The sequence below is a fragment of the Macrotis lagotis genome, chromosome 8 (genome assembly GCF_037893015.1).
Source record: "Macrotis lagotis isolate mMagLag1 chromosome 8, bilby.v1.9.chrom.fasta, whole genome shotgun sequence".
NCBI classification, from domain to species: Eukaryota; Metazoa; Chordata; class Mammalia; order Peramelemorphia; family Peramelidae; genus Macrotis; species Macrotis lagotis.
In genome coordinates, this window is record NC_133665.1 from 150,374,227 (window position 1) to 150,446,315 (window position 72,089).

A 72,089-nucleotide genomic window follows, 5' to 3' on the forward strand; every position below is an offset into this window, starting at 1 on the left:
ATAGCTACAATGTTATAAATGGAATCTGTGCTCCTGGCAGCTACATTTCAGACTATAAAACCATGAATTTGATCCAAAAGGCTATCAAAGACCTCTCCCCTTGGAGCTGAATGGGCCTGTTGGAATATCTGAATAGATTTGATATGTGAAGACAATGTGCTAAGTCATCTGAGGCACTCTGGAGGCCAGGCAGGAGGTGTAGTAGGTTCATGGAGCCAAAAAGCAAATACAGGGGCATGATGGGAGGTTTAGCCTCTGAAAAATGTACTAGTTTTATGACCTTAGGTAAGTCATTTTTTCCTTTCTTTTTTTCCCTTTCTTTTCCTCTCCTCTCCTGTCACTTCTAGATTATGATTGAGTCAGACATGATAACTCTTGATGTGCGGGGAATTTAAACCCTAACCCAAAATGACTACATGGAGTCCTCTCAAAGTGGCAGCAAAGAGTTAAAATTTAATTTGGTTCTTGCAAGAAACAGGGCAGTTCCTAACTCTATGAGAGAGAAGGAAAAGCCGATTTACAAAAGCTGAAGCAGGGTTAAAAAAAAAACAACACAAAACCCACAATCCATGGCCCCTCCTCGAACCCTTACAACAATTGGTCAAACTTGATGGTCCGAAGAGAAAGGAGGTGTACATAAACTTTCCTAGGAAAGTTAGTCTTTGTTTACATCTTATAAGGTTAGGGTGACAGAATTTTTCTAGTCTGAGATCCAGGTTCTCACGCTCAATGCTCACCTGATTCTTGAGAAATAGAAACTGAGGCCTATGGCTTAGACTAATTTAGCACTATGTTTCTGAAAAGTCAGCACTTTTGCCCCTCACACTTAATAAATTTGGAATTTTTTTTAAAAGAATTCTTTTAAGAAAAATTGATATCTTTAATTTTTTACATCTATACGGGCAGCTAAGTTCAGTGGATAGAGTGCTGGGCCTAAGTCAGGAAGACTCATCTTCCTAAATTCAAATCTGAACTTACTAGTTGTGTGACCTTGGGCAAGTCACTTAATTCTGTTGGCCCCAATTCCTCATCTGTAAAATAAGCTGGAGAAAGAAATGGAAAATAACTTGAGTATCCTTGCCAAGAAAACTCCATATGGGCTCATGAAGAGTCAGGCATGACAAAAAATGACTGAGCAACATATTTCCCACTGTATTCCTCCTTCAACCCCTCCCAGAAAACCATCCCTTTTTAAACACAATATGGGAAAAAACTTGTCAAAAAAGATGCTATATAGGTAGTATTTTATACCCATGGTCCTACACTTCCTACAATGCAAAGAGATGAGGTGTTTTCTCATGTGTGTTCTTTAAGACTTAGCTTGGTCATTACAATTTCAAAGCATTCAATTTTGATTTTTTTTTAGAGTTTCTTTTAAAAAAAATCTACTCTTTATAGGTAAGGAAGGCATAATCCATCTTTTTAGAGGATCAGAACCATAGGAAAGTATTACTGGATAAGTATAGAAAAAAGAGGGTTAATGATTAGAACAAAGGCCTAGAGAGAAATGATTTTGAACTTAGAGAAGTTGGGTTAAAAATTTTAGAAAGTTTCATGTTAACTACACCTCCCTCCCCTGCTTTCCCCATTCTTGTTCCTGCAGTAGTTATGGCAGGAGGATGGCCTGACTACCTCTATGGTGTGACTGGAAGGACAAGAGACTTAACCAGGCACTTCTCTCTGTCCCTGGTTTCCTCATCAGTAAAAGGGGGCAGTTACCTTTGAGGCCCCTTTCAGCTCTAGAGCTAAGAATCCTGTGATTTCTTTTGTGTCATTAAACAGCCAGGGAAAGAACTAAGGGCTAACTGAAGGATGCCACTGTTGGGAGGTCTAGTTCAGTGTGTATGTTTCAATAATAATGCATTAATTGTGTCATTACAAAAGTCTTTCTATTCATAGGATGCAAATTTTGGGCTATATGGGAACTTAGAGTTGAATGCCTTCATTTTTACAGATGAAGAAACTGAGGCCCAGGAGTTTAAGTGATTTGCCAAATATTGCTCACTTGGTAAGTAGCAAAGCTGGAATATTCAACTCTAAATCCAGTATTACCTACATACTGGGAGTGTCTAGAAGAAGTGAGGTGGTCTGCCTGTGACATTTGTCTAGCTTATTTCCTTACTTTTCTTGACAACTGCATTTCATTCAATCATTCAATTCGTCCACACAGTGATTCATTGAATATTTATCAAGTGTTTGACAACATAATGATAATGATTATTATAGTCATCACTAACATCTATCTAGGGCATTAAGGTAGATTCAGAATAAGGAAAGGTCTTTTACTGGACGAGAGAATTCAAGCCTAGTCTATGACTTACTAGCTATGTATGTAACTATAGGACAAACTATTTGAATATTTCTGTGCCTGTTTATTTATTAAATGGAGATTATAACGCCTGCTGTGTCTATGTCATGGAGTTGTGAGTCTTCAACTTAAATATTCACTAAGTATTTGAATGAATCACTAGATGGATGTATAGAGTGGAGTGAAATGCAGCTGTCAAGGTCTATGAAAGGTAGAGAGCAAACTGGTAGGTAGAACAATGGGAAGACTAGACATCATGAAGAACCTTTATTGGATCTGACTCTTCACGACCCCATTTGGAGTTTTCTTGGCAAAGTTACTGGAGAGATTGGACATTTCTTTCTCTAGATCATTTTACAAAGAGGGAAACCTAAGCCTACACACGTTAAGTTACTTGTCCAAGGTCATACAAGTAGCAGTTCTCAAGATTTGATTTGAACCTAGGTCATCCTGACTTAAGAATCAGGGATTTTTCCATTGCAGGGCACCACTTTCTAATGCTAGGGATGTTTGAGTAGAACATCAAAGCTTTGGCAGTAGGGCCTAGTTAATGTTGTTAACAGCAAGTTAAGGGCTTGGCAAACTGGACACTAACTGTATTGCTCAGGTGGTCAATAGCAGATTATCTACAAGCTGGTGGCAGCAGGAGGTGGAGGCAAGAGAACTTGGAGAAGAGGAAAAGGAAGATTGTTTGAAAGGGAAAATAAATTTTGGCTCTTCTGGGCAAGGTCTGAATGGTGATGCCATAATTATTGGCCTTTCTGATCCCTCAGAGCTATGCAAATGAGCATAGATAAGGAGAAGAAAAGAACTCTCATTAATCTCCCAAATGCCACCAGGGTGAAGAAAATCTTGAGATTTCTATGAAGGGGGAGAAGTGTAACACCTTAATAGAACTACAGAGAAAATCCAGTCTTAAAATTCTCTGTAGGAGGGTTTGCTCTCTTGGCCAATTACATAAACAATAGAGAATAGATCCTCTTAATTCAACCACCTCATTCCTAAAAATTAATAAATCAAGAGCAATCCTAAACTGTGGATTTTAAAAACCTTTTCTTGTCTGAATGGAAAAGTCCAGCAGAAATACAAAAGAATTTAGTAGGAAAATTACTTTGGTCTCATGCTTTCATCAAAACTAAGGTTTTTCACACAACTGATCATCTTGTCTCTTTTTCTTGACTCTCTCTCCCTCCATCTCTCCATCTATGTCTCTCTCTTTCTTGATTTTACATCATGTTGCCTATAAAATTCAAGATCTTTTGTGATGTTGGCCGAGTCACCGTCACTGTAAAAAGAAGGTATTTGACTAGCTATGAGTACAGAGGTCATCCAACTCTAGGGTCTATGATCTAAGAGCAAAGGCTAATTTGGGAGTGCTCTTCATCCCTTCTCATCTAAATGAGGGATAGAACTGATGAATTTGAAGGCCAGAGAAAAAGATGACTTTCCCCCCTCCACCAGTTGGGGAGTCCTGTTTTTTTTCCAGGTTTAATGGCCAAAGGAAGAAATGTTCCCACAAAGATGATGGAGGAGTCTCAGACAACTCTCCAGGGATATATTTTCAGCTCATTCTACATGATGGTTGTTCCTGGCTTTTTGCTCCAGCCAAACCCAACCAATGGTTGGGGTACTCTCCCCATCGCTGCCTTTTTTGAATCTCTGGGTCCCTTCAGAACTCAGCTCAAGTATTACATTCTTTTGCAAGAGGGTTCCTCCTTATCCTCCCATTGTAAATCTTGCCTCCACCTCAATGAACACAAGACATGTATGAACACAGACACATGTAATATATACATGATGTAAATGTGAGTCCATCAACATAGTATATCGAAAAATACATTCACACACATGCATACATATAATGTCCTTCATACAACATAGGTAGAGTGGATAGAGAGATGAGACCTTGAATCAGGAAGACCTGGGTTCCAGTCTCACCTCTGACCCACACTGACTGATGACTAAAGTCCTGGCTTTCCTCATTCCCCTCCAGTTTGTACTCCTAGACTTTCTCTCCCAAGTCCCTACTCCTCACCCTGAAGTCTCATTTCTACCCTCCCTTGAAGATTCTTTTATCCTTGCAGCCTCTAACTGAATGGCTTCTCCCAGGACCAGGTCAGTTGGGTCTATTCTTTTCTAGGCAGTTTTCCAGATTTTCTCTACAAGACCCAGGTTTGGTTCTCCCTGCCCTATCCCACCCAAGCTTCTTTTTCCTAGTCTTTCTCCATTAGAATATATACACTCCTTGAGGATTTTCACACTCTACTTGGATCTGTATTTCTAATGCTTAACACAGTGCCAGTAAGTACTTTTTGATTTGTTTTGGTTAACTGCTTTTTCTCCCAGGAAAAGTAATTAAAAGATTACTATTACCATTTTTTCCCCTCAAAGACTATGTTTTGACTTTTGTACAAATAGCAAATCAAGAATTTGTGCTTTGGGCAGAATAAGGAGGGTGATCAAACTTTGCCAATGACTATTTGCTATCTGGGAACACTAACAATCTTACTCTTTTCTAAAGTAAAATTCTCATTTTAGTGTGTAAGTCAAGGTTTCATCAGTCACAGAATCTCAAATGTAATCTATTCTTCATGTATTCTCAACAGAATTGTAAATAAATATCAATATAAACATCTCACAATGAGTTATAAATATAAAAGTTATATTTAAAGTCAAAGAAAAAGAACATGTCGTTCTAAGTGCAAGTAAACATGTTTGTATAGCTCAGGAATAACTGAACATCAGCTTGTTGATCCAATGAGAAGTCTTCTCCCCACACAAACTGACCATCCTTTGGGCATCAGCAGGTAGTGGTGACTTTCGAGATAGAAGATCAGTGGTAGAGCATTCTGAGGTCATACTGGTCTGATCAGCCACAGTCAGGCACACTATAACTTGACTTTAACATAGTGATATCCTTTAGTTCTACTTTAAGAACGAAGGACACAACCAACTAACAAAGACAGGAGATCTTAACCCAGGGTGGGTGAGTTTTTAAAAAACACGCAAATTTTGCTAACTGTACTTTGATAAAATAGTTTCTTTTGGAATCTTATATGCTTTCTATTATGCATTTAAAAATACAATTCTGAGAAGGGATCATTAGGAGCCCAGGTTAAGAAAAAAGGCTGAGTTTACTTGTGTAGTTTGGAGTTTGGAGGAGAGGATCCTCCTACTCTGGAGGGAAGATGCTACTACTTGTTTGAGAATGTGGCTGGCTGGCATTATTTTCATTGCTTTGATATTGATTTTTATCTCTTAGATTTTTACTTTTTCAATGCATAACTTTGCCTGGTTCTCTTAGTATTGTGAACAACAAAATATGCAAAGATAGCTTTCCACACACAATATTTTAAGATTTTGAGTTCCACATTTTTCTCTCTCTCTTTTCCATTCCTCCTCCCCTTAACAGTGAGTAATCTGATATGAGTTATACACGGCCAATTACATTAAACACATTTCCACATTAGTTGTGTTGTGAAAGAATCAAAACAAAAAGATAAAATTGTGAGAGGGAAAAACATAAAACATAAAGCAAATTTTAAAAATTGAAAAATAGTAAACTTTGGTCTGCATTCAGATTCCACAGTTCTTTCTTGGATGTGGATGGTTATTTTCTGTCACCAGTCTTTTTGTACAGTGAGAAGAGCAAAGTCTATCACACTTGAACATCAGTGTGTACAATGTTCTCAGGTTCTGCTCACTTCACTCAGCATCAGTTCATACAAGTCTGTCCAGGTTTTTTCTGAAGTCCGCCTATTCATGGTTTCTTATGGAACAATAGCACTCCATCACATCAAGTCATATGTTTTAACTGATCTTTCAACATATGGTTTGTTTTTCTGGGGCTGAATACAATGAACTGTCATAAGGCAAGAAAGCAGCACATGACTTGGTACCACAATAACAAGGCTTCCCCATTTTGTCTTTATCTGGCATTTCTTGGTTCCCATTATTTTTTAAGAGATTATGAAATCTTCCAGAATAGTCATAAGAAAGTTCTTCTTTGGGCAAAATGTCTCTGGCTGCAAAAAGTGCCAATCTAGGCACCATTGATTCAATACGGACAGGGACCATCAATAAATTTGGCTCACAAGAATGGTTAAGGAATCTGCCGATGTTACCTATGTTGGTAGGATCCACAAACGTTTCTATTATCTGGCCATTACCGAGGTGCTCTCTGACAGCTATAATGTAATTTGAATCATGCTTTGTTTGTTGCTGTATTCTTCTGCGAGCCTCTGAAGCTCCTAAAATTTCACCAGCATATTCACAAACAAACCTTCCTTTGGGTATGTGTTCCAAAGTGCGAAGCCCCCAGCCTTTCCTTTCCGTCTTGAATGCCTGGAGATGGAACTGCAGACCCCTTTGGACGACTCTGTTCTTGCATCGTTCACCACACTGGCACATGACATTGCATTCAAACACTGGTCTGGAAAATTCCTCTTCCCTTTCAATGTCTCTGAGACACGAATGATAGTAACTGTCCCCATGAAGGAGACATGAACAAACAGGAGAGAGGCAGGAAGCTGTGAGACAAGCACACCCAGGAAGGGTTATCTGAGAGGGGTCAGCATCTGCTCCAGGCCCAATCACGTGTTCAGGAGTGTACTAAAAAAACAAGATGCCACAAGTCAGAGAGGGATATGATTAAATTGAAAATCTGCAATTGCGAGGAGCCCTAATGCAAAATTATGCCTTTATGTTGCTATAAAAAGTATCTCCCAATTTTTTTTAAAAAACAAAATGTTATCTAATTATCTTTAAAGACTTGGGTGAATCTTCTATGAACTAGAATTGGACAGCATAAGAAGGTACAGGGAGTGGTAGGAGTGCCCATGCTGACAGAATCACAGAGCCATCTCAACAGTTAATAGTCCTCTATGGGCTGTTTTTCTCCCAATTAGCATACATAAACTCCTTGGAGCCAGGAATTGTCTTATATTTCCTATTTGTAAATTTAGTCCTTAGCATGATGCCTGCCCCATAGTAAGTATTTAATAAAAGCTTTTTCATTTGTTCAAGAATTATTACCAACGAAAAATTTCCTTTTGGGGGCAAGGGGTAGAGGTAGGGGGACATTTTCCCAGATTTGATAGTGCATTTTAAATTTTTTAAAATTTCCTAGATTATTTAAATTCTTAAAAACTCAGATTTCTAACATTTCATTTAGGACATGATTATGGTACAATTCAACATCAACCTTCAAAGGGAAAATTTAGTTATTATATAAATCAAATTTTCAATTTCATTGTTAAAAATCAAAAGGTTGTTATTACCATTGTGATTTTTCTCTGCTAATCATGTGAAAAAAGTTATAGAAAGAATGTTACCTATTAATAGTTGCTTAAGCATGTCATGGATTTTTAAAATGTCATATCTAAAAAGGCACAATGAAGTACAGGGTAGCAGTTCTCTGGATCCCCATTTTTGAGGGGGGTTCATATCTGTGGTCTCATAACTGTCGGAAACTCACCTTGTAGAAACTCCTTTCATGATCAACAAAATGACAACTCATTTGTAACCTAAGAGTTTTAAAGAGTTGGCTAGGACAATGAGAGATTAAGTAACTTACCCATGATCACACAACTTGTATGTCATGAGTAGAAGTTGAACTTTCCTGCAACTGCAAAATAATTTACAGTCGTGTCAATAGTGTTTCTGCATTTCTACTAGTTTTTGTCTTCATCTAGATGGATAGCCTAGAAGGATGAAGGCTGGTTTAGAAAGAAATGCCTTGTCAATCAAATTCCCTTACCTCATCATCTTATGCTGAGTGTATTTTAAAACTTTTGAATTTCAAAAGTAATGTAGGCCATTGACTAGTGAGGCATTTTAAGAAGAAATGAGAAATTAAACTTTATCATTTTTAGTGAAAGTTTTTGTGAAGAATTCTTTTAAATCTACTTGTTCTTTCTAGCTCTCTCTCCTAAATACTGTATAATTCACTGAGCCAAAAAATGATTTTATGACACAATCATCTCCTTTTAAAATCATGCTTGACTTCCTACAATTTTGTAACTTGCAGAAAAGCATATCAGTCCTTGGTGAATAGATTTGCATTTCATTGCTCTGAGATGAAAAAGAAGGACTTACTTTGATCTCCTAACTTTATTTTCACCAATTTCTCTTTTGCTTCTCCTTCAGATATTGATGAATGAGGATATATTTTGTGGGGTTGCAATGCTCAGAATCCTCAGGGATTCTGATTACATTTGGTAAACAAAATGAAGCAGAAGAGTTCTGGGCCTCTCTATTTATAAAGGAGGTTTTTATGTCTTTGCGATGTTTCATGTTTAAAGAGAATTATTTTTCCTTGCTAAATCTAATCCTAGATATCCTCAGAGTAACAGAATTGTTTAGAAATATACTAATTAGTTGGTTTAGATTTCAGTAGACTTAAAAATGCTAAATTATTCAATTTTCAAAATCAGAATGTCAGCCCTTTGATAGAGGAACTAATCTTAACAGTATATATAAAATAACATTGACAAGATAAAAGAATTTCTATACTGAAAAAATATTTTCTTTAATGGAACCACTTAAAATAAGAAAAACCACAACTGATTTTATTGTACTTGTTTACAAAAATAGTAAAAACCCAAATAGCTGTGCATTTTTAAATATAAGAATCTCAAAGTTGTAAGAGCTTGAAGCATTTCTTATTTTCACAAACAAACAGAAGCATTGTCTTAAGTCAAAATAAGAAGCCTTTTACAAATGCCTCCTATGTGGTAGGAACTATATACTGAATTCTGAGAATCCAGAGAAGGGCAAAAAGAAGCTCCCAGAGAGTGGGGGAGGCAGCATTAGATTAATATACTAGGTAAAATAGTCTCCCAACAGGTTAAACTGGAGATCTTTCATAGAAGATGAATTCTTGAAGAAAGTAGTATTTTAACTTGGACTTGAAGGAAGCCAGCATCACCAGAGGGCAAAGAGGATGCAGCAGTCCAGGGTGTGGGGAAAACTAGAGACAAGAAGGCATCAAGACCTGACCCGAAATCTTCCTTCAGTCACTTGGCCAACAGGTCTCTAGATCTGACTGCTCATCTTAAAATGAAGATATTAGACTTGATGGTCTCTAAAGTCCCTTTCGGTCTAAATATATGATCAATGAACACCTCAAATTAACTAGTATGGTTAGGAAATGAGGTATCTTGGTTAACTCATTAACACATTAATGAGTGAAGTTTTTTGGGAGAGAGGAATACTGGACGATGTAAAGACTATTTTCAGATATGGATAACTATATTAGATGGTCTTTTAATTACACATTGTTTGACAATTCACTACTTTGTCAATCATGGATCTTTGTTTTGAGCATCTATAGTTGAAAAAGTTAAAAGTTGTTAATAATAATTTACCTAGAATAAAACCAAAGAGAAAAGCAAATCCTTTATCTAGAATTTCAAGCTAAAAAGTCCTTTGATCAGAAATCTGGAGCTAAAGTGGTTCAGAAAAATAAGGAAGTTCTGTATTCCTATATAGCAAAATAAGCTTAGAATGAGTGAACCAGTCAGGCATTTTATTTCTTATGTGGCAGGTACTATGCTGGGATACAAAGATAAAAACGTGGGCTTTACTATCAAACTCAAATTCGAAAGAGGGAGACAACCTGCAAATAATTACATACATCCCCATACCCCCCCCCCCAACAGACTGCTAGGAATGGGAAAAGCTTCCTGAAGAGGACAGGATGTGATCTGAGCCCTGAAGGAAGCCCAAGAAGCCAGGAGCTGGATGAGAAGAGGGCCAGGCCTTCAGCCATGGTCACAGCCAGCAGAAAGATGTATTTAGGGAGTAGCTGCAGGTGGGGGGAAGCTGTAAGATGGGAATGGGGGGGGGAGCAGGGAAGGACAAAGGCAGGATGGGCTCAGGTTGGCAAACACAGAATCTTTTGTGGGATCCTGGAGTCCAGGGCCCAGGGACACTGGTCTCTTCTGATTAGGGCAACAAGATTAGAACTGTGCCTTAGAAAACTCACTTTGTCAGCTATGTGCAGAAGAGATTGTACAGAGGAAAGATCACCATAGTCTTGAGCATTAAAAAAATGTTGGGAAGAGGGGAGGATTTGGGGTTAAAGATAAGGAGATCTGGTTTGGACATGGTGAGTTTTAGATGCCTATAGAACATGGTACTTAAGACACTGAAAACAGCCAGAGTGAGGTGAGACTGGAGTCAGAAAGATGCAGGTTGGATATGCGGATCTGGGAATCACGTACATAAAATCTGATGATACCACTTAGCTGGGTACCAAATTAGGGTGATTTAAAAAAAAATCATTTAATATTTATCATGCACCAATTATATGCAAAATGCTATTATACTACTTGTTATAATAGCAGAAATAAAATTTAAAAAAAACTGTTAATACTTTTTGTTTCTACTATGGCTAAATTTCTTCCTGTATATCTCTTCTTCCCCTATCCTGAGGGGCCATTGGAAAAAAACAGGATTGGGCGGCTAGGTGGTGTAGTGGATAAAGCACTGGCCTTAGAGTCAGGAGTACCTGGGTTCAAATCTGGTCTTAGACACTTAATAATTACCTAGTTGCTTGGCCTTGGGCAAGCCACAACCCCATTTGCCTTGCAAAAACCTAAAAAAACCTAAAAAGAAGAAAGAAAAAAAAACAGGATCCCTCCAAAAGTTTGAAAGCTGAATTTATCAATTTAGATTTTTAGTTGCATGCTTTCCCAATAGTACTCAGTAAGTTAGGTTGCTTTTTTTTTTTTTGCTGCTTTGATGAAGTCTTTTAAAATTTTTATACTGCGGTATTTGAAGGATCGATGGTTTTACTGATGTGCATGCATCCTTCATTGACATGGATCACAAACACTATTTTATTATCATCATTTCAGTTTACATTGCTGAAGTCATGTTTCCTTGGCTCTCTTTACTTCGCTCTGCAACTGTTTGTGAAAATTTCTTTCATACTTTCTCCATATTCATCATATAAATCATTTCTTACTGTGCAGTAATATTCCATTCTATTATTGTACTACAATTGGACATCAACTTTTTTTCTAGTTCTTTACAAAACAAAAATTGCTGTCATAAATACTTGGAAAGAAGGAGTCTTTCTTTTTATCAATGACTTTTTGGGGCTCTACCTTGTAGTGGAATTTGAGTGAAAAAGTGATGCTTTAGTGTTCTGCTTGCATTGTTCCAATGTTTCTAGAATGTGTGTTCACAAATGCATTATGACTAACTTTGCATAGCCCCCTAACACTGACTATGCTCCTCTTGTCATCACCGCTCATCTGCTGTGTGTAAATCTGAGGTGAAACCTCAGAGTTTTGGGCATTTCTCATATTATTAGTGACGTGGAGCAGTCTTATATGGTCGTCTGCAGATCTTTTGAAAACTGTTCATATCCTTTGGTGGCTTGTCTACCGGGGAAAGGCTTTTTTAGTTATGCATTTTTTTAGTTGTTTATATCTGTTTATCTGACACAAGATACAAATATTTTTCCCATTTGGCTGTTTCCCTCCTATTTTTTGTAATGACGCCAATTTCTACTATTCATGTCACAGGCGTGCTTTGAATTTTTAGTGGAATATGGCACAAGATGGGCAGCTTTGAGGAAGTCATGCCATTTCACTTTTGGGGAGATCTTCTTGCTACTAGGGGGACTAGGTGGTGCCCTAGTGCATAGACAGCAGAGTTTTGAGGCAGGAAGACACACCTTCATGAGTTCAAATCCAGTATCAAACACTGGCTAAGTGACTCTGGACAAGTCACTTAACTTTGTTTGCCTCAGTTTCTTCATCTGTAAAATGAGTTGAAGAAGAAAATGGTGAACCACTCCCTTATCTTAGCTCAAAAAGACAAAAGAAAAATAGTAACTCCAAAAGGGGTCACACAAAGTTGGACACAACTGAAAATGACCCATCAGCAACATGGTATAAAGGGTTGTTCTGAGACTAATTTCTTCTACACTCCTTTCCAGTTTTCTCAGCAGTATTTATCAAAGAGGGAATCTTATCCTACCTAATTTTTTTCAGGTTGAGGAAAAACTGGATTACTGAATTCTTTTACTTCTGATTCTTCCTTCTCTAATTAATTTCATTGATCTACTTCTCTATTTTTTAACTTAATATCAAATGATTTTAATGATTCTGCCTTATAATTTGAGGTCTGCAAGTACTAGTCCCTCCATTCCCTCTTTTCCTTATTATTATTATTATTATTATTATTTAAGTTTTTGCAAAGCAAAGGGGTTAAGTGGCTTGCCCAAGGCCACACGGCTAGGTAATTATTAAGTGTCTGAGGCTGGATTTAAACTCAGGTACTCCTGACTCCAGGGTCAGTGCTCTATCCACTGGGCCACCTAGCTGCCCCTTCCCCCCATTATTTTCCTTGATATTGTAGATCTTTTGTTCTTCCATATAAATTCTATTTTATTGATTTCTGTAAGTTTTCCCTTTGACACAGAAGTAAATTTTCAGCTGTATTTACTCTGCTAGACCATTTAGTAAATATGCAGCCTAACTGAACTTTTTAACTATAACATACACCAATTTTAAGCAATTTAACATAAACCAATTTTAACCTAAACTTTGGTTTTGAAACCATTGGTTAAAAAAAAATGGAAAAATCAAGAAAATTGAGTATTACATTTTTCTGAAAGCATAGATTTAATCTCTGTCCATGATAGCAATTCACTATGCAAATGCTTTTGTATTCTTACTTTAGTTTCTTCTTTCACAGGACGTTGATAAACTAACTGTAACTAATTTGGGAAAATGATGTGAGCTATTAAAGCTATTAATAAACAAAGCATTTTGAGACTTTCTCTCCCTTGTCTCTATCTTGACTATTAGGTGAACCCTTCACACCACTTGTATTGACCTGTTTACTATTCCTCCAAAAACTTCTGCTTTCCCATTCCCATGCTTCTGATTAAATTTTTCCTTCCTACAAGCACTTTTCTGCTTTTCCAAATTCTCTAACTCCAATCCTTTCCCATTTTTCTTTTTTCTTTTCTTTTTTTAAGGTTTTTTTGCAAGGCAGTGGTGTTAAGTGGCTTGCCCAAGGCCACACAGCTAGGTAATTATTAAGTGTCTGAGGCCACATTTGAACTCAGGTACTCCTGACTCCAGGGTCAGTGCTCTATCCACTGCGCCACCCCAATTTATTACTTTAAAGATACTTTGTAGGGTTTTTCAAAAAAGGAATGGAAATCTTATTTAATAATCTAAAATATATATATATATATACATATATATATATATATTAAATAATCAAGATGGTTAGTTTCAATTGAAAGTACATGTATGGATAAACTTACAAATGTTATCTTTTTTATTTCTTAAAATTGTTTCACACTTTAAAACTTATTGGATAGATTTTTTCCACTGATATAGTTGTTCAAGTCTCTGGCATAGAATGTTTTTCCATTCATGTCTTTTGATTTTGTGATTTATGGACTCTCTTCTCTCTTAGATCCTCTACATATAACTTTCTCCACACACTCCCTTGCTCTTGCTACAGGAATAGCCCATTTCCTTTTCCAATCATGGTTTTTGAATATTTTATAATATTTATATTATGGAAATGAAAATAGATCATTTGTATTTAAGATGTGAAAGTTTTTGAAGCAAAATTTACAACATGGAATGAGTAGACCTCAGGTCTTCCCCCATGAGAATTTAAGTTCATTGAGTAGAAATTATTTCATTCTTTGTATCTATGCTATTTTGTCCTTAAATACTCTCATATCATATAGTTGCACAAATGGGACTCATCATTTTTTTTTCTTGTTTTAGATACAAAATTTGGTCACAAATTTAATTATGTCACTTCCACAGTGTTTTCCTTTTTTGTAATTATATCCCCTATACCTAACACAATGCCTGGAGTTGACTAATATGTGTTAGTATATAAAAGTATTATCTACATTTTATAATCAAAACTTCTTAGAGATTTGGTCAGACCTAAGTGTTACTAACACTATACATGTTATTTTAATTAAAATCAGGGGAAAGGGGACAGCTAGGTGACACAGTGGATAGAACACAGGCCCTGGAGTCAGGAAGACCTGAGTTCAAATCAAACCTCAGACTTAATAATTACTTAGCTGTATGACCTTTGGCAAAATAAAATAAAATAAAATAAAATAAAATAAAATAAAATTTGGGGAAAAGGACAGCAGCTGACCCAAGGCAACTGGAAATTAAAATTTATTAACAATCAGAAAAATATTACTAAATTGTGGGAGGAAATAAAATTTCATTATTGCTCAGATTTCCAATATATAATTTTTATTTGGGTAAACATCAAATTATGTTGATGACTTCAAAGTTAAAAACTGAGGCAAAAATATAAATGTAAACTCTACTGATTAGAATGAAAGTTTTCATATTTTGAACTGGTATTTCATGTTTCTTCCAAGAAAGCTTAACTGAAGCAGCATTCACATCTTAAATACAAATGATCTATTTTTATTTTTATAATATAAATGTTATTATAAAATATCATTCAGAAAACATAATTAGAAAAGGAAATGGGCTATTCCTGTAGCAAGAGCAAGGAATATTGTGTGGAGAGAGTTATATGAAGAGAATCTAAGGGAGAAGAAAGTCCATAAAATAGGGGACCATCTGGGTCCCCCAAATGTATCCATTCAACTTTGCTCAGGCTCTGGTGCATTTATTCACCTGCTTCCTCTTGTTTTCCCAGGGTTTCCTGGTTGCTAGTCTAGCCAACAAAGGTGAATGCTCCTAAGGGCAAGGCAATCTCCAGCCTTTTGTTTTGATCTTTATAATAAAGAACCAAGGGCTCTTGGAGGCTCTGTCAATACTTGTCAGGCTGAGGAACTGCTGCTCTCATTATTCTACAACTTTCAAAAAGTCATATTTTGCATTCCTCAGGTTAAAGCCTCTGGCTGCTCTGGGGTTTCAGCAGTACCGGCTGTGAAGATGCTTCCTTCCTTTTTTGGTTGTTCTGAAACACCAACTCCAAAAAGCTCTGTACTTGGCCTTTTGCCCTATGAAGTTGTTTTTGCTAAAGGCAGCGATGAGGGGCCTGTGGCCAGACTCATCCTATGATGACATCAGTTGGTTTCAGAGATCATAACAACACTGAGTTACTTTCTAGTCAAACACAATTAATGAGTCTGTTTTTGTTTTGTTTGCAATCATTGATTGCCTTTGGTATTAGTTTCTAGATTCCAACTTAAGAATTTCAGTTTTATTTTAGTTTTCTCACACAATACCTAAAAGCAAACTAGTTACAATTATTTTTGCCTAGGAGTTATATTTTTCCTTAGTTTTTCTGGGGAGGAGGGTATAAAACTGACCAGTCTGATTTGGAGAAAACATGTTTCAAAGTACAGAATTGTTTCAGTTATCTACACAATAGTGACTATAATTTTTTACTTACTGTCCATTGAATAGTGTTTATAGAGAAAAAAAGAGGTAGTCAATTGCTTCATAAACAGGTGAGTTTGAGTATCACCATTGGCTGTGAGTAAGTTTAGACAGAACAGAACCTATTTAGTTCTTTCATAATCCTATTAAGCATCAGCAAAAATATCTTGTGGAATTACATAAACTGCTTCTAAGTAGTCTTTTATTGGTCTATTATTTTAGTCTTTATTATCCAAGAAAGTTGCACACTATTATATAATATTGGAAATGGAATCAGAACGCTCAGGGTCCATTCCTGAGTCTGCAACTTTATCATATGTAACTCTAAGAAAGTGGAGTTATCCTGCATCTTAGGTTTAGGGGTTAGGGACTTGGTGCCCCAGTGATCTAGAAAATTTGCAAAAAATTCTTTGACCTTCCTTTCATATCTAAGGAGAAGTCTGAATTTTTTCTTTTTCTTTTATGGGGTGTTTGCAATGCCTTTTTTTGGGTTGAAATCATACAATACTATATATATATCTATAAGTATAGAAATCTCTATCTTTCTATATCTATATATCTGTATATAAATATATTGTATTCATGAGTTTCCAAACTTTTTCTGTCATCTCTAGTTTCCACAAATCTCCCCCCCAAATTCCCATTTAATTTTGTATGCTGACCTGTGATATATCAAAATTGATGGGGAAATTTGCAATGTATATCATTTAATCTCTGAGCTTGCTTCTTCACCAAGAAAAGAGGGTAATATTTTTAATCAATCAATTAGCATTTAGTAAGTGCTTACTGTACCTAGTGTTGGGGATACAGAGAAAGAGCAAAAACAGTCCTTGCCCTCAAGAAGCTTATATTCTAATAGAGGAGACAAAGTAGATAAATCAGAACAGAGTAGAGGGATGGCAGGCCAAGAGACTCCCACAGCAGCCAGACCATCTACATTAGCCCCATTCCCTATAAATCAGGTTCTGGGATGAAACAATTCTGGTAAAAAGCAAGTGAGAAGGACACCTGGCACAGCAGATCCCTCACCATGACAAACATAATTTTGCAACTCACCCCTTCTAGTCATTTGGTTGGTTGATGTGGTCTTCTTGGAGACTGAGGGGCTATATAGTAAAGGAAAGGTAACATTGATGGAGATGGCACCAGATAGTAGGGGAGACCATCTTGGACTTCCCAGAGGGGCTACTTAAGCTGACTCAAAAAAGGAAACAAAGGCTTCTATGAACTGCAAGGATAACAATAGAAAGTGTAAAGGAAGATGAAGTGGAAGATGTGAAGAACAGAAGGGAGGCCAGGATGGCTCCATCCTACAGTAAATGGGAGGGAAGACACCAAGGTCAGCAAAGCCAGAGGGAGTGACAGTGCTTTATCTACAGCAGGGAAAATCCTGGGTAGAAGATGCATTAGCATGGGCACAGACTTGAGGCCAAGACTAGTGATTAGATAGATTAGATATTATTCTTAGATATTACTGATTAGAAGACTACTTTGAGGTGAGCTCTGTGATGAGGACCTGAACCAGCGCGGGTTATCTGACGGGGGAAGAGACTGGGGCATATATGGGTAATACAAAGACAAAATCAATGTGGAGAGAATAGGAAGAAGGGATTTATGCTAGAGATGATGTAAAGACAGAAATAATAAAAGCTGGTAAATGATTGGATAGAAAGGAATCAAGGATGTCACTGAGGTTGCAAATCGGGGTGACTGCTGCCTTGGAAACGGTGGGCAGAAAGCAAATAGTTAAGCAACAGCTGGAATGATGGTGGTGCCCTCAAAAGCAACAGGACACCTGGGAAAAGCTGAACTTGAGGACACCTAGCTTAAATTGCTCAAGGGGTAGTTTGGAGCTCACAGGTGGAGGCTAGAAAAGGTGATCTGGAAATGGGCCCAGTCCATCTGGACAGTGATGACGTGGGAACCCTTGGGAAGCTAAGAGATAATCCAGCAAGAAAGAGAGAAGAAAGAAAAGGGCCCAGGATAGAGGAGTTAGGGAACTCTCAAGGTAAATCAGAGGGAGGTGGAGAAAGGACCCAGCAGAGAGACCGAGAAGTGGTCAGAGAGGGAGGGGAAGAACCAAGAGGAGGTAGGGTCACAACCACGGGGGGGGGGGGGGGGGGAGCAAAGGTGCAGGTGGGGGGAGAGGTGAGAGATGGGGAGCCGGGAGAGGTGAGAGATGGGGAGTCGGGAGAGGGGAGAGATGGGGAGTCGGGAGAGGTGAGAGATGGGGAGTCGGGAGAGGGGAGAGACGGGGAGTCGGGAGAGATGAGAGATGGGGAGTCGGGAGAGGGGAGAGGTGGGGAGTCGGGAGAGGGGAGAGATGGGGAGTCGGGAGAGGTGAGAGATGGGGAGTCGGGAGAGGGGAGAGGTGGGGAGTCGGGAGAGGGGAGAGATGGGGAGTCGGGAGAGGTGAGAGATGAGAGACGGGAGTCGGGAGAGGGGAGAGATGGGGAGTCGGGAGAGATGAGAGATGGGGAGTCGGGAGAGATGAGAGATGAGAGACGGGGAGTCGGGAGAGGTGAGAGATGAGAGACGGGGAGTCGGGAGAGGGGAGAGATGGGGAGTCGGGAGAGATGAGAGACGGGGAGTCGGGAGAGGGGAGAGGTGGGGAGTCGGGAGAGATGAGAGATGGGGAGTCGGGAGAGGGGAGAGATGGGGAGTCGGGAGAGGGGAGAGATGGGGAGTCGGGAGAGATGAGAGATGGGGAGTCGGGAGAGGGGAGAGGTGGGGAGTCGGGAGAGGGGAGAGATGGGGAGTCGGGAGAGGGGAGAGGTGGGGAGTCCGGAGAGGGGAGAGGTGGGGAGTCGGGAGAGATGAGAGATGGGGAGTCGGGAGAGGGGAGAGGTGGGGAGTCGGGAGAGGGGAGAGATGAGAGACGGGGAGTCGGGAGAGGGGAGAGGTGGGGAGTCGGGAGAGGGGAGAGGTGGGGAGTCGGGAGAGATGAGAGATGGGGAGTCGGGAGAGGGGAGAGGTGGGGAATCGGGAGAGGGGAGAGGTGGGGAGTCGGGAGAGGGGAGAGGTGGGGAGTCGGGAGAGGGGAGAGATGAGAGACGGGGAGTCGGGAGAGGGGAGAGATGGGGAGTCGGGAGAGGGGAGAGATGGGGAGTCGGGAGAGGGGAGAGGTGGGGAGTCGGGAGAGGGGAGAGATGAGAGACGGGGAGTCGGGAGAGGTGAGAGATGAGAGATGGGGAGTCGGGAGAGGTGAGAGATGAGAGATGGGGAGTCGGGAGAGGGGAGAGATGGGGAGTCGGGAGAGATGAGAGATAGGGAGTCGGGAGAGGGGAGAGGTGGGGAGTCGGGAGAGGGGAGAGGTGGGGAGTCGGGAGAGATGAGAGATGGGGAGTCGGGAGAGGGGAGAGATGGGGAGTCGGGAGAGGGGAGAGATGGGGAGTCGGGAGAGATGAGAGATGGGGAGTCGGGAGAGGGGAGAGGTGGGGAGTCGGGAGAGGGGAGAGATGGGGAGTCGGGAGAGGTGAGAGATGAGAGATGGGGAGTCGGGAGAGGGGAGAGATGGGGAGTCGGGAGAGATGAGAGATGGGGAGTCGGGAGAGGGGAGAGGTGGGGAGTCGGGAGAGGGGAGAGGTGGGGAGTCGGGAGAGATGAGAGATGGGGAGTCGGGAGAGGGGAGAGATGGGGAGTCGGGAGAGGGGAGAGATGGGGAGTCGGGAGAGGGGAGAGATGGGGAGTCGGGAGAGGGGAGAGGTGGGGAGTCGGGAGAGGGGAGAGATGGGGAGTCGGGAGAGGTGAGAGATGAGAGATGGGGAGTCGGGAGAGGGGAGAGATGGGGAGTCGGGAGAGATGAGAGATGGGGAGTCGGGAGAGGGGAGAGATGGGGAGTCGGGAGAGGGGAGAGATGGGGAGTCGGGAGAGATGAGAGATGGGGAGTCGGGAGAGGGGAGAGGTGGGGAGTCGGGAGAGGGGAGAGATGGGGAGTCGGGAGAGGGGAGAGGTGGGGAGTCGGGAGAGATGAGAGATGGGGAGTCGGGAGAGGGGAGAGGTGGGGAGTCGGGAGAGGGGAGAGGTGGGGAGTCCGGAGAGGGGAGAGATGAGAGACGGGGAGTCGGGAGAGGGGAGAGGTGGGGAGTCGGGAGAGATGAGAGATGGGGAGTCGGGAGTCGGGAGAGGGGAGAGGTGGGGAGTCGGGAGAGGGGAGAGGTGGGGAGTCGGGAGAGGGGAGAGATGAGAGACGGGGAGTCGGGAGAGGGGAGAGATGGGGAGTCGGGAGAGGGGAGAGATGGGGAGTCGGGAGAGGGGAGAGGTGGGGAGTCGGGAGAGGGGAGAGATGGGGAGTCGGGAGAGATGAGAGACGGGGAGTCGGGAGAGGGGAGAGATGGGGAGTCGGGAGAGGGGAGAGATGGGGAGTCGGGAGAGATGAGAGACGGGGAGTCGGGAGAGGGGAGAGGTGGGGAGTCGGGAGAGGGGAGAGGTGGGGAGTCGGGAGAGGTGAGAGGTGGGGAGTCGGGAGAGATGAGAGATGGGGAGTCGGGAGAGGGGAGAGGTGGGGAGTCGGGAGAGGGGAGAGGTGGGGAGTCGGGAGAGGGGAGAGATGAGAGACGGGGAGTCGGGAGAGGGGAGAGATGGGGAGTCGGGAGAGATGAGAGATGGGGAGTCGGGAGAGGGGAGAGGTGGGGAGTCGGGAGAGATGAGAGATAGGGAGTCGGGAGAGGGGAGAGGTGGGGAGTCGGGAGAGGGGAGAGGTGGGGAGTCGGGAGAGATGAGAGATGGGGAGTCGGGAGAGGGAGAGACGGGGAGTTGGGAGAAGAGATGGGAGTCGGGAGAGGGGAGAGGTGGGGAGTCGGGGAGTCGGGAGAGGGGAGAGGTGGGGAGTCGGGAGAGATGAGAGATGGGGAGTCGGGAGAGGTGAGAGGTGGGGAGTCGGGAGAGGGGAGAGATGAGAGACGGGGAGTCGGGAGAGGGGAGAGGTGGGGAGTCGGGAGAGGGGAGAGATGGGGAGTCGGGAGAGGGGAGAGATGAGAGATGGGGAGTCGGGAGAGGGGAGAGATGGGGAGTCGGGAGAGATGAGAGATGGGGAGTCGGGAGAGGGGAGAGGTGGGGAGTCGGGAGAGGGGAGAGGTGGGGAGTCGGGAGAGGGGAGAGATGGGGAGTCGGGAGAGGGGGAGAGATGAGAGATGGGGAGTCGGGAGAGGGGAGAGATGGGGAGTCGGGAGAGGGGAGAGATGGGGAGTCGGGAGAGATGAGAGATGGGGAGTCGGGAGAGGGGAGAGGTGGGGAGTCGGGAGAGGGGAGAGATGGGGAGTCGGGAGAGGGGAGAGGTGGGGAGTCGGGAGAGATGAGAGATGGGGAGTCGGGAGAGGGGAGAGGTGGGGAGTCGGGAGAGGGGAGAGGTGGGGAGTCGGGAGAGGGGAGAGATGAGAGACGGGGAGTCGGGAGAGGGAGAGGTGGGGATTCGGGAGAGATGAGAGATGGGGAGTCGGGAGAGGGGAGAGGTGGGGAGTTGGGAGAGGGGAGAGATGAGAGACGGGGAGTCGGGAGAGGGGAGAGATGGGGAGTCGGGAGAGGGGAGAGATGGGGAGTCGGGAGAGGGGAGAGGTGGGGAGTCGGGAGAGGGGAGAGATGAGAGACGGGGAGTCGGGAGAGGGGAGAGACGGGGAGTCGGGAGAGGGGAGAGACGGGGAGTCGGGAGAGGGGAGAGACGGGGAGTCGGGAGAGGGGAGAGATGGGGAGTCGGGAGAGGGGAGAGATGGGGAGTCGGGAGAGGGGGAGAGATGGGGTCGGGAGAGGGGAGAGTGGGGAGTCGGGAGAGGGGAGAGATGGGGAGTGAGAGATGATGAGAGGTGGGGAGTCGGGAGAGGGGAGAGGTGGGGAGTCGGGAGAGGGGAGAGATGAGAGACGGGGAGTCGGGAGAGGGGAGAGGTGGGGAGTCGGGAGAGATGAGAGATGGGGAGTCGGGAGAGGTGAGAGATGAGAGATGGGGAGTCGGGAGAGGGGAGAGATGGGGAGTCGGGAGAGGGGAGAGTGGGGAGATGGGGAGTCGGGAGAGGGGAGAGATGGGGATGAGAGACGGGGAGTTGGGAGAGGGGAGAGATGGGGAGTCGGGAGAGGGGAGAGAGTCGGGAGGTGGGGAGGGGGAGGGGAGAGGGGGAGTGGGGAGGGGAGAGATGGGATGGGAGTCGGGAGAGGTGAGAGGGGGAGTCGGAGAGGGGAGAGTGGGGAGTCGGGGAGTCGGGAGAGGGGAGAGGTGGGGAGTCGGGAGAGATGAGAGATGGGGAGTCGGGAGAGGGGAGAGGTGGGGAGTCGGGAGAGGGGAGAGATGAGAGACGGGGAGTCGGGAGAGGGGAGAGATGGGGAGTCGGGAGAGGGGAGAGATGGGGAGTCGGGAGAGGGGAGAGATGAGAGACGGGGAGTCGGGAGAGGGGAGAGGTGGGGAGTCGGGAGAGATGAGAGATGGGGAGTCGGGAGAGGGGAGAGGTGGGGAGTCGGGAGAGGGGAGAGATGAGAGACGGGGAGTCGGGAGAGGGGAGAGATGGGGAGTCGGGAGAGGGGAGAGATGGGGAGTCGGGAGAGGGGAGAGGTGGGGAGTCGGGAGAGGGGAGAGACGGGGAGTCGGGAGAGATGAGAGATGGGGAGTCGGGAGAGGGGAGAGATGGGGAGTCGGGAGAGGGGAGAGATGGGGAGTCGGGAGAGATGAGAGATGGGGAGTCGGGAGAGGGGAGAGGTGGGGAGTCGGGAGAGGGGAGAGATGAGAGACGGGGAGTCGGGAGAGGGGAGAGGTGGGGAGTCGGGAGAGATGAGAGATGGGGAGTCGGGAGAGGGGAGAGGTGGGGAGTCGGGAGAGGGGAGAGGTGGGGAGTCGGGAGAGGGGAGAGATGAGAGACGGGGAGTCGGGAGAGGGAGAGGTGGGGATTCGGGAGAGATGAGAGATGGGGAGTCGGGAGAGGGGAGAGGTGGGGAGTTGGGAGAGGGGAGAGATGAGAGACGGGGAGTCGGGAGAGGGGAGAGATGGGGAGTCGGGAGAGGGGAGAGATGGGGAGTCGGGAGAGGGGAGAGGTGGGGAGTCGGGAGAGGGGAGAGATGAGAGACGGGGAGTCGGGAGAGGGGAGAGACGGGGAGTCGGGAGAGGGGAGAGACGGGGAGTCGGGAGAGGGGAGAGACGGGGAGTCGGGAGAGGGGAGAGATGGGGAGTCGGGAGAGGGGAGAGATGGGGAGTCGGGAGAGGGGAGAGATGGGGAGTCGGGAGAGGGGAGAGATGGGGAGTCGGGAGAGGGGAGAGATGGGGAGTCGGGAGAGGGGAGAGATGGGGAGTCGGGAGAGGGGAGAGACGGGGAGTCGGGAGAGATGAGAGATGGGGAGTCGGGAGAGGGGAGAGGTGGGGAGTCGGGAGAGGGGAGAGGTGGGGAGTCGGGAGAGGGGAGAGATGGGGAGTCGGGAGAGGGGAGAGGTGGGGAGTCGGGAGAGGGGAGAGATGGGGAGTCGGGAGAGGGGAGAGGTGGGGAGTCGGGAGAGATGAGAGATGGGGAGTCGGGAGAGGGGAGAGGTGGGGAGTCGGGAGAGAGGAGAGGTGGGGAGTCGGGAGAGGGGAGAGATGAGAGACGGGGAGTCGGGAGAGGGGAGAGGTGGGGAGTCGGGAGAGATGAGAGATGGGGAGTCGGGAGAGGGGAGAGGTGGGGAGTCGGGAGAGGGGAGAGATGAGAGACGGGGAGTCGGGAGAGGGGAGAGACGGGGAGTCGGGAGAGATGAGAGACGGGGAGTCGGGAGAGGGGAGAGACGGGGAGTCGGGAGAGGGGAGAGAGACGGGGAGTCGGGAGAGGGGAGAGATGGGGAGTCGGGAGAGGGGAGAGATGGGGAGTCGGGAGAGGGGAGAGACGGGGAGTCGGGAGAGGGGAGAGATGGGGAGTCGGGAGAGGGGAGAGACGGGGAGTCGGGAGAGGGGAGAGATGGGGAGTCGGGAGAGGGGAGAGATGGGGAGTCGGGAGAGGGGAGAGACGGGGAGTCGGGAGAGGGGAGAGACGGGGAGTCGGGAGAGGGGAGAGACGGGGAGTCGGGAGAGATGAGAGATGGGGAGTCGGGAGAGGGGAGAGGTGGGGAGTCGGGAGAGGGGAGAGGTGGGGAGTCGGGAGAGGGGAGAGGTGGGGAGTCGGGAGAGGGGAGAGGTGGGGAGTCGGGAGAGGGGAGAGGTGGGGAGTCGGGAGAGATGAGAGATGGGGAGTCGGGAGAGGGGAGAGGTGGGGAGTCGGGAGAGGGGAGAGATGGGGAGTCGGGAGAGGGGAGAGGTGGGGAGTCGGGAGAGGGGAGAGGTGGGGAGTCGGGAGAGGGGAGAGGTGGGGAGTCGGGAGAGGGGAGAGGTGGGGAGTCGGGAGAGGGGAGAGGTGGGGAGTCCGGAGAGGGGAGAGGTGGGGAGTCGGGAGAGATGAGAGATGGGGAGTCGGGAGAGGGGAGAGGTGGGGAGTCGGGAGAGGGGAGAGATGAGAGACGGGGAGTCGGGAGAGGGGAGAGGTGGGGAGTCGGGAGAGGGGAGAGGTGGGGAGTCGGGAGAGATGAGAGATGGGGAGTCGGGAGAGGGGAGAGGTGGGGAATCGGGAGAGGGGAGAGGTGGGGAGTCGGGAGAGGGGAGAGGTGGGGAGTCGGGAGAGGGGAGAGATGAGAGACGGGGAGTCGGGAGAGGGGAGAGATGGGGAGTCGGGAGAGGGGAGAGATGGGGAGTCGGGAGAGGGGAGAGGTGGGGAGTCGGGAGAGGGGAGAGATGAGAGACGGGGAGTCGGGAGAGGTGAGAGATGAGAGATGGGGAGTCGGGAGAGGTGAGAGATGAGAGATGGGGAGTCGGGAGAGGGGAGAGATGGGGAGTCGGGAGAGATGAGAGATAGGGAGTCGGGAGAGGGGAGAGGTGGGGAGTCGGGAGAGGGGAGAGGTGGGGAGTCGGGAGAGGGGAGAGATGGGGAGTCGGGAGAGGGGAGAGATGGGGAGTCGGGAGAGGGGAGAGATGGGGAGTCGGGAGAGATGAGAGATGGGGAGTCGGGAGAGGGGAGAGGTGGGGAGTCGGGAGAGGGGAGAGATGGGGAGTCGGGAGAGGTGAGAGATGAGAGATGGGGAGTCGGGAGAGGGGAGAGATGGGGAGTCGGGAGAGATGAGAGATGGGGAGTCGGGAGAGGTGAGAGGTGGGGAGTCGGGAGAGGGGAGAGGTGGGGAGTCGGGAGAGATGAGAGATGGGGAGTCGGGAGAGGGGAGAGATGGGGAGTCGGGAGAGGGGAGAGATGGGGAGTCGGGAGAGGGGAGAGATGGGGAGTCGGGAGAGGGGAGAGGTGGGGAGTCGGGAGAGGGGAGAGATGGGGAGTCGGGAGAGGTGAGAGATGAGAGATGGGGAGTCGGGAGAGGGGAGAGATGGGGAGTCGGGAGAGATGAGAGATGGGGAGTCGGGAGAGGGGAGAGATGGGGAGTCGGGAGAGGGGAGAGATGGGGAGTCGGGAGAGATGAGAGATGGGGAGTCGGGAGAGGTGAGAGGTGGGGAGTCGGGAGAGGGGAGAGATGGGGAGTCGGGAGAGGGGAGAGGTGGGGAGTCGGGAGAGATGAGAGATGGGGAGTCGGGAGAGGGGAGAGGTGGGGAGTCGGGAGAGGGGAGAGGTGGGGAGTCCGGAGAGGGGAGAGATGAGAGACGGGGAGTCGGGAGAGGGGAGAGGTGGGGAGTCGGGAGAGATGGGAGAGGGGAGAGGTGGGGAGTCGGGAGAGGGGAGAGGTGGGGAGTCGGGAGAGGGGAGAGATGAGAGACGGGGAGTCGGGAGAGGGGAGAGATGGGGAGTCGGGAGAGGGGAGAGATGGGGAGTCGGGAGAGGGGAGAGGTGGGGAGTCGGGAGAGGGGAGAGATGAGAGACGGGGAGTCGGGAGAGGGGAGAGATGAGAGATGAGAGATGGGGAGTCGGGAGAGGTGAGAGATGAGAGATGGGGAGTCGGGAGAGGGGAGAGATGGGGAGTCGGGAGAGATGAGAGATAGGGAGTCGGGAGAGGGGAGAGGTGGGGAGTCGGGAGAGGGGAGAGGTGGGGAGTCGGGAGAGATGAGAGATGGGGAGTCGGGAGAGGGGAGAGGTGGGGAGTCGGGAGAGGGGAGAGGTGGGGAGTCGGGAGAGATGAGAGATGGGGAGTCGGGAGAGGGGAGAGATGGGGAGTCGGGAGAGGGGAGAGATGGGGAGTCGGGAGAGGGGAGAGATGGGGAGTCGGGAGAGGGGAGAGGTGGGGAGTCGGGAGAGGGGAGAGATGGGGAGTCGGGAGAGGTGAGAGATGAGAGATGGGGAGTCGGGAGAGGGGAGAGATGGGGAGTCGGGAGAGATGAGAGATGGGGAGTCGGGAGAGGGGAGAGGTGGGGAGTCGGGAGAGGGGAGAGGTGGGGAGTCGGGAGAGGGGAGAGATGGGGAGTCGGGAGAGATGAGAGATGGGGAGTCGGGAGAGGGGAGAGATGGGGAGTCGGGAGAGGGGAGAGATGGGGAGTCGGGAGAGATGAGAGATGGGGAGTCGGGAGAGGGGAGAGGTGGGGAGTCGGGAGAGGGGAGAGATGGGGAGTCGGGAGAGGGGAGAGGTGGGGAGTCGGGAGAGATGAGAGATGGGGAGTCGGGAGAGGGGAGAGGTGGGGAGTCGGGAGAGGGGAGAGGTGGGGAGTCGGGAGAGGGGAGAGATGAGAGACGGGGAGTCGGGAGAGGGGAGAGGTGGGGAGTCGGGAGAGATGAGAGATGGGGAGTCGGGAGAGGGGAGAGGTGGGGAGTCGGGAGAGATGAGAGATGGGGAGTCGGGAGAGGGGAGAGATGAGAGACGGGGAGTCGGGAGAGGGGAGAGATGGGGAGTCGGGAGAGATGAGAGATGGGGAGTCGGGAGAGGGGAGAGATGAGAGACGGGGAGTCGGGAGAGATGAGAGATGGGGAGTCGGGAGAGGGGAGAGATGAGAGACGGGGAGTCGGGAGAGGGGAGAGGTGGGGAGTCGGGAGAGATGAGAGATGGGGAGTCGGGAGAGGGGAGAGGTGGGGAGTCGGGAGAGGGGAGAGATGAGAGACGGGGAGTCGGGAGAGGGGAGAGATGGGGAGTCGGGAGAGGGGAGAGATGGGGAGTCGGGAGAGGGGAGAGATGAGAGACGGGGAGTCGGGAGAGGGGAGAGGTGGGGAGTCGGGAGAGATGAGAGATGGGGAGTCGGGAGAGGGGAGAGGTGGGGAGTCGGGAGAGGGGAGAGATGAGAGACGGGGAGTCGGGAGAGGGGAGAGATGGGGAGTCGGGAGAGGGGAGAGATGGGGAGTCGGGAGAGGGGAGAGGTGGGGAGTCGGGAGAGGGGAGAGACGGGGAGTCGGGAGAGATGAGAGATGGGGAGTCGGGAGAGGGGAGAGATGGGGAGTCGGGAGAGGGGAGAGATGGGGAGTCGGGAGAGATGAGAGATGGGGAGTCGGGAGAGGGGAGAGGTGGGGAGTCGGGAGAGGGGAGAGATGAGAGACGGGGAGTCGGGAGAGGGGAGAGGTGGGGAGTCGGGAGAGATGAGAGATGGGGAGTCGGGAGAGGGGAGAGGTGGGGAGTCGGGAGAGGGGAGAGGTGGGGAGTCGGGAGAGGGGAGAGATGAGAGAGTGGGGAGTCGGGAGAGGGGAGAGGTGGGGAGTCGGGAGAGGAGGAGAGATGAGAGAGTCGGGAGAGATCGGGAGAGGTCGGGAGAGATGAGAGATGGGGAGTCGGGAGAGGTGAGAGGTGGGGAGTCGGGAGAGGGGAGAGGTGGGGAGTCGGGAGAGGGGAGAGGTGGGGAGTCGGGAGAGGGGAGAGGTGGGGAGTCGGGAGAGATGAGAGGTGGGGAGTCGGGAGAGATGAGAGGTGGGGAGTCGGGAGAGGGGAGAGATGAGAGACGGGGAGTCGGGAGAGGGGAGAGATGGGGAGTCGGGAGAGGGGAGAGATGGGGAGTCGGGAGAGGGGAGAGGTGGGGAGTCGGGAGAGGGGAGAGACGGGGAGTCGGGAGAGATGAGAGATGGGGAGTCGGGAGAGGGGAGAGATGGGGAGTCGGGAGAGGGGAGAGATGGGGAGTCGGGAGAGATGAGAGATGGGGAGTCGGGAGAGGGGAGAGGTGGGGAGTCGGGAGAGGGGAGAGATGAGAGACGGGGAGTCGGGAGAGGGGAGAGGTGGGGAGTCGGGAGAGATGAGAGATGGGGAGTCGGGAGAGGGGAGAGGTGGGGAGTCGGGAGAGGGGAGAGGTGGGGAGTCGGGAGAGGGGAGAGATGAGAGACGGGGAGTCGGGAGAGGGGGAGAGGTGGGGATTCGGGAGAGATGAGAGATGGGGAGTCGGGAGAGGGGAGAGGTGGGGAGTTGGGAGAGGGGAGAGATGAGAGACGGGGAGTCGGGAGAGGGGAGAGATGGGGAGTCGGGAGAGGTGAGAGGTGGGGAGTCGGGAGAGGGGAGAGGTGGGGAGTCGGGAGAGGGGAGAGATGAGAGACGGGGAGTCGGGAGAGGGGAGAGACGGGGAGTCGGGAGAGGGGAGAGACGGGGAGTCGGGAGGGGGGAGGGGGGGGAGAGACGGGGAGTCGGGGGAGAGGGGAGAGACGGGGAGTCGGGAGAGGGGAGAGACGGGGAGTCGGGAGAGGGGAGGAGATGGGGAGTCGGGAGAGGGGAGAGATGGGGAGTCGGGAGAGGGGAGAGATGGGGAGTCGGGAGAGGGGAGAGATGGGGAGTCGGGAGGGGAGAGACGGGGAGTCGGGAGAGATGAGAGATGGGGAGTCGGGAGAGGGGAGAGGTGGGGAGTCGGGAGAGGGGAGAGGTGGGGAGTCGGGAGAGGGGAGAGATGGGGAGTCGGGAGAGGGGAGAGGTGGGGAGTCGGGAGAGGGGAGAGATGGGGAGTCGGGAGAGGGGAGAGGTGGGGAGTCGGGAGAGATGAGAGATGGGGAGTCGGGAGAGGGGAGAGGTGGGGAGTCGGGAGAGAGGAGAGGTGGGGAGTCGGGAGAGGGGAGAGATGAGAGACGGGGAGTCGGGAGAGGGGAGAGGTGGGGAGTCGGGAGAGATGAGAGATGGGGAGTCGGGAGAGGGGAGAGGTGGGGAGTCGGGAGAGGGGAGAGATGAGAGACGGGGAGTCGGGAGAGGGGAGAGACGGGGAGTCGGGAGAGATGAGAGACGGGGGAGTCGGGAGAGGGGAGAGACGGGGAGTCGGGAGAGGGGAGAGACGGGGAGTCGGGAGAGGGGAGAGACGGGGAGTCGGGAGAGGGGAGAGATGGGGAGTCGGGAGAGGGGAGAGATGGGGAGTCGGGAGAGGGGAGAGACGGGGAGTCGGGAGAGGGGAGAGATGGGGAGTCGGGAGAGGGGAGAGACGGGGAGTCGGGAGAGGGGAGAGATGGGGAGTCGGGAGAGGGGAGAGGTGGGGAGTCGGGAGAGGGGAGAGACGGGGAGTCGGGAGAGGTGAGAGACGGGGAGTCGGGAGAGGGGGAGAGACGGGGAGTCGGGAGAGGGGAGAGATGGGGAGTCGGGAGAGGGGGAGAGGTGGGGAGTCGGGAGAGGGGAGAGGTGGGGAGTCGGGAGAGGGGAGAGGTGGGGAGTCGGGAGAGGGGAGAGATGGGGAGTCGGGAGAGGGGAGAGGTGGGGAGTCGGGAGAGATGAGAGATGGGGAGTCGGGAGAGGGGAGAGGTGGGGAGTCGGGAGAGGGGAGAGATGGGGAGTCGGGAGAGGTGAGAGGTGGGGAGTCGGGAGAGGGGAGAGGTGGGGAGTCGGGAGAGGGGAGAGATGAGAGACGGGGAGTCGGGAGAGGGGAGAGGTGGGGAGTCGGGAGAGGGGAGAGGTGGGGAGTCGGGAGAGGGGAGAGATGAGAGACGGGGAGTCGGGAGAGGGGAGAGACGGGGAGTCGGGAGAGGGAAGAGATGGGGAGTCGGGAGAGGGGAGAGGTGGGGAGTCGGGAGAGGGGAGAGGTGGGGAGTCGGGAGAGGTGAAAGGTGGGGAGTCGGGAGAGGGGAGAGGTGGGGAGTCGGGAGAGGGGAGAGATGGGGAGTCGGGAGAGGTGAGAGATGAGAGATGGGGAGTCGGGAGAGGGGAGAGGTGGGGAGTCGGGAGAGGGGAGAGATGAGAGATGGGGAGTCGGGAGAGGTGAGAGATGGGGAGTCGGGAGAGGGGAGAGGTGGGGAGTCGGGAGAGGGGAGAGGTGGGGAGTCGGGAGAGGTGAAAGGTGGGGAGTCGGGAGAGGGGAGAAGTGGGGAGTCGGGAGAGGGGAGAGATGGGGAGTCGGGAGAGGTGAGAGATGAGAGATGGGGAGTCGGGAGAGGGGAGAGGTGGGGAGTCGGGAGAGGGGAGAGGTGAGAGATGGGTAGTCGGGAGAGGTGAGAGATAGGGAGTCGGGAGAGGGGAGAGGTGGGGAGTCGGGAGAGGGGAGAGGTGGGGAGTCGGGAGAGGTGAAAGGTGGGGAGTCGGGAGAGGGGAGAGATGGGGAGTCGGGAGAGGGGAAGCCGCCTGTGAACTACAGAGAAGCTTCGGAAGGCTGAGGTTAAGCTACATCTCCAGGGGAAGGACCCGCTGAATGCTTTTCTGGGTCTAAATTTAAAACAAATTTCTAAGTTAAAAGTTCTAAATTTTAATTTAACTTAAAAATTTTTAAATTTAATTCAACTTAAATCAAAATAAATAAAAGATAAAATGAACTGAAACAAATTACGCCGCCCGGGGAGGGTTATGGTGCAGGACTGGCCTGGCCCTCTCTTTTCTCGGGCAGCCTGGCGGAGCCCGGCCGCCGGCCCGGTGCCAGCGGATCGGCGCAAGCCGGGGTGGGAGGAGGGCCACCACCCGCCGCAACGCCACCGGCGCCCGGGCATTTTTTTTCATTTTAAACACTGGATTCTCATTGTATTTCATTTGCTCGGGGCAGCTCCAGCCGCCTCGTGGCGCTTCCGCGGGGCCCATCCCTCCCAGAGGCGGGAAGAGCAGCCAGGGGCGGGGAGTGCGCAAGCGCAAGCGGGGGGCGGGGCCGCGCATGCGCTCTCTAGGCGGCGCTCGGGGGGGGGGGGGGCAGGGCGCAGTCATGCGCGCGCAGTTCCCGCCCTTCCCTACCTGAAACTTCGGCTCTTGTCCTTCGGGCCACGAACGGATGGGCAGGTTCTCGAGGCCGCGGCCCACGTCCCGCCGCTCCTCTGACATGCCGGCCCCTCCTCGCTCCGCTTCGCGCTCGTGTGCGGCCGCCTCGGCGCTCACGCCCTCGCTACTGCCTTCTATTCGACCACGCCCACCTTCCCCCCCTGCGGAGAAACGGCTGATTGGGTTAGTCCAGGAGGACGCTGGGAATGGTGGGCTCCCGCGCCCCGTGGCCTCATGGGAATTGTAGTCCCCGTCCGCGGCCCCTCTCCCTCCACGTGCTGCAGAAGGGGGCGGGGACTCCCCCAATCGCCGCCTCTTTACAGGTGGCTTGCTTCGGATCGAGCAGATCGGCCCGGTGTGTGGTGACAGCCGCAGAGTTGTACTGATGGGCTCCTGTCAGCTCCTTCTGGAGAGGAGCCCTGCCTCCTCGGCGTCCGGCTGTCCCTCCCAGGCCCCCCAAACCGCTGGGCACTGACGTCATCGCACACCGGCGCTCGCCCCGCCCACCCACACGCCCAGCCTGCGCGCGCAGCAGCACAGACTTGAGCCGCCCCGCCCCCCGCCCCTCCCGGGACTGGGGTGGGGGCTTTGCAGCCTGTGCCCTCTAATTTGGGATTTTTCTTTTAAACTTAACCTGGAGTTCCCAACTTGCTAATTTAGTAGGTGTGTCGCCAACATTTTTAGTGATCTTTTCATTTACATTATTATTATTATTATTATTATAATACACGTAGCTGGGTTTTCTTCCCCCCGGCCCCCACCTTGTTTCAGTCCTTACGGAGTTTGCCTCTTCCGTTTTTTTAAAAAAAAATTTTACTTTAAAAAAAGACAAAATGGAAAAGAAACTACAAACTCTTGTTTTCCTCATTTTCCTCATCGGTCAACTGGGGATAACAATATATTCCAGGGTGGTTGTGAGGATCAAATGTGACATTTCTAAAAGAGTGTAGAACAAACATTTTACTTTAGTTTTTTTTATTTCTCATTTTGTACAAATGTTTTTTTTACATTAATAAAATATTCTTGTGTAAGAGTAAACAAAATACCCCTTCCCCTCCCCCCCACAAATATAGACTTGCTTGGGCAATAAAGTAAAGGGGAGAGAAAAAAATTAAAATTAAAAAAAAATAATAGTAATAATTGTAGGTATGGCCAGGTGGTGCAATGGACGAAGCATCAGCCCTGGAGCCACGAGCACCCGAATCCATATCCAGCCTCGTAAACCCAACAATCACTTAGGCGTGTGACATGCAAGCCACCGGATCCCCACTGCCCTGCAAAAACCAAAAAGAAGGCGGGGAAAAAGGCCCAAAATAAAATAAAAATCATAGTAGGGGTGGCTGGGTGGCAGACAGAGCATTGGCCCTTGAGCCAGAAGCACCTGGGTCCAAATCTGGCTCCAGACACCCAAAGATCACCCTGCTATGTGGCCCCGGGCAGGCCACCCAGCCCCATTTGCCCTGCATCCCCCCCAAATAATAACAATAATAATAATAATAAATGTAGCACACACGTTTTAAAGACTAGTAATAATAATAATAATGATGATGATGATGATGATATCCAAGACAAACAAGACAGCTGCCTCCCACATAAATTCCTTTTGGCATTCTAGGCCACTAACTAGGTTACCATTTACAGTTAACTAGGTAACCAGAGACCTCAGTGCTCTAGGTAACTGTAGAGAAGGTAGAGCCTGGGTTGAGGAAGTTCCTCATGAAGTTGTTTGCTTCCATTACCAAGGAAATCACAGACCAATCCCAGTTCCTAACATGGTCCATGACTTTTCGTGGCCTCTTAGAAGGCAAGGAGAGGTTAGCTGATTTGCCAGCTGTTAATTGCCATGAATATCAAAGGTGGAATTGAAATCTAGTTTTTCTTGACTCCAGGGTTGGCAGCCTATTGATTAGATGAGCCTGCCTTTAGAGTATATGCAGAAGGATTTTATTTTATTTTTTTTTAGATTTTTGCAAGGCAGTGGGGTTAAGTGGCTTGCCCAAGGCCACACAGCTAGGTAATTATTAAGTGTCTGAGACCAGATTTGAACCCAGGTACTCCTGACTCCAGGGCTGGTGCTTTATCCACTGTGCCACCTAGCTGCCCCTGCAGAAGGATTTTAGGAGGAAGAAGCAAGGATAACTGGAGTATCAAAAAAGGATTGATTGTAGGAAATGATCTTTGGGTTCCCTTAATGAAAACTGATGACTCTAAGGGATAGAGATAGCAACAGGATGCCTTTCAGTCACCTGGAACAGCCTGGGCAAAATTTGGAGGCAAAAGAGAAAAATGTGAATAAGGAACAATAGGTCAATTCAGCTGGAATGCCCTGTTACCATACAGTTTTTATTCAATAGGGAGATTGAAGATTGAGATGTCTAAATTGAAGGTTAGAGAGATTAAGAGATTTCCCAAGGTACCTAAACAGCAGAACTGTACTTTATCCTCAGTATTCAAATCCAGATTTCATCTTGGGGGATTTCCAAATAGCATCCTGTCTGGGGTTCAATTTGGGATAATAAATCAGAAATAGTTATGTCTTCTATCTTCTGCTGCCAAATCCTTCTAGATCTGGCTTTGACTCATGGCTGAAATTGGCAGAGTGAGATTTTAGGGGACCAGAAAGCACTGTGCTTAAGACATTCTTTAAAATATATTAATATGTATTTTTAAAATCTTTTTTAACTTACAATCAAGAGATAAGGGATAGGATGAAGACTAGTGGTTAAGCAGGGATGGGACCCAGGTAGTCAGATGTCCAGCCCAATGCCCTTCCTGTGTCACTTTGATCTGGTAGTCAGTAGACTGTTCTTTACTGTTTACACTTATACTTAGTAGTAAAATTACTGACATTAAATTCTTACCTGAGAGTAAATGCCTAAAACAGTGGATAGAAGGAAAACTGCTTTTTTTAAAATTCAACTACTTTAGGGAAGGCCCCATATATGTAAAACTGTAGGATTCAAAGAAAAAAAAAATGGCTGATTATTTGCCTTCAAGGGATTTATATTTTACTGGAGAGACTATGACTTGTATATAAGGTGACAGGTGTGATGGAGGCATAGGAGAGATCTAGACAACTGTTCTAGGAGTATATGAAAGAGAGCATCTTTTCATCTGGGAGGGACACCAGGTAAAACTTCACAGAGGAATGTGAGCCTGTTAAGTCTTCACGAAAGGACTCTGAAAAGCAAAGATGAGGAGGGAAATTCATTTCAAGCTTGGCAGGAATCTTCCTTGATTTCCTGGAGCTGAGAGATCTTTGGCTGGCCCAAGCCCACATTAGTTGTTCTCACCTTCTATCTCCATTCTATTCTGCCTCTGCTTTTGGGCCTGGATTCTGGACCTCCTTTCATTGAAGGGCTGAAATTGGACTTTCAGCTCACTCCACTTTGCATCTGCTATCCTAACTAGTTGAACCTCCAATGGATATACCCTGCCCTTTCCTGCCTTCTTTTGTGAGTTATGGCTTGCTATTTGATTGTAAACTTCTGGAGGTTAGAGGATATCTTTCTTTTCCTCAGGTATATACTCAACACTTAGTACAAGACTTAGCATATAGGAAGTACTTAAAAAATGTTGATTGGGGCAGTGGCGGGGTAGCCCAGTGGATAGAGCACTGGCCCTGGAGTCAGGAGGACCTGAGTTCAAATCAGCCTGAGACACTTAAAAATGACCTAGTTGTGTGACCTTGGGCAGGTCATTCTTAACCCTATTGCCTTAAATAAATGAAAACTTTTTTAAAAATGTTGATTTGGTTGAATTGTATTTCCCACCAGCCAAGCACCTATTCCTTTGTTCATTGGAACCCTCCTGGTTGAGTATCATGAGATCTAGAGTTCCAGTTCTCCTCTTGCTCAGTAGCTGTGTAAATACCAAGGCATTTATTTCATTCTCACATCTGTGAAATGAGGGATTGACTGAATGATTTCTTGGATCTCTTCCAAATATGGCTTTCGATGACTATCTGACTTAGGTGTCTTCCATGAGTTTGATCAATGGGTCATAAGATCTCCATAGGTTTATCACACCACCCTCCTTCATCACATGATTGATTTGAGGAAATTACTTATCTAAACCCCGAAATTGGGTATGTGTAAGATGTTGCTGGTTTTCTTGGCCTAGAACAAAACTTTTCACACAAAGGGCACTTAGCAAGTTGTGATTAATGAAAGTATGTTCCCTTTTTCTTCTCTTAGGGCAAGAACAGAAAGTCCCATTAGCCAAATGTGAAAACTATTTTTTAGGTATTTAACAGAATATTCTGACATCAATTGTTCAGTCTCCCCTTTGCTTTTTAACATTGCATCCTCCTCAGGGTAGTTAAATGAATTAGGCATGTTTAACTTGGAGTAGACTTGGGGAGGAGAGGAGAGAGAAAAGACAGAATGTGATGGCTGTCTTCAAGAATGAAGGATCAGGGGCAGCTAGGTGGCATAGTGGATAAAGCACCGGCCTTGGAGTCAGGCGTACCTGGGTTCAAATCCGGTCTCAGACACTTAATAATTACCTAGCTGTGTGGCCATGGGCAAGCCACTTAACCCCATTTGCCTTGCAAAAAAACTAAAAAAATAAAGAATGAAGGATCATCAGGTGAAGAATGAATTAGACAGCATGTGTGGCCCCAAAGGATAGAACAGCAATGAGGATAAATGGCAAAAAGGAAGATTTAGGCTTGATACAAGGAACAACTTTCTAACAGTTAAAGGAATAAACCATTTAGAGAGGTGGTAGGGTTGCCTTCTTTGGACAACTTGGAGTATAGGCTGGATAATCGCTTGGTTGATATGTTTTAGTGGGGATTCCTTTTATGTGTGATTAAACAAATGACAGCTGAGGTCATTTCTATTTCTTCAGTTCTGTGATTCACCTTGAATTATCTTAGGATAGTTAACACAGATAGAATTTTAATCAGGGACCTCAGAAATCTTTATGCAGCAGCTATTTAGGCATAGACTGATTCATCTGTTTCTCTTCCAGTTTTACCCTTCTGATTGACTAATTTGACTCGAGGAAGAGTCAAGAAGATTGAGCTTCATGGTTTTCAAGTGACTGGTATGCAAAAAGAAAGGACCCAGGTGTTTTTAGAAAAGTGATGTACCATCTAAGGACACCCCTAATCTGTCTGTCCTTATTCCCTCAAATAATTATCTGAGTTCAGTGCTTAGAGACAAGAGGGCCTGGGTTTGAATTCTGGGTCTACTAATTTCTGCCTGTGTGACTTTGGGCAAGTCACAACATTGCTGCAGGCCTCAGTTTCCTTATCTATAAAGTCAAGGGGTTGGATTAGAAGTCCTTTTCAACTCCAAATCTATGCTTTTATTTTTTTTTAACTTTTTCATATAAGCTCTGGATCCCTGTGATTAAAAAATAAATCTAAAGACAGAGGCTAAATAACTTATTTAGTCACACAGCTAGTATTTTCCTTAGGCTAGATTTGAACTTGTCTTCCTGATTCCAGGCCCAGTGATATCCTACCTTCCTTATGGTTTCTCCTCACAGCTGCCCTTCTATTTCCCACATGTATCAACCCTTAATGTTGAGAATTTGCAGGGGTGATATTTGATAGGGTTGCTGTGTCATATTATCCCTCCCTTTCCACTGTTTGCTAAATATGTAGTATATGAAGTAACTGGGGCTTTAAACCAAGTACAACCAGTTTACAACCAGTTTAAACTTGATGTACTCAGAGATAAGGAGTGATGGGGCTGAAGTTTAAAAGACATTTACTTTTGACAGTCGACTCATTATATATATTTTTTGAAATCAGAGAACACAAATTCCCCTTTGTTTAGTGTTTCTGTGTCTGTCAAAACTGATTAAAGCGTTGAGGACAGTAATAAAGCAACACTGCAAATAACTTGCTTGCTTAGGGAAAATGATCTGCTGAGGAGTAGGAAAGAGTAGAAGAATAACTTTTCTTACCTGTCAGATCTTATTCTATAAATAGGCTCTTTCCTTCTTTTGATGTATTTGCATAAAAGTAGTTCACATTTTGCTCTTAAAGGAGAAATTCTATTTTGGAACATTTAGTTTCTTCTTTCCAAATCTTCCCAATATCTTCTTATTGGCTTTTATATTTTTTAAAAAGTAAAGTAGAAAATTAATTTGAATAGACCCTCAGATTTGAAGAGGTGTTAGGGATCGAATGATATCTGAGTAAGAATCCCACTTAAGGTATCTCTGACAAGTGTGGAGTGGCACAAATGCCAGAATCTGACCCCCAGAATTGATCTTCCAATTCTGTGCTTTCATCTGATGCCTAACTTGGGGCAAATAACTTTCTCTTGCTAAGCCTCAGGGCTTCCATTTGTAAAATGAGGGAAGTGAAGCAGATGATCTTTCAAGTTCTTTTCAGGACTAAATCCTATGAACCTTTGAAAGACTTGTAGCATAGGGAATCTACTAGTTTCAGACAGCCCATTCCCTTTTGGACCTCTCCAATTCTGAAAAAAGTTTTTTTTTCTTTCCCATTCAAAATCAGAAAGTAATCTATTTTGCATATTCTACCTTGTGTCCCAAGTCATCTTCTCTGAAGTCAAAAAGAACAGTCAAATCCCTCCTTCCCTTAACAGCCTCTCAAGTACTTGGTGACAGTTTTCATGTCTTTCTTAAGTTTTCTCTTTTCCAGGCTAAACACCTTCAGTTTCTTCAAATGATTTTCCGATAGCATGCTTGCCAGCCCTCTTTGCCATTTCTGGTTGCCCTTCACTGAATGTTTTCCACCTTATTAATGATAGTCCTAAACTATACTGATCTGGAGCTTACAGTTTACTCAGACCTTGGGTCTTTTGCAGACAAACTGTTATCTACTATATTGGGTTTTGACCAGACTCTGCTCCAATCCTCACTGACCCCTGATTGCTACATATATAGATGTACTCTCATAGTAGTGTGCATGGCAAGGATTTAAATAGGTGGGAGAAAGTAAACAAAACTATAAAAATAGTAGGGGGGAAAGAGTCAGTCAAAAAAAAGTTGGAAAATGTAAAATAGACGTGTCTCCAGTCCCATAGACTTTGTATTGACTATTGCCTAAGAAACCTTCAGACCCCTCCCCACCCTTTGAGGATAGAGACTTTCACCTTGTCCTGGATGCTAGGAGATAATAGATTATACTGAGGATGAACTTCACTATGGGGAAAAAGAGAAATGGCTATTATAAGGATCCAATCTTGCATTGTGCGTCCTGTGTTTGACAACTATATCTTTACCCCCTAACAAAACCTATTTGTGGTCTGAATTTATTCCTTTGGTAATTTTTATGTTGCAAGGATAATTACATTCATATAGCAAAATTTGTTTTCTAGTAGCTTAACCATAGTGTCTATCACCTAATAGGCATTTAATAAATGCTAGTAGACTGACTGATTATGGGCAATAATCTTATTTCCAGTTCTTTGTTACAGCTAGGAGAGCTATAATAAATATTTTTGTAGAGATGGATCTTTCTCCTTTGTCATGGACCTCATTGAGATCCATGCTCTGTACTGATATTTCTGGATATGAGTATGAATAGTATAGCATATCTTAGGGTATGATTTCATATGGTTTTCCAGAATGGCTAATTCACCACTCTTAACAGTTTATTAATGTTCTAGTCACTTTCCTCTCTTAGCATCTTTGCCAATAAGATGGATATGAGGTGGATGATCAGAGTTTAATTTGCATTTCTCTCATTATTAGTGATTTGGAATATTTTATATATTGTTAATTACCTTGCATTTCTTCTTTTGGAAAAGTGCCTATGTTTATATCAATTTCTTTATATCTCTTAGTTATAAGATCTTTATCAGAAAAATAACCTGGAAAGATTTTTTCCCCAGGTGACTGTTTCCCTTCTAACTACTGATTCTGTTTGTGCAATAGCTTTTAAATTATATGCAATCAAATCTATCCATTTTTTCCTTTGTGATCATCTGCATTCTTTGTTTAATAAAGAATTTCCCTATCTATATTTGTAAAAGATATCTCCTTGCCATCTTCTCTAAATATGATATGAATATTACAGCACGTTGTAGCCTATTGGTCTAAACAGTTTTCCAATTTTTGTAGCAGATTTTGTTGACTAGACAATTATTACTTTGTATATAATATAGTTTGAGATCTAGAACAATTAGATTCTCTTCCAACCTTTTTTTCATTATTTCTCTTGAAATTCTTGACTTTTTTGTTTCTCTAAATTAATTTTATTAGTTTTGTCCAGTTCTGTAAAAAAGTCATTAATATTTTTGCTGTGTGACAAATTTTGAATTATTTAAATAGTAGTTATTTTTATATTATCATGACAAACATAAACAATTAGTCCTCAATGTACCTACTGGAATTCTCTTAAATACTTTAATTCCCAACTTCTTCATTTTACTCTTTTTCCCATTATCTATTTTTCTACTTCTTAACTACTCACAGAGATGGTTATTACCTTTATTTTTCCCTCATTCACAAGTGTTGTTCTTCCATGTTCATGAACAGTGAAACTCCTTCATCCTTTCTTTTTGTTTTTTCATCGCTACTATGACTATCAAACCCTCCAGTACTTGGGCCTTTCCAAAGCCATCACGTTTACACTGACTCCCTTCTCCAACTGTACTCCAAGATGAGTAAGCTCAAGTCCTGTGTCCCCTTTTCTTATCATGCCTTACAATGTCCCTATCTTGAATTACTCCCCTCCATTTACAGTGTTTACTCTTATTCATGTACTGCTGAGTGAAATTGGAGAAAAATAACAAAACTAGGTCCACCTCAACTGGGTTCCTATTGTAGCAAGGCAATCCTTTTTTTACCTTCCTAATTTTTTCATTTTTCTCCTTACCACAGCAACTATTCCATACCTTTTTTATCCCTCCTCAAGCCTTCTATGTATGACACCCCTTCCTCCTACCATATCAGCTAAGAATTTTGGTTCTAATTTTAGTTGCCATTTGTTGTGTTCTTTCCCCTCCTCTTCCTCATTTTATTCAGAAGAACTATCTCTCACTTCTGTTTCATGCTCTTTGTCAAGGTAAAGCCAAGACATGCACTCTTGATCACATTTTATCTTGTCTTCTCCAGCCAATTGCCCCTTCTATCATCCTCATTAATCTCTAGTCTTTTCTTATCTATTGGCTGCTTTCTGCTGCATGCAGACACACTTATGTCTCCCTCTATGCTTAGCTTCCCTGGAACGGTCATTCCATCACATTCTAGACCTTCTACAACTCTTTAAGTGTGGTTGTTTGGTTTGTTTTTTGCCTGGGTAACTGCCTCTTTACTTCTCTCTCCACCAAAGACACAGCAGAGGATGCTACCCTAAGGCTAAACCCCTAAGATGATGACCTGGTTGACCCAGCCCTGAATGATTAACATCTGACTTCCATCCTATCATTCTCTCTCCAAACTAATGACTTAGAACACCTGGTTGTCCTTGTTCAAACTCAGTTCCTATTCCTCACTAGCTTCCTTATTCTCAGTTTTCTCATCTCTCTCCCCTTTCCTGTTATGTTCTACCCTAAGCTTTCCCATCCCTTCCCTGTACTTTGTGGAATTCCTGCTCCCAAGGTAACACATTTGTGTCCCTTTTAAACTTTTTCCTTTCCCATGCCTTCCATCACCTTGCACCTGGCTCCTTCCGGAACACCTGGCTTCCTTTGTCCCTCTTTCCTGTATCGGATTTACTTGACTCATGATGGGGCAGTTGGAATGCTCCTTATTTCCAATTACACTTTAAAGTCTTTTACTGCTATCAGGAGCATCTCTTTTGAGATTCATTCAATTCATAGTTATTCCCCTGTTAACTATTGACCTTTAGGATACCCCCCCCACTTTCCTTAACAAATTCTACGCTTGGCTCTTTTAATGGGGATTTCAACATACATATTCATACTCAAACATACTAACTGTACAATTCTTAAACTTAATCATTTTTCATGACCTACTCTTCCATTTTACCTTAGCTATGCAGAGCCATGGTCACATCCCTGTTCTTGTCATCAATTCAGATCAATTAGATTAACATTTAGAAGGCACCCACCATTGCTAAGCACCCACTGGGTATATAAATGAGAAAAAGAAAGACAGTTTCTACCCTTAAGGAACTTATAAACTAATGGAGAAAGACAGCACACAAAAGGAAGTAAGAAAGGTTGGGCTAGGAAGACCAGGCAGGGGGTAATTGATGTGAGGGCATCTTTTTCTAAGGAGTTCAAGCTAAGCAGAACAGTAGATGATAAGTAGAGAGAGTTGGGAGTCTAAATCCTTTCCTGTATAAAGTAAGGTTTTGAGAAGAATTCAGTGCTTTACCTTCCATCTGGTCTTTCAGAGAGAGTGTGTGTAGTGTATTCAAGCTTGAGAAAACATCCTGATGGTGATGATCAAGTGACCAGTTTATCCTGGGAGGGACATCTTGCTCCATGGATTTCAAACCAAGTAGAGTTGTAGATTAAAGGTGGAGAATTACTGTTCCTGTTCTCATGAATATGTTATCCAACCTCCCCCTCTGTCTTGCAAGCCTTAATCCCATTATTTGACTCACATCTACCTATGGGAAATAAGGATTTAGGTTCCTGTGACCACCAAAAACTTTTGCTCCAGCTTGCTAAAAATACACTCTTCTGCATATAATTCTTTATAACAAAATATTAATTCTGATAATATGCATTTTTATGAACACAGTAACCAAGAAATAATCCATTAAATGCGGAGAAGAGAGGCTGGAAGGGCCAGGGGCAGGATCTCAAATGCCCAAGGTAAAAAGGAAAAAGGGCAGCCTGCCATCTCTAATCTCACTCTGAGTGTGGTTTAACTGTCTTCCCAAACCTTCCCCATGAAAACTCAGAACTCACAGATTGCAGTATGGTTCTTCCATGACCTGACAAGGTGATGTGGTCTGTCTGCTCAACTAGCTAATGAGGAGCCTGGATACTGCAGTAGGGAGGTAGGACTGTCACTTGTGCTGACAAGAGGACTGGGGTGACCACCATCTCATTTTATTCACAAATTAAGCTGTTTTTCCATGTTTTTTTTAATTCCTTGATCAGCATTTGAGCAGTTTCACAAACACTTAGATGAATACTTTTCCTCATTTTTGTCAACTTAAACTTGTAAAAATTGACCTCTCATTTTTTTTCTCTACTGCACATAGCCAGGAATGGGCATAGCTGCCAATATGAAAGTGAAAATGAATTACTAATAAAATCTTTGAAATGCTTGAAGCTGTGTAAGTTAAACTTGAGAATGAAGATTGACTGTATTTAGCTGAGAGCCCAGTTTGTTAGGAGAGAGAGAGAGAGAGAGAGAGAGAGAGAGAGAGAGAGAGAGAGAATGGTAATTAGACCTAGATTCTTTCCTAGATATGAGCTAGTGAGCAAAAAGCCTGGGTTGTCAAAGGGTAGAACATAGGCATGTCTTTCCCTGGGATCAGTCATGTTGGTAAGGTGGATTGAAAAGGAAAATCCCTGCCATGAAGAGGAAAGCACTAACAGAAAGCTGTCTTCCCTAAGGAAGAACCTAAGAAAGAAAGGGGAGGTATTTTTTAGGGGTTCACTTGTTAGCCCAGGCTGCCTAGCTTACTAGTACTGCAGCGGCTGGCTACTTGAGTTCTGTTCTGCCTATGAAGAATCATTATTCAGACTTGGGAAAGCAAGGGTGGAAATAAAACAAAAATTTATTAAAAGAAGTTACAACACATAGGAAGGGATAGGGAGAGAGAGAGAGAGAGAGAGAGAGAGAGAGAGAGAGAGAGAGAGAGAGAGAGAGAGAGAGAGAGAGAGAATTGTAATTAGACCTAGATTCTTTCCTAGATATGAGCTAGTGAGCAAAAAGCCTGGGTTGTCAAAGGGTAGAACATAGGCATGTCTTTCCCTGGGATCAGTCATGTTGGTAAGGTGGATTGAAAAGGAAAATCCCTGCCATGAAGAGGAAAGCACTAACAGAAAGCTGTCTTCCCTAAGGAAGAACCTAAGAAAGAAAGGGGAGGTATTTTTTAGGGGTTCACTTGTTAGCCCAGGCTGCCTAGCTTACTAGTATTGCAGCAGCTGGCTACTTGAGTTCTGTTCTGCCTATGAAGAATCATTATTCAGACTTGGGAAAGCAAGGGTGGAAATAAAACACAAATTTATTAAAAGAAGTTACAACACATAGGAAGGGATGGGGAGAGAGAGAGAGAGAGAGAGAGAGAGAGAGTAGAGAGAGAGAGAGAGAGAGAGAGAGAGAGAGATAAAAGAACAGCCAGCAGTGTTGGCTGGACCAGCAGGTCAGAGAAGATTGTGGCCCTGAGGTTTTTATGTCTTGCCCCTCATCCAGAGGGTAAAAGATGAACTCCCTTTCCCTTACTGGATTGGGAATTAGGTAGAAGGTAAAGCCTAAGGAGATCAGGATACAAATTTTACATTAAACAATGAAATCAATGGAACATCAAGAATAGGGATCTCCACCCAATTTGACAAGATTCTACCTTCATAGTTCTATCTTTTCCAGGGTAGTTAATTTACATCTCAGGAGTCTGGGGCAGTCAATTTACATCTCCATCCAATTTCTTTCTGTTACATTCACAATTTTCTTTTTTTTCCCCCCTGCCATCATTCCCTCCTCAAAATTATTTGGGACCCAGATTCTTCTGGGTCTTTCAGAGTCCAGTTGGAGATGAATGCATTACAATGAGGACTTCATTGAGACAGGGTCCAGAGAATGAACAGTTGGCACACTGCAGAGGCTGGTCTCAGAGATATTCAGCTAGGGAAACAAAACTCAAAGGGGAAAAATTGAGCAAGCAAAAACCAGAGATATTGTAAGAGAAAAGGCTATTTAAAAGAGATCCAATAATTAGGAAAAAACTAGAGGGTCTTTAAAGGGTTAAGAATTATAAGCCAGTATCAAAATAAGAAAATGGGTTCCTATAGAGGCAAGAAAAACAAAACAAAAAATCATGCCCTGGCCCAGACTACTGACTGAGTCTTTCCCATTCAGTCATGCCTATAATTTTACCTGGCCTCACCACCTACTGTCTCACATCACACACCCTACTTACCATTACCAATATCCAGTTTCTACTCACTGAGATTTTTTTCTTTGCTTTTTACAAGGCAGTGGGGTTAAGTGACTTGTCCAAAGTCACACATATTAAGTGTCTGAGGCCACATTTGAACTCAGGTCCTCCTGAATTCAGAGCTGGTGCTCTATCCAAGGCCTCACCTAGCTGCTCCCTGACTGATACCATTTGATGCCTTGGCTAAGAGTAGCCCTTCTCCAAATTGTCACCACTCACACTTTTGTTGTTCCTCTGGGAAACCTGGATCAAGTACTGCAGCTTATGTCCTTTCCATCCCCATCTTCCATTTACATTTAACTGCTAAAGGAAGAGCCAACCTTTTTTTAGCATTCCAATCTACATTCACTTTAAAAGGGCACACTCCTACAGCATGGCAGGTTGAAGACAATTGTTTTTTAGACTGTTACTAAACCAGTCACACATTTTACCATGCAATTTTCACACCTGTAGAGTTTGTGAAATTTGCCTGTGAAGAACTCATTCTTTTTCAGGTCCTTGCTAAAACTTTGTTTTCTTTCTGCTTCTTTCATTGCTTTAATCCCACTCATTAGAATAATCCAATTTTTAATCTTGCTTGGTGACTTGACCTTGATCACTGAATGCTCCTTAGCACTGCTACTATCAATTACTTCTTAACTTTTAGTTAGGCTGTCCCTTTTGTTATTAAAATATCAGTGGCTAATAGAGTAAAATACATTTCATAAAGTCCTTATTTTGAAGAGCAATAATGAATGCAATATGGTTGGCTAACATTGTCACTGTAAATTTTGAGTAAAAAAAGTTTTGTAAGTAGTCTTTCCTGAAAAATCACATGAATAGAACTAAAGTTGTACCACCTTATGTTATGGTTAATACTTTTAAAGAGATCTATCTTGTAGTAATTTAAAACATTTCCCCCATTTTTTGTTGATGGCACTTATTTTTTATGTCAAAAATTATTATTTCCTGATATACTCCATCCCCTTAATTAACATTTCCCATGATACAAAGAAAACCAGTAAAGCAAGGGTGATACAATTAGCCTTGAGTTCCAAGCCCAAAGTCCTTCATCCATCCCCTTCATGTCAAAAAACCCTATCTTATTGTCTCTTTGGCATACCTGACCTTCAGTGATCCAGAAACAGTAGATAGCTTCAATCTTTTCCTTTAACCTAAAGGGAAACTGTATGATAGAAAATTTTATCTTTGGACATTAATGGATTGCTACAAATGGTCACAATGTATTATTTCTATGTGATTCCCTCTTAAAAGAATAAGCTCATTGAAAACCTAAGATTTTCAAATTTGATGGTGTCTCAGGTCCATGTGGTTCTCTTGTGTGATGCTTTAGGGAATTTATTCTAGCTGAAAAGAGGTCCACAGACCCAATTACTCCAAATGCTTGGTTTGGAAAATTCTCAACATTTAGGCAGAGAATTCTGGTTCTGTGCTTAATTTATATTTATTTCCATCTGTAGTTAACCCATGGCCTCTCGATAGTTGACACAAAACAAAACAAAACAAAAAAAACCTCCTAAAAACAGCAAAAACTTAAAAACAAGATCTTGGAAATGCTTGGATAATGAAGCAGCAGATGCAACAGTGCCTGTTGGTATATTGGTATAACACATTATTGCAATGAGCTCATTTCAACTTTAGGACAGTGTAATGACAACTCAAGTCCAAGTAGCTCTCTTCTCAGGGGATTTGTTTTAAACTAAGTTTTGATTTCAGACACATTTGCTCTAAATCCCTAGTTAGGAAAATTTCCAATAGGCAGAAGTTGGATTTTCATCTCAACATATCCATATTGATCTCCACTTGACCCCTGGCTTCTTTGTGGTTGAGGCAGAATTCATTTTACTGGGAACATTTGTAAGGACATTATATTACAGTGTATGTGGATAAATAGGCATCAGCAAGGGAAGTTGGGGTAGGAGCCAACAATGGATTTTCTTAAGATTGGATCTAGTCCTCCAAGGTGCTTTACACCTTGGATACAATTAATCTCTTCAATATCTCTCTTTTCTGTCCAGGTCAGTCCTACTTTTACTTCTCAGAGGCATAATAAATGTCATTCTTGCTCTCTTCTTTCAAAGTGAGACCCTTAGAATCCCTACCCCTGTCTGAGTTTCTTTATGTAAATTACTTAGGTGTTCAATCTTTCAAACAATTGCTTTGATAGATTCATGCAGCTATTTCTTTTGTTTGATTCTATCAAAGGTGTTCTTATTTAATGAAGATAATTACTTTTAAGTGGGTAGTATAATCAATGGTGTCCTACCCATATTCTGAGGAAGTTGGGGAAGAAAAGATCTTTCCTTGGAACTTTCTGCAGCCCTTGAATAGACTGGTACATTTGGTGGCACCATCCTATGTCTTAATCTCTAAGAGGTTTGTAAAGTCAACATAAAGTCATTATCTCCATTTTCTGCCACAATTCAGTCCTACTGTTTCCCCTTTCACTGCTTGTTCCTCTATCTATGTTGTTCTTTCTGGTTCATCTATGGATGCCCTCACTCCTTCCTCTATACTACAAGTCCTCAGAGTTCTCTAAGGTTCCTTGGTAATTCTCCATCTTATGCAGGTTCCTCAGCTGGTGGCCTCATTCCTCATCCAGTGCCTTTGCTTGATTCACACCTAGCTCTGATTGATTTACTCAAGACATGTTCTTACCTAAAAAAATCTCGATGATTTTTATGTAGAATGGGATTATTCTCACATGTGGAGATATAAGCTATGGACATCTAAGTTATTGTTGGCATTATTTTGTTTTTATTTTTTCTGGCAGAAATGAATTCATTTGATGGAAAAGAATGCAATACAGTACAAAGCATCTCACTATTATTTATATTTGGTTATCAAATCAATTGGACAGTGTGATACAAGGATGTGTCACATTATTTAATGTAATGTGAGAAGTCTTTAATGAGGTATTTTTAGCCTTGTCTTTTTTAACACCAGTATTCTAAGGAGGCTCTACTTCATTTATTATTCAGAAGTCATCTTTCACCATGCTTTATTACTATCATTATCTGAAGATTGATATCCTTTTATATATATATATATATACATATATATATATATATCACACCTAGTGATAAGTAAACTAAGGTATGGGGACTATAAAATGCTTGGTTGTTAGTGACAGCAGCATCAATGGAACAACCTAGAAAAATCTTCCATTTCAGACTGCTGTTCCTGGTATTGCTCTATATGAAAAACACTTTGGAAAAATAGAATGTCATTGTGCAATACTGGCCTAAGAGACTTATGTTATAACTTGCTTGACCTTTGGGTACAGGTACAACCAATTTATGGAGAATGGCAATCTGGACTTAGATGATGGGGAGGGATAATTTGGCATAAAACAAACAAAACAACAAACACTATCTCCTTATCATATGTAGAGCAATTAGCATTTGCTTGCCTTTATATGGAAATAATTTTCTCTTATCTATAAACACTGAACATGCTTTGAAATCCTTGCCAGTCCCACTCCAACTGCCCCTAACTTGGTGTGCTTTTGCCTTGTTTCCTGAGTTTGCCTCATTGATCATGGTGAGGTCTGAATGAAGATTTTCTTTCTTTTTTTTTTTAAGGATCTAGATTTATTTATTCTATATTATTACAATAATTTTGTTATAAGAGTAAACATAATCACCCCCCCCACCAAGAAGATGAGAAACCTCAAGAATAGTGAGAGAGAAAAAAATGTACTTCAGTCTGTGTTCAGATTCCATTGGCTCTGTCTCTAGGGTGAGTTGCTTTCTTTATCATAAGTCCACCAGAGAAGTTGCTTCAATATTTTTCCCACAGTTGCTATTACTAGCTGTATTTTCCCTCCATTCTATTCCTCCCCACTCTCATTTATTCTATTCTCTCTCTCTCTCTCCTTTCATCCTGGTCCTGTCCAAAAGTGTGTTGTATCTGAGTACCTTCTCCCACAATCTTCCCTCTCTTCTATTACCTATTCCCCCCTTATCCCATCCCTTTCTTCTCATTTTTCTCTAGGTTAAGATAGATTTCTATACCCTATTAAGTGTGTATGTCATTTCCTCCCTGAGCCATTTCTGATGAGAATGAAGGCTCACTCATTCCCCCTTGCCTTACTCCCATTCCACTCTATTGAAAAAGCTTTTTCTTGACTCTTATGTAAATTTCTTAGCTTTTTCTTTATCTCCTTTCCCTTCCTCCCAGTACTTTCCTTATCACCCATTGACTCCATCTTTTTATTATATTATATCATTATATTCCTCTCCTTCCTGTGCCCTGTCTATATATGCTCCTTCTAACAGCTCTTATAAATGAGAAAGTTTATATGAATTATCAATATCTTCTTCCCATGCAGGAATACAAACAGTTCAATATCATTAAGTTCTTCATAGTCTGAAGATTTTCTTTTAACAATTTTGGTGATCACCATGAAGAGACCTTATCTCATATGATTGTTATTGGGTAGTCTATGATTTCACAGCTGGTACTTGAAGCTTTGTCTGGTTGCAGGTTTCAGTACTCTTGGTTATCATTCATCTGTAAAGTGATTGGAAAATTAAACTTCCAAAACTCAGAAAGGATAAGGAGAAACTGGTTCCAAGCCCAAAATGTAATTCTCTCATCATGCATGAAGATATGGGAACGGGCACCACTTGTAGGGAAAGGCAGTGGTGAATACTTGGCTTTGACCTTATATTAGATTGCTAAAGGACAAAATAGTTAAGGTATATTGGTATCACAATGGGATTGGAACAGAGTAAGTCTCCTGTCAACTTTTCATTAGGTAAGCTCTTAAAAATTTGGAATAAGGAAAAACTGCCAGTTCAACTGGAAATGTCCCAAACTTTTTGGCCAGAAAAATATTGAAGCTTTGATTATGGTTCAACTGTGCATGCTAAAAACTAGACTTGAAGATCTAGAGCTATGCAAATGAATTATTGATACTGTTGGGCAATTGGCCCTGACCACCACCATTTAATCTGGATTTCTCAGAACTAAAGACCATGGCACCCTTAAGAAGCACTTTTGTAGGGTTTAGTCAGAAGAGACTACATGACCCCTTTCCACCCTCTACTGTCATTAAGAAAATTAAGATTATGATAAGGAACTGCAAACATCATTTGGGAGGATAATGAGCAATTATTAGGTGCCTTTCTCACAAAGGATAGGAAGGCAAATGTCCTGTTCTGTTCTGTAAAGTTAGAGGATGAATTAACAGGACCACTTTACCCAGAATGGTTCCTGATTGGAATTATAATAATGATGGGGACAGGGAAAGTTCAATAATGAAAAAATGATTCTCTTTGATGCTTTAGAGAAGGCAGTACAACAGCCAATAAATTGGGAGACATTCCATGCTATTATTCAAAATTTAGATGAACATCCCAATGTTTTCTATATTTGTGTACTGCCACCCAGAAATTTACTCAGTTGAATCCAGATAATAAGCATGATCTAAAAGCAATTGCTTCAGCTTATATTAATCAATCAGCACCAGACAGTTGTAATTACTTTCATAAATTATTCCCCTGCTAGAGTGGGAAAACTATTAGGGAACTTATGGGAATTATGTCATACATGTTTGAAGGATGACTGAAGGAACTTAAGAAAGAGAAGAAATATAAGATTAAAGATATGAAGATTTTTGGGGACATCATGAAGGGGATGATACAGGAAGATAGAGGAGAAGGGACTAAAGGCCAGAAGGGAAACTGAGAAAGTAACAGCAAAGGAATTGCATGTTTTTTACTCTAAAAGAGGAGGACTATAAAAGGAATTGCAGCAAATGGGAGTGGGGAGGAGGATTTCAACAGAAGGTGACATCCTACTGGCTATCCAAAGGGGGTACTGCCATCCACCATTCTTGCCTTGGACACCAGACCATATGTAAGCTGGTTTGGATATTGTGAATGATTATTTGCAATGATGGAATAAGGGAAGATACTAGCATGTGGCTAACTCACCAAGGAACCAGTATCTTGTACAGATAAGAAACCCCTGAGTCCTTCATACCCTCAGAGACCTTGAAGGAACTAATTCTAATTAGGTGAGTGAAGCAAGTGATGACCTCCCCACTAACTTTGGTGTTGCTCAGACAAGCTTTTTTCCCATATTTGGACATGAATGGAGAAGGGTTGGATTGGGAATCCTCAATCAGAGGTTGGAGCCTCATCATACACCAAGATTTGGCCTGACACATACTAATGACTGTGATCAAAGACTATGCAGAAATAACCAAGCAATTTTCCATATGTTTTAGAATAACCCTGAGCCTGCACACCCGTCTCATGCACAATCATCAGGGAGAGTTGAATAATTAGACAAGGAAGTTAAGATCCTTTTGGAGAAATTATTCCAGGAAACAGTTAAAATGGCTCAGGTAGTTCCTTTTCTGTAGTTACAACTTGAAAGTCATAGTGGGCAGAATTGTGGATTGTCACTTTTTGAAAGTCTGTTCACCTAATGCTGTCTAATACCACTTGGGGACTGGATTTTCAAAAGGTCTGGGGATAAAAGCCTGTTAAGATTTGCAATCTTTGTGTCTAGTTCTCTTTTTTTCAATAGTTGCAATCAATTTATTAAAAGAGATGAATGATTAGACATCTGCAATGGTGACTTCAACTTCTACACCTGGTTCAATGCTGATAGAAGTGATCTGCTTAACAATTTCAGAAGGGCTGTGCAAATCAATAAGGCTTTTGTGGATTCTCATCTGGAACAGATCCCAAGTTTTGAGCTTTCACCACAAGGAGTTTTTCTGGTTTTGATAGGAAGTGTCTTAGTGGGCATTCCAACAGATCCCTTCACTTTCAGGTTCTTTTCTTTGGCTCCTCTAATTAGATCAGCACACACTTTCTGGAGTGACTTCACATTGTGGCTGGTGAGGATGATAGGGATCCAGTGAATGGCCACTTCGGGCTCCACAAGTGTCTTGCTAGTGCCAGTGGCAGTGGAGCAACCTCCTGACTGACTTATTCCTTGGTGCAAGTGAACAGTGGTGAGTCAGGAGGAGGAAAGAAAGGCAGGGAGTCCTGGTTGCATGGAGTCACAGCAATGCTATTTTCTCCAAAGACACTAGTTCTCTTTAACAAAGCTGGAAGGAGACAACTTTGACTCAAGCCCTGCCTTTGGAAGAGTCAGGGTGTCCCACTTGAGCCAGATGGATCCACATCTTCAGGAAGACATCTACTTTTCAGCTCTCATGGAATGGCCTTTTCCAGATCCTGCTGACCTTTCTTACTGCCATCCAGGCTGCCAAACTGATGACCTGGATACATCACTGTGTACATCATTCCCAAGGGAAGCCTTCTGGAAGCCCAAATAAGCAAGCAGACCCTGAGAGTCCAATAAAGAAATTAAGCTGCAAAGGGCTGGTTGTTTGACTCTGATAACTAGGATCTTATTCCTCACCTATAACCTATTATGTACTTGTTTTCTGTGATTTTTTTGTCCTGTGATTTTTGATCTATTGGGGTTGGGGGAAAAGAGGAATTCTGTATTTTTGTGAACTTAATCTGAAATGCCTACCACACCTTTAAGTGGGTTAATTGTCGGATAAGTACCCATGCCTCATCAATCTTGGAGAAAGGAATATTCCTGTGTATGGGGTACAATATCCAGGACCATTGTGATTAAAGGTTTCCAGTCAATTCTGAAAACCAAAAAATATGCTCTTAACTGTACTATCCCAGTCTGGAAAATGAGTCCTCCTGGCTCTTCCCATATGATTGGAAGAAGGGTTACAAACCTATCTCAACACTCACCCTCTCTTCTATGTTATGAGCAAAATGGAACAGATAGTCAGACAAGATGCGACTATACCATGGGGCTACATTAGAATGTGACTATTGAAGAGACAAGGGAACTCTGGATAGTTACCCAGGATTTGGTTGGTATTCACTGAAGGACTTTTTAGGATAGCCCTCTCAAGGATGTTATTTTTTGTAATTAGGCTTATTAATGTTTTTTCTAAAATTGGCAGGGATGCAGTGAGATTGGTTGTGTTCTTTTTGACCTTCAAATCATGCCTATCCTACCTTTGAGCATAATCACTTTTGACCACTAATTCTACCTGTGGTAGATGACAAAAATAGTATCTTTGCAACTCTATTCCCTAGTTTTAGTGCTACCTGTAGCATTACTTTCCTATGCAGAATGAACAGATTTTGGCAAGTCTTTTTTATACATATTTTAATAATTGTTTTCAGTAATTGGTTTCCTTTGAAATTTCATATATTTTATGTTATGTATTTTAAAAATGTTTTACTATGAAGTCCATGGATTCATCAGATTGACAAAAAGGTACAGGTTTAAAAAAAGGATAAGGATCTGCTGATCTAAGGATTATTCCAAATGCCTAGTAAACCCATCATCCCTTACCTGCACACAATCTGAATCAGAAAATCATAAATATCCATAACATAAAGCAGCATAGCATCCCTTGTTATTATTTTGCTCCTCACCCAGCCATCCCCTTTCTCAATATCTTTTTTTTTAGGTTTTTTTGCAAGGCAATGGGGTTAAGTGGCTTACCCAAGGCCACACAGCTAGGTAATTATTAAGTGTCTGAGGCTAGATTTGAAGTCAGGTACTCCTGACTCTAGGGCCAGTGCTCTATCTACTGTGCCACCTAGCCACCCCATATTTTTTTTCTAATTGATATTTTATTTTTTCCCCATTTATATGCTATGAAAGTTTTTTTTAACATTCATACACATGCATATTTATATTACATAATTTCCTTCCATCCTCCCTTCCCATCTCCCTCCCCTCAGCAGCTAATAATCTAGTGAACATTGTCCATATACATTTATGTTTATCATGCTTACATATTAGTCATTTTCTATATGAGGAATTAGGGAAAAGAAAGAAATTTTTAAAAAAGGGAATATAGTGTTCATTCAGATTCAGTAGCTTTTTGTTTTGTTTTGTTTTTCTTTGTCTGGATGTGGATATATCATCCATAACAGGTTTCCCAGGGTTGTCCTAGCTCTCAGAACTGCTGAGAGGAGTTGCATTCATTATAGTTGAACAACTCACAATGTTGTTGTTAACGTTTACAATGTTCTCTTGGTTCTGCTCCCTTTGCTCAGTTCCTGTAATTCCTTCCATACTTCTCTAGACTATTCATGGTTTCTTATAGAACATTAGTACTCCATGCCTTTAACCTATATGTATCTCTTTTTCCTTCAAATATGTTTTTTTTTAAACAACATGTTGTAGGATTATGATTTTAATTCATTCTGCTATCCACTTCCATTTTATGGAAGAGTTCATCCCATTCACATTTACAGTAATCTAAATCTGTATTTCCCTCTGTTATTTTTTCCATTTGTACTTTTTTCTTTCCTCTTATTCCTCCTCACCAATGTTTTGCTCCCTTTCTCCTAAATCTTTTAAATTTTAACTTTAAGTTTACTTTCACTTATACCTTTGCCTTCCCTTTTATTGGTCCCTTCTTCACTTTTCTTTCCATTCCTACCCCCCCCCCCCAACTTCCCTTCAGGATAGATTATTTTTAAACCCAATTGGGAATGTATGTTATTCCCTCTCTGGGTCAAATCTATTGAGTAGAATTTACTCAGTGTTCAAACCCTCCTTTCTTTCCTTCTATTATAATCAGTTTTTGTGTCTCTTTACCTGGTGTTATTTATCCACCAATTCATAGCCTTCTCTTATTATGTTCCTTCTTTTTAATGTTTTAATTGTTTTAACACTGTCTTGTACTTATATCCTCTTTGTCAAAATCTACTATTTTTATCTGACCTGATAATTGTACTATCAATCCAAGGTTGATTGCTTATTTGCTTGCTTGATAAGCTCAAAGTATAAACAATAGAAGGTTGATTGATTGCTTGATTGACTGATAAGCAGCATTGCCTCACAGCCCCTAACTACCCTCATTAGAAATATACTTCTCAAGAGTCATGAATCACATCAAATTATAATCACTTTGCACCTTTCCTCCTTTTCAAGTACCTTCCATGGATACATAGTCTTCATGAGCCAGAGCATCATGCAAAACCAAATCATTTCATGAACCATGTGTATACCCCCACCCCAGCATACTTCTTCCAATTGTAGCCAAAGCTTCAAGCAAAGCATATCTCTTCATGTTGTTTTCATGTCCAATATCTTTAAGTATACTCTCTCCCTTCATCTCTATAGTATTTCAATCATAACCCTATAGCCCTCCCCAAGAAAAACATTTGGTACATTCTCTCCCACTGTCTCTTCAGCACCCAATCATGGCACTAAAACCTTAACTAAAGCATGGATTAAGATAAAATCACTTCCCAATATCTTTATGTCAAACCCTTCTAAGCATGATCTCATCCTCTGCCCCTATTGTACTATAAACCCCTAAGTATCTAGTAAAGTCTCTTCTAATTTAATTATGTATAGATACTTTAAGTACTCTAGGTATTGGGACACCCTGAATATCTCTTAATAACTTTAGCATTGATTGTAAGGCATGGGAAACACTGGCACAGGACTGCCCAGTATAGGAGTACCCTTTTCAGAGAATGTGCTTAGATCTATGAACAAGGTAGAATTAAAGTAGTTCAAAGAAAATGTGAGATTTATAAGTTTGGTATTCTTTGATAGCTAAGGAAAAGAATCAACCATACCCATATCCTCTTAAGTACAATCTCTTCAACTATTTTCAACCCTTTAATTATCCTAAGAGAGAAAAAACAAGTATCAAGAGTTACAAGTCTTAATCTTCTCTTATAGGGTTGTATACAACTTAATGTTCTTGACTAATGTTTATTTCTCTCTTCCCCTATTTAGCTTTTTATGCATCTTTTGAGTCTTATTTGAAGCCTGAATTCTCAGTTCTGTTTTGATCTTTTCATCAGGAAATTTGGGCTATTTTATTGAACATCCATCTTTTCCCCCTGGCAGAATATGCTGAATTTTGCATAGTAGTAAATTCTTGGAAGTAATTTAAGGTCCTTTTACCCTATGAAATGTCATATTCCACTCCCTTTGATTCCTTAATGTTGAAGCTGATAAGTCCTATATAATTCTAATTGTGCTTCATTTTGATTTAAATTGTTTCTTTTTTGGCTACTTGCATTATTTCCTTTTTTATTTGAGAATTTGAGAATTCTGGAATTTGTTTATGATAGCCCTTGAAGTTTTTATCCTGGGATGTCTTTTTTGGAGATGTCTTGTGAATTCTTTCAAGGTCTATATTTTCTTCTTGATCTAGTACAGGTCTGTCTAACCTTAGTTTTAAAAGGTTTTATTGAAACAACAGACAATATATTTTGATTTGTCATTTTAGTGAGAGTTCTGTGGTAACTTGGCTTTGTTTACTAAAGCATTTAGTAAACCCACAGGTGGGTCGCATGAAATTAGGGGCCACATTTTGGACAGCCCTAATCTAGTATATTTGGACAATTTTTACAGTTAATTTTCTGAAAGATATTTTTCATTTTCTTTTTTTTTGATATAGACTTTCTGGTAGACCAAATAATTTGTAAATTATCTCTCTTAGATCTGTTTTCCAGGTCATTTGGTTTTCCTAAAAGGTATGTTACGTTTTCTTCAATTTTTTTCAGCCTTTTGACTTTGATGGAATTTTGAGGTCTCATAGATTTCTATTTGTTCAACTTTAATTTTTAGGGTTTTATTTTCTTCAGTTAATTTTTGTGTTTCCTTTTCCGGTTGGTTAATTTTACTATTTTTTAAATTTTTATTTATTTATTTATTTTTGCTGAGCTGTATTTACTTTCCTGTTGGTTGATTTGAGTTTTAGATGAGTTGCATTCCTTTTCCAGTTGGTTGATTTTATTTTTGAAGAGTTACATTCTTTTTCCAACTGATTGCTTTTTCTTTAAAAAGAATTGATTTGGGGGGCAGCTAGGTGGCACAGTGGCCCTGGAGTCAGGAGTACCTGAGTTCAAATCTGGCCTCAGACACTTAATAATTACCTAGTTGTGTGGCCTTGGGCAAGCCACTTAACCCCATTTGCCTTGCAAAAAAAAACCAACCTAAAAAAAAAGAATTGATTTCTTTGATCAATTTTTCATAATTTTCCTGCACAGTTCTCATTCCTTTTGTCTCTATTTTTCTTCTTTTTCTTTTATTTGGTTTTTAAATTCTTTTTTAAGTTTTTCTATGGGGTTTTGGATTTAATCCAATTTATAGACTCCTTTGAGACTTCCCATGTAAATAATTTTTCACTGCTTTCTTCTTTGAGGTGGCATTTTTATTATCTCTAGCTGCATAGTAGCTTTCTATGGTTAGTGCTCTTTTAGTTCTTTTGTTCCTTTTGATTATTTGAGCTCTGCTCCTGGGGTTGGGGAGTTTAGACCCCAACTTTTTTCCTGGGGCTGGGGACTGATCCCTGGCTTATTGCTGATCAAAATGTTGCCTAAGTATCCCAGCATTGCTTGTGAAGAGGTTTGTTGCCTCCTTTATGTCCAGGCTCTAACTATGCAGTGGTTTGTTCTCAACCCATCCTGTCTTTTGCCCCAGTGTTCCCAGGGTTCAGATTTTGTTTGGGGTTGGGATCCTCCCTTCTGGCTTACTATCTAGCTGCCAGTATCTATGCTGCTGTCTGTACCTGGGCTGCCCTGTGACTAAAATCCTCCTGATGGCTTTCTTACTTTTTTTTTTTGCACGTTATCCTTATATTTTTATATGATTCTTGTCTATATTCTTCATGAATTCTAATTTAATATTTATTCTCATTTTGTACAAATAATTTTTTATACATTAATAAAATATTCTTGTTTAAGAGTAAAAGAAATACCCCCTCCCCCATAAATATAGACTCACTTGAGCGATAAAGGGGAGAGAAAAAAATTATAATTAAAAAATAATAGTAGTAATTGCAGGTGGGCTTTCTTACTTTTTACTTCCCTTCATCCCTTGAAGAGACTTTCACTGAAGATGCTCCACAATGTCTACTGTTGAAAACTTGTTTCAATCTTTTTTTTTTGGGGGGGGGTAGGATCTGTAGCTTTAATGTCTATGTAGAGGTTTCATTTAATATTGTGTAAGGACAAGCTCTGGGAGCATTCTAGCTTTGAGCAGCCATTTTGGCTCTGCCCTGGAAGTCCTCTTTGCATGTCTTTGTCATTGAAACCATAGATGCTGTGGAGACACTTAATACTGGGGTACATGCAGTTAGGTCTGTGGTTTTACAAAACAGACTAGACCTAAACTTCCTCCTTGTAGAGAAAGGAGGGGTGTGTGTCCCCATAGATGCTGCATCTGACAACTTCAACAGCCTCCATATTCTCTTGGACATGGTTTGGAAAGCCTGGAATGATAGGCCTTGCAGATAGGAAGGAGTCTGTCTCCATGGAAGAGGTTTATATCCGATGTCCAATTTTTCATGGCTGAAGTAGTTTGTAGGTTTTTCCATTAGGTTTCCTTATAGGGACAATTTGCTGTGAGTTTACATTCCTTGGTGTAAGTACTCCCAAGGCCTACCTCAGAATTACAAGTATCTGAGATTAAGATGTTAGAGTTGAGAACAGAAGAGTGATATAGGTCTAATTATGAGGCTGCACCATGAGTATGAATAACCCCAAAGGGGAACTTTTATCAAGCTAGCCTAAGTGATTCATGGCTTAACTTTGCTTGATTTTTGGGTACCTATACAACCAGTCTCTGGAGAATAGTGGTCTGGAGATACCCTTGGGCATATGTATTTAGACATGGGGGGAAAACCATGATGGCATAAAAGAAAAATACAAAAACAAACAAAAAGATATCTCTTCATCATGAGTGTACCAACCAGTATTTCTTTGTCCTTATATGGAAGTCATTTACTTCTGTCTATAAAACTGGTACCCCTTCTGCTGCCATGGTGTATTAATAAAATATATTTGCCCTTTTCACTGAGTTTGCCTCATTGAACTGGTTGAGTTCCTAAGCAACATTTCTTTTTAACATCATGCAAATGTTAGGTGTCATTGTTACATTTTTAGAATACAAATTGTTATGTAGATATGATACTATATGTAGATTTTTGTTTTTGCCTGAATTTTCCTTTCATTTAAAGCAATGTTGAAATTCATATAGTTCTTTGCATTTTTACCTTTCATTCACCAAATAAATTTTAAAAGTCAGTAAGAGTAGAAATGTATGTCAAAAACTAGTAAATTATACAGCAAATCAAACATACTTGGGTAAGAGAAATGTCCTTTTAGTTGCTGACATTTTATGTCAAAATGTGTGGCATTTGGATCATTTTGCAATAAGAAAATATGGCAATTGATTAAAATAACTTTAGGGCTATATTTTACAAGTTTAAAATGGTGATTCTGTGCTATTTACTCTTTCCAAAGGTCTATATATCTTTTACATTTTTGTGTTTAGACTGGCAGTAAATGTTTTCAGCAGAGAAAAAATCTCTCTCATCTTGTCTTGTTCTTATATCACTGTATTGTGGTTTAATGAAATCCATAATTTTTCCCTTGTTGATATGCCAGCAAAAGACATAAAGATAAAATTACAATCAGAATATTGTTATTGTATATATTCTAGCTGTAAAGTAAGTATACAGAATTAATGATTACTAAATAATAACTCAGAATGGCATGCAATCAAATGGGAAATAGTTTGATAACAGGAGAAGAGGTGAAATAGAGAATTATGTCCTTATTTAACACAAAGTGTCACCAGCAGGAAATTAATTTCTCTCATCAACAATATATTGAACAAGTTTATTGCCAAATATATTCAGTTGTAGCTAATAAGGTAGCCAGTATATAAATAGACATGATTTACTTATGACCTTGAAAGGCATCATCGTTTATTTCCTTTATAAGCCTTTTAATTTTTGAATTGTGGAAGCTTTTTGACACCACTCAGGAGGAATATGACCTACAAGGTAGGACTTTATGATTTTTTTTGTAAAAGATACAGGGTTCTCTTCATTGGTTGCTGAAGGTACATAGACAAACCTTTTCTGCTTATGGGATTGGAAAGCTGAAAGATATATATCTTTTGACATATTACTCTAGGAAGATTTTGCCAAGAGAAATTTATTCAAATACTACATGCTGAAATGAAGGAATCTTTATGATATTCTTACCTAATGCTTTCCTCATCTGTCACAGAAATTACTTTTAGAACCCATCTTATTCCTTAGGCTTTAATAATCAGACAAATTTGTGATCCTCAGGACAAAGATTAAGAGCACTACAAGGTGCTGGAATAGATTGTGGTTGTGTGTGGGGGAAAGACCAGTGAGAGGCTGAAAAGAGTTAAAAGGTAACAGAAAAAAGAATTGGTGGGGTGTTTCAAACCTTGCTTTGTCAAACTCCCAATTTTGCCAAAAATTCCCCACATCTAGGGACAGTTCTTATGTTTTGTTATCACAGTACAGAAAACAAATATCTTAAATAAGAAATTGAATTTTAAAAATCATTATTTCTCTCTTGGAGAAACTAATTTGGAAATAGAAGGCAAGATGTGCTGAGATTTTTTGATTGGATGGTTAAATGTATCAGGAGTGTGCTTCCTTCCAGGGCAATGCCCTTAAGCACTAAAAGTATGAAAATTTTACTAGCTTTTATTAGTCTTCTTGGGAAGAAACTTTTCTCTTATGTTTCTAAGACTTTGGACCTGATTACTTGAGAAGGGTCTTTTACCCTCCAGAGGCTTCTTCTACTCAGTAACATTCAATTCTTTTGATGAGAATTTTGTTTAATTTTTAGTTGATTTAGAGAGGGATCTACCTAATAGAAAATCTATTGGTGATATAATGCAAAAATCAGATTTTTTTATCAGCATCTATGGCAACAAACCCAGTGATCTGTAATGGCGGGGAACTTTCCGAGAACTATTCTTAATTCTTCTTTTTATTGTGATGGCATGTTTACATGTCTGAAATTATAAAGTTATTTGAAGAAATGACTTAAGGTTCTCCACTAGCTTATACATTATTGCCATATTTACTATATATGGCTGAAAAATAGATATGTAGCACCCTGGGAGGAAAGGAGGCTGACCTTGGAATGCAGAACTTGTAATCATGGTGCTTGCTGAGTTCAAATGGTGTCTCTGCTCAAGGAAAGTTATAGGTGGCCTTGGAGAAGTCACTGAAACTCTCTAGCCTTAGTTTACTTAGTAAAACAGAAATTGGACTAAATGACTTCTGAAGTTCTTTCCTTCCTGGCTCTAGGTTGGTTGTCTTTAATTTTTAATATAAATATTTGTTTATATCTTTAATTTAATGTTTAAATCTTTAATTTAAATGCAGAAAATTGTGTTACCCATTCTTCTTTTTAGATCCCCAGAATCAGATCAAAAGACTGTGCCTTAGGTGAAAGTATTATAGCTTTAGAACTGAGAGGGATTGCAGAAGTCATCTAGTTTAATATCCTAAACTAACGTTCAGTGGGGTTGTGACTTACCTAAGGTCATAAAGGTGGTAAGTGCTAGGATTTGAACTCAAATTTATTTTAAAGCAAACAATTTTTTTTCACTGCATTATGTGCAACCTACATTCTTATTTTTACTTGAAATCAGACTCCTAATGTGACAGTAAGAGGGTTGTATTTATTGCATCATAATCTTAATAATACTACTTTCATTTATTGATTGATTGATCTGCTTTGATTTATCAGCTGAAGGCTGATCAGAGCATTTGATTCTGAATTCTCTTCTCAAGTAATTGTGACTCTCCCCAGAAGCCTTTGCTATTGCAGTGGTGAATCTGTCATTTAGCTCTGTCTTGGTTTGCAATTTTTCCCCCAAATGTTTTTCAAACAGATTTGATTTAGTGACATTCCAGCTCCAGAAGGTTAAATCCTAATCCCTAGAATACACCTGTAAGCTTAGCTCAGAAAGGTATTAAATATAAATTGCATCATCAGAGCAGAGAGATTGCAATATTGACATGGAGGAAAAAAATTTACAGACAAATAATAAGACCTATAAGCATCTTATCTCTTGTTACTGCTGTTACTGGACTTATATGGAGTATTGTGTGTTAGATATTTAAAGAAAAACTCAGTGTATTTAAATCAGAAGTTCAGATTTGATTTCTAGATCTTGGTTTGTAGCTTTCTCTAGCTCAAGCTTTTGCCTTAATCAAGCCTGGAAGTCCATCTTTAGGAAAGCTTCCAGCTTACCTTTGGTCTGGCACTGAGTCTAACCATCTGCTGTTGGTTTGGATTTCAAACACGGAGGGAGAGTACAAAATCTAGCTAACCTGGAGGCAACAGCTGGTGGTGTCACTGGGAAAAAAAAAATGATGGTGTTTGACATTGTCCTTTGGAAGCAGGCTGGGAGGGGAGCCAAATGTAATTTCTGTTTTATCTGGTGATTTCTACAGATGCCTGTAAGTGGAGTATTTTAATTTCTGGTCTCACCCAAGAACTTTCAGTTTCATGAATGAAGAGCTTTTCTTTAATGACTCATCATCAGAGTGCTCTTGGGGAAGGTCATTGGGTAGATTAGGATAAATCAAAGCTGATACTTCATACTCTGAATTGTTTAAGGATATATTGCAGATACCTCTTAGTTGCAAGCATATTCATCAGCTCACATGAAACTAATAAACTCAATGGCAGTGTTTGTCCTGATGCTAATGGGCACCAGGGAATTAGGGAACTAGATTTTATTTCATTTCAAACCAATACTTGTGCTTGAGCATATGGAATTTTATTTTTATTCTAACTATCTGCATTAAGTTATTGTCCACTCATGCTTTTATCGTCAGACTCCCCCCCATTCCATATTCCAGTATAATTATTGATATTTATCTAAATATGATTTCCTAACTGGATTGAACTGGAGAAAGGGGAGGAGATTTAAGAATATCCAATGAAATATCCTCATTGAGTTCTTATAGAAAATAGTGAAATTCCAAATGGTCCAGATTAGAGATATTTCTTTACAATCAAGGTTATAGTAATTTGCTTTTTTACATTCTTTTAGTTCCTAGTTATTCATGTTCATAGAAGTTAGAAAGTTGGGAACAATGGCAAGAATAATCCTAAGCAAAGAATCATACTGTAGCAGTGGGGTGGGGAGGTAGTAGTATCACTGATTTAACCACTTCTGTTTTACCTTACTATAATTCCATTCTAATCCCTAATGGATTTCTTGGTGTCTGTCTGTCTGTCTGTCTATCTATCTGTCTGTCTGTCTATCTATCTATCTATCTATCTACCGATCTGTCTATTTAGATATATAGTATATATAGTTGTGTGTATATATATATATATATACATATATATATATATACACATATTTCTCTTCTACTTTGGAAAGTATCAAAAATCAGTGATTCTCTTTAGCCTTTTGTTAGTTTCAAGCAAGAGTCATAGTAGTCTGATGGTTCAGTGGATAGAGTGCTGGGAAGAACTGAGTTCAAATCTGATTTCAGGTTCTTATTGGCTGCCTGACCCTGGATAAGTCACTTACCCTCTATTTGTCTTAGTTCATTGGAGAAGAAAATGATAAACCACTACAGTCTCTTTGCCAAGAAAATTCCTTGTACAGTATTGGAGTGCTCTGGTTTATGGGGTCACGAAGATTCAGACATGACTGAATGACCACCACATGGGACATGATCCTGGGAAAAAAACATCTTGGTGTTAGATATATTTCTTCTGGAGTTGTTTTTCTCAGCTGTGTTCTCCCAAATTCTAGAACAACTACTACACCCTAGTAGTAGCAAAGACCTGTGGTTAATGCTGTTTATAAAGATAGATAAAGTGAATAAAAAAAAGAAAAGTTAAAAAGTCTTCCCTAAGCCTAGCGGTAAAGGTTTGGGCTTTGAGAGCCCAAGAGGAGAAAAGAGATGAACAATTTAGAGTCTGGTTTGGGGTTTTCAGCTATATAGCCTCTGTCTAGTCTAACTGTCTCAAGCAGTCTTCCTCTCCCAGTTCTGGCCAGTTTCTTTGTGGTAATTGTTTCTGGCAGTACTTCTTCTCAATTTCAAAGATGGAGTTCTCCCTAACCATATATAGCATTTATGTAAGTGCTGATAATATCATTTGTGGTTTGAAGTCTTTGACAAAAAGACATTTCATCAGTTCAAGATTTTACTTGCAATAGATACTATAATATGTGTATCAAGAAGGTTCCTTAGTGCTGAACCTAGAGTCAGGAATAACTCTTTGTGACCCTGGAAAAGTAATTTAATTCTGTTTGCCTTGGTTTCTCATCTGTAAAAAAATGAACTGGAGAAGGAATTGGCAGACAATTCCAGTATATTTGCTAAGAAGACCCAAAATGGAGTCACGGAGAGTCAGACAACATTGGTGCTCCCAATTTGCTGTAGTGCCTCTGGTCAGAAGCTTGGGCCACACCTAGGAAAGGAGCTCTTGATTTCTTGGTGATAAGCTTCTGGACTTAGGATAATGGGAAGCTATGTCAGTGGTTTAAATCTTATTCCATTGAACCAAATAAGTTGTAAGGATGGCTTAGATATCTTTGAGGGCAAAATAGCCTGGTTAGGATGCTGCTCTTTGGTATCTCTTGGTAGCAAGGTTCTTTCATAACTTGGAAATTGAAGATATAGAAGCTTGGTATAAGTAATACTGGAAGAAAAAAAAATAAAGCAGAAAAATAGCACCCTTCCACTTCCATACCTTATAGCAAAAACAATGGAACAGTCACTCCCAATAGAGTGACAGAATATGGAGGAAAACAAGACATTTCAAGTTTTGCCTCTTTCCTTCAGAAGGATTGAACCTCAGATTGTAAAATGATATGGTTCATTTGGATGATGACAAATCTTTGTAGTTTATAATGGGTCTCCTGATATAAAAGTGATGAGCAAGAAAAATTAGGGCAATAGCCCAGATAGCCCAGATAACCCAATAGCCCACTTTAGGAGCAGTCACTAATTCTCATCATAGGCCAAGGTCATTTGGACTATGATAGCTAAGAAATCAGGACCCTCTTGCATGAAGTCTGTCTTGGTGGAGGGTCAATACTGAGAACTGTCTTAATACCACAATTTACTCAATACTCCTCAATTCTCAGCCAGAATCACTCCTTCACTGGGAGTCTCATGGAGGTGGATACCAAATCTTTGCCCTTGTAGAAGGTTGACCCTCTTCTGCAGGAAACAGTTTCATCTCTTTTCTGTCACCAGATAGCCTACTACTTCCCAACAATGTCATCTCTTGGGACTTTAAGCCCTTCCTGGGAAAGAGTTGTTGTCTGTTGCCATTGGCTACTTTACTCTAAGCAATGTGGAGGAGTCCATCAATTCTAGATCACAATAAACAAAAGTCTATACTGGATCTGTCTTTGCTGCTGCTCAGGCCAGTATCTCCTCCTCTGGAGCTTGTGTTGATGTTCTTTCTGCTGCCTAGTGTGACTTAAGTCTTGACCAACTGTGACCAAGACCGGAAGGCTGTCCTTCTTTAGGACCTGAGAACTAGCTACTGTCCTGTTTATGGGCTTTATCTAGCAATGTTCCCCAATGCCAATGTCTGGCATTGTTGTAGATGCTGTCACTTCTGGGTTCTGAGTGCTTAATCTCTCTTTTAATCTCCATGCTTGGACTCAGGGCATAGGCTACTGTTGGCAGATAATATTGTTCTGATTGAACCCAAGTTTAAAACTTTGCAGTTATCATTACTGAATTTTCTCTGATTAAATAGATCCTACTCATCATTACAGCCTATTAAGATAATTTTGGATTTTCACTCTGCCATCCATGTTAGATATCTCTCTGTTTTGTGAACTCTGCAAATTTAAGCATGACATTTAGGCTTTTACCTAAATTACTGATAAATATTTTTTAAATGCATAGATGCCTGGGACAATTTGCTAGTAACCTCTTCCAAGTCACCATCCAACAATTTATGATTACTCTTTGGATTTGACCATTTATTTGGTACTAAATCTTCCTGACTACTCTATTACTCTACCAACATTTCTTCATCTCATTTCAAGCATGCCGAGATTTACCTTGCCAAATTCTTTGAAAGAATGTCAATAAACTATACAATATTCCTCTGATCTACCAGTCTAGTAACCCTCACCAAAAGGAAAATTTGTCTGTTGTGGCCTGTTTATGATGAAGCTATCCTGGCTATCTGTGATAGCCTTGTTTCTTAGATATTCACTGCATTTTCTCTGATAATATATTCAAGAATTTTTCAGGATTGGAAATCAAGCCTACTTCCTTGTCTATAGTTTGTAGACTCCACTTTCTTACCTTTTTGAAAAGAATGATATTTATATTTCTTCAGTTCCATGGCACCTCTCTCATTTACCACAATCCTTCAAATTTCAATGATGTAACTCAGTAATCACATCTGCCCATTCTGATAGAATGTATGCACTTTGAGGGAAGGGATTGTTTCACTTTTGTCTTTGTTCCCCCAACATCTGGCAAAATAAGTGCTTCATAAATGTTTGTTAATTGAGGAATTGATTTTTTTCAACACCCGAAGATGTAGTTGGTATTGGCTGGTAACTTGAGATCATCAAGGGTGGATAGTTAGGTGCTTACTTATTGTTTATATTGTTTTTATTGGGTTTTATATTGGGTTTTGACTCTATATTAATAATTTTCCTTCTGCCCTTTCCAGTGAAAAGGTAATTTTCCTTAGCAGAGAAAAATAGAACAAAATAAGGAGTTGAGTCATTCTGCTCTGTTAATACAATCCATGGTCATATAGTACTATTAAAGCTTAAATATAGCTACATAATAGAGCTAATATATATATATATATATATATGTCTATCTATCTATCTATCTATCTATCTATCTATCTATCTATCTATCTATCTATCTATAGATATAGATATAGCTAAAGGCTTATGTTTATCCAAGCTAATCTTTCCTCTAAACTCCTGACCTGCATTTCCAACTGTCTCTTCACTGTCACCTCAAACTCAGGAAGTCCTAGACCAAACTTTTATCTTCTCCTTAAAATCTATTCTTCCTTTGGTTTCCTAATTTCTCTCTGTAGCATTGCCCAGTTTTGAGACCTTGGAGTTATCTTTTACTTTTTTCTCTTTCTTCCATTATCCATCATTTACCAGGTCCTGATTGTTTTTCCATGATATCTCAGATCTGTGACTGGATCACTCTCCCTGATCTAATTTAGACCCTCACCATCTTTTACCTGGACTATTATAATACCTCTGATTTCTCCTTTCTCCAAACCATCCCTAAATAGCCAAGAAAATAATATTCCTAATGCATTTGCCTCTGCTCTCATGTTTTCTTAATACCAAGTAGAAATTCTGACCTTAAGCCTTTCCAAAATCTGAACCACAGCCTGCTTTTCCTGACTTATTTCACACCATTACCTTTCATGCCCTCCATGTTCTTGTCAAATTGTATTATTTGCTGTCATCCAACCATATGCTTCCATCTCCCACCTTAGGCACTCACACAGGGCATCTCCTAAGTTTAGAACATAGTCTCACCATATCTCTGCCTCCTGAAATCCTTCCCTACCGTCCCCAGTATTTAGCCAGATGTCATTTCCTCTAAAAAAGTCTTTCTCTGATTCCCCTAAGCTGAAAAATGATCTTTCCCTCCTCGGATTGTTTAAGCTGCTAATTTGTTCTTATCAAATCATATCGTGTGTTATATTTATTTGTTCAGGTTTTTTTAAATTCCCTCTCAATCATTCCCTCTATTGAACTGTAAGCTTCTTAAATACAGGGATTGTATTGTTTCACATTTTAGAGTGGCTTTGAGGATTCATTTGAAGTCAGGGAGATCTGAATGCAAATCCTTACTTAGCTATGAAGCCCTAGATTTGTCAGACTCTCTGAGACTTAGTTTTCTCAAATGTAAAAAAGGAATAACTATATCTGCCATGATTGTTGTGAGAATCGGATGAGATGATCTGATTTGAATTGAAAGATAATTATTTTTTTCCATTTATTAAGCCAGGTTTTCCTCATGCCTCTATCACTTCATCAATTTTAGTTAGATCCCATTGGAAACTGTATTAATGCTTTCTGAAGTCATTGCTTCAGTATATAGTCCTAAGTTGCACCCTAGTGGCAGTGGAAATATATGACTATATTGGCTGTTAGTGGTTCCGGAATAGGAAATTCTATTAAGCCAAATTACTTTAAGCATAAGGTGTTTTACGGCTGAGAGTGATTTGGTTAAGCTTGTAGGATTAAGTACAAGGAAATAACATCATAAATAGTATCCTTGAGGTAGAAAAAAGCTACTGTGGTCACCCAACCTACAGAAGGGCTATGGGGACAGCTCTGGGAAGAGATGACTCATTGAACATTAACAATGTATGGGGGCCCCTTTCCTCTGCCCCCCAACAGAGACTTAAACTCCTTTATGCTTTAGAGGAGGCATGGACTTTTAAAATTGTGTTAGTATTACAAGTGAAAGCTGAATGTTCAGGACCATAGTACTTGGTATGTAGCCCCATATTCCCAAGTATCAGCAAGGTATCTAGTTTTTTAATTAAGTTAGCTTAATTGCATTCTTTATTATAAGACTAGGTAAAGTGATAGCTTATATAATCAGCTCTCTCTCATCTAAAACAAAGTCCAACTCAAATGCTACTTCCAACATGAGAGCCTCCAGCTATTAGTTTTCTCTCACCCTCTTTCCACAAACCAGTGACCTTTTCATTTTGTACATATTTTATGTATGAGAAAGCATGGCACAGTGGGCTTCAGAGTCAGGAAGAATTGGCTTCAAGCTTTGCCTCCAATACATATTGGCCATTGATCCTAAGAAAGTATTTGCTCTTTTGTTTTTTTTTTCTTTGTTTTTTAGTTTTTCACAAGGCAATGGGGTTAAGTGGCTTGCCCAAGGCCACAAGGCTAGGTAATTGAACCCAGGTACTCCTGACTCCAGGGCCGGTGCTCTATCCACTGCACCACCTAGTCGCCCCAGTATTTGCTCTTTTGGTGGACTGGGAAGCTAAGGATAAGTCAAGAGGACTTGGATTTCAATCCTTCTTCAGATATGACTCAGAAAGTCCTTTACACTTCCTGACCCTTGGTTTTCTCATTTTATAGGACTTAGACTTGATGACCTCTCAAGTCTCTTTTCAACCTAAATCTGTGATCCCAAGACACAGAGTAGGTGCTGATCTTTATTGGTGAAGAGACTTTCCTTACTGGGAATTCCCTAATCCCAATGAAACCACAGGATGAGTTGCTTATTTCCTAAAAACTTACAGGTACTCATGTTGTATCCCCATAAGGCAGGGAATATTTCATCTTTGTTTTTGTACCCCTAGTGCCTAACAGTTCCTACCACAGAGCAGATGTTTAATAAATGCTTTTTGATTGATTAATCTAGGCTAATAAAGGATTAATGTTTGTCCTTCACTCTCAAAGAAGACTATGACATCATATGATTTCAGGACAAGCACATAAATTTGATTTGAGTGAGGGGGTGCCATTCTAAGTCACAATTCACAATAATCACTTTCTCTTCTGGAGCCATCTGAGTCTAGTGGCCAGATATGAATCAGGACGACTGGAGGTGATTCTGGATGTGACACAATCAGCGTTAAGTGGCTTGCCCAAGGTCACACAGCTAGTAAGTGGCAAGTGTCTGAGGTTGTATTTGAATTCCCTCCTTCTGACTCCAAGGCCAGTGCTCTATCCACTGAACCACCTAGCTGCCCTTAATAATGATTAGATGACCTCTGACATCCCTTTCAATTCTGAGATATTCTCCTCAGTAACTTTATTTAATTTATAACACAAACACTTTAGGCAAAGAGGTTGCAGAGAGGGTAAACCAAAACACATAACAACCAAAATATTTTATAATGAGTTTATAAGATGTTATGCACACGTATTAGTTTTAAAAATTTCTTTGTGTAGTATTTGCTAATTAATAACATTGGGTGACCTTAGGCAAATCACATAATCTTTAGGGTCTCTAGGCCCTAATTCCCAAGACAAAAAGGAAGTAATCTTTGCATTTTAAAACTTTGTTTTTTACTGCATTAAAACATACCTACACGTGCTCCAAGGTTTCCAGAACCAAGGAATTGAGGGTCCCTGCCCCCACCAGACCATACCTGGGGTATTTTGTTTGATTCAGCTTTCTTGGACAGGACATTATTAAGCTATTGATACCCTAAGAAAGGGCACCAAGGTTGGTAAAGGGCCTTGGAATCATACCATATGAAGATCAGTTAAAAGAACTGAGGACATTTAACCTAAAGAAGAAGATGCAGGAAGGACCTGATAATAACCTTCAAATATTTGAAGGATTGTCATATGGCAGAGGAATTGGTCTTGTTCTGCTTCTCCCCAGAGGGCAGAGAGAAGAGGAGTAATTGGAACTTGTAAGAAAGGAGACAGATTTCAGTCTGATAGAAAGACATGCTTCATAACAGAACTGTATAAAAAATAAATGGACTTCCCCTGGAGGTTGTGGCTTCTTCTTTGATGACCTTCAAGCAAAGATCAGATAACCACCTGTGAGGCTTTAGATGACCTCTGACATGCCTTTCAAATCTGGAATAATCTCTCATTTATTATTTAATCAAGAGCACAAAATCTTCAGACTCTCTGGCATGCAGGTTGCAGAGACTGTAGGGCACTCCTAAATGATAATCAGATGTCACTATGTCACCAAAGTCTTATACTAATATTTTGCTCTTATACATTTATATTACAATTACTGTGTACCAAATGGTTTTACAGCTATCTCACTTGATCCTCACAACAACCTTTTGAGGGTGATGCTATTATTTTTTCCATTTTACAGATGAGAAAACTGAAGCAAACAGAGGTTAGATACTTGCCACAGTTACTAAGTTTCTTAGGACCTTCCAGACTCCAGATGAAGCACTCTACCCAATACACCTCCAGTTGTCACCTGTAGAGGTGATACTATAAATCTTTCTTATATAGAGGACCACTTATTTCCCTTATTTGTAAGACCAATCCTTGATGACTGTATTTATGAATTAAGTAAGAGATTGGGGAAATAGAGTTCAGTCCCCACATACAAAAAATGTTCTTGGAAATGCTTTTATATGAGGTTTTACACTCCAGTTTTATCCTCAAAATTCTGAGTATTGGCATCGATTCTCTGGAGTTTTGGAGTTAAAGTTTTTCTCTTATTCAGAAATGAGCAGACTTTCAACACTCAGCTTTGAGACGCTCCTCCCCTCAGCCATTTACCTAACTGTATAGCATTCTTTCTGCCTAAGAGTTTTAAGATTCTCCTGGGGGAAAAGCATACAATAGAAAGCTTCAGTTCATTTCATGACCTCCTTGTGAGTAACTGAAGTGGTATAACTTGCAATCCAAAGTCAAACCTGCCATCGAATTCATTTTCTTTTCAAAGTCAGAAAGTAGGGCATGATTATATACCCTGTCTTTATAGGAGAAATGAAAAGAACTCTGATAGCCATTTCTAGTAATAAAAGTGTCCTTTATTGAACAGAATATCCAAATCAATGAAATAATTATTGGGTTTTTGTTTGGGAAATTTACTTGGTGGTAATATACTCCTGAAAATATTCACCTGAGAAGGAAATGCCTGGATAATATGAGAACAATTCCAGCTACCTTCTTTTTAAGAGATGCTTCATGATCTTTATATGATGAGAGTTTTCTTCTAAATAATAACCAAGGGACAAATTTCCAATTCATCATTTCCCCCCCTTAGTATCATTATTTTCACTCAAAGTGTCATCCATTAAAGAATGGTTAAGGGGTGGCTAGGTGGCGCAGTGGATAGAGCACTGGCCTTGGAGTCAGGAGTACCTGAGTTCAAATCTGGCCTCAGACACTTAATAATGACCTAGCTGGGTGGCCTTGGGCAAGCCACTTAACCCCATTTCCTTGCAAAAAAAAATCCTTAAAAAAAAAAAGAATGGTTAAGATTGTAATAGCCATGTTATTCCATTTACTTTGAAATGTGTTTCTCCTACTTGTAGATTACTTTGAAGGAGATCCTGTGTAGAGATGGGTAGAACACGGAAATCAGTCCCCAGGGTACCTTTTCTGCCTCTTACTATTTATGGGTTTTTGAGTTAGTCACCTCATCTCACCAAGTTTCAATTTCCTCTTCTGTAAAATGAAGGGTTGAACTAGATGACTTTTATTGCCCCCTTTAGCTCTGTCTAAAATCTTTTTTTCTGGCTTTGTTAAGGGAAGATGTGATTTTTCTTAAGATTGTGGAAGGGTTGTCTGAATCAGTTGATAATTCTATTGAATGAACAAGTGGTCAAATAAATGGAACTGCCATGGCTGAATAACACCAAACAGTACCTATATTAATCCTACATTCTTTCTCCTAGATATGTTTTTGCTTTAAAAGAGCAAGCTCTTTCTTTCCTATTAATTTATATTATTAGTACTTAATTTTGGGGAAAATGTAGCACTACTGGTTTTTATTCATTTTAATGTAATTTCTGCCTCTTGCTGGATAATTGCATTGATTTTGTTTCAAAAAGATTAGACATTTTCCAAAGTGATGATGAAAATTATAGATAGATTCTCATGTATTTTGCCTTCTTTGTCTATTAATGTCTTTTGCTGAATTTTATGCCTTAATTACTGTCTTTTAAGTATTATTTATATCAGAAATAAGTACTACTAAATAAAATGGGTATCTTTAGTGAAACCGGGCAGATAAGTAACACTAAAATCAAATCAAATCTGGAATAATTGTCAAAAGGGTAAAGCCAACTTCTCAACATCAATTGCAACAAATAATCAGAGAGAAAAATGTGTCTCCTTAACCCCCTGTGATTTGGCATCTGTTACTCTCATTTCACTAAATGGGTTCCCACAAAGGTTTTTGATGACCTCTTTATTGCTAAATCTTCCTAATTTATTTTTTCTCTACTAGACTCCTCTGCTATATTTGATGCCATTGATCATTTCCTTGAAATTCTTCCCTCTTTTGACTTTGTTGACATGGCGACATCTGATTCTTTTCCAACTTGGACTTTTTTTTTCTCATTTCCTGACTCTAGTGTCTTCTCAGGGCTCAATTTGTGGCCATCTATTTTTTTAAATGTACTTTTTCTCAGAATGATCTTATTTATTATTGCGTTTTCAGTTATTTCCTTTATGCTAATTACTTACATAACTACATTTTGCTCTTGCTCTTCCCCTTAAAATTCAGGTCTAAATCTTCAATGACTTATTAGACTTAGATTTCCTGCCATTTTTTCAAATTAAACATGTTCAAAACTGGATGTATATTCCCCACTCCCAAATAAAAGTCATCCCCAGGTCACCTTTTTCTAATTTAAGATTCACCAGAATCTTTCAATTGAAGAGTTGGACTAGTTCTCAGAAGTCATTTAATTAAACTCTTACCAAAATCATGAATTCTAAGTACAACATCCCTGAAAAGTGATCATACAGTTTCATTTAAAGAACTATGACAAAGAACTCATTACTCCATGAGATAACAGTCCATTATTGAATGGTTCACAATGGAAATGTAACAATTGACTCTTATGAACAGTTCAGA

The 72,089-nt window shown here is 42.5% G+C and overlaps 1 protein-coding gene across 1 annotated transcript; it reads right to left on the reverse strand.

Annotated features, from left to right (window-relative positions):
- Nucleotides 1–429: 429 nt before the first annotated feature.
- On the reverse strand, nt 430–31,164 carry LOC141496292 (histone-lysine N-methyltransferase SETMAR). Its single transcript, XM_074198685.1, has 2 exons — nt 30,667–31,164; nt 430–6,919 (listed from the first exon to the last, which is right to left on the reverse strand). Exons 1-2 carry the CDS (start codon nt 30,751–30,753, stop codon nt 6,131–6,133), a joined length of 876 nt encoding a protein of 291 aa, XP_074054786.1. The 5' UTR covers nt 30,754–31,164; the 3' UTR covers nt 430–6,130.
- Between the last annotated feature and the right edge of the window lie 40,925 nt (nt 31,165–72,089).

Bases quoted from the DNA above. Each gene is read 5' to 3' on its own strand.
- LOC141496292 (XM_074198685.1), bottom strand. From the start codon at position 30,753: ATGTCAGAGGAGCGGCGGGACGTGGGCCGCGGCCTCGAGAACCTGCCC. The intron at 6,920-30,666 runs GTAGGGAAGGGC...TTGTTTTTTTAG, and splicing joins GACAAGAGCCGAAGTTTCAG to TACACTCCTGAACACGTGAT.